The sequence below is a fragment of the Cupressus sempervirens genome, chromosome 2, assembly GCF_028749045.1.
Source record: "Cupressus sempervirens isolate cs-2001-9-10 chromosome 2, ASM2874904v1, whole genome shotgun sequence".
NCBI classification, from domain to species: domain Eukaryota; kingdom Viridiplantae; phylum Streptophyta; class Pinopsida; order Cupressales; family Cupressaceae; genus Cupressus; species Cupressus sempervirens.
The window spans coordinates 81,619,663-81,691,751 of NC_143119.1; the positions used below are offsets into that span (position 1 = coordinate 81,619,663).

General features: G+C 36.4%; 1 pseudogene; it reads left to right on the forward strand.

The window, feature by feature from the left end:
• The first annotated feature begins 18,477 nt into the window (after positions 1-18,477).
• LOC149571144 (putative aldo-keto reductase 2) lies at positions 18,478-48,883 on the forward strand (annotated as a pseudogene).
• Positions 48,884-72,089: the final 23,206 nt, after the last annotated feature.

The following is a 72,089-nucleotide window of genomic DNA, read 5'->3' on the forward strand; positions in this document are numbered from 1 at the left end:
TCATCAACACTTTCTAAATACAGAAGCAAAGCATCCATTTTGGATTTGTTACTTACCACATTTGCCTCCTTGTTTCCATCTGGTTTATCTCCTTCATTTTTCTTTCATGTTCAACAATCTTTCTTTTTATGCCCTAGTTTTCTACAATACCAGCAGTTGTTTAGTCCTCTTGATTGAGACCTCCTCCCCTTTGAATTTCCTCTTGATTTCTCACAATTTATAGAATTATTTCCTCTTTCAGTAGTTCTACCTAAAATTTTTGTATTCAAAGCACTTCTAGATGTAGATCCACCTGAGGATTTCCTATGAGTTTCCTCACTCAAAATAACATTGATCACATCGTCATATTTTAGGGTAGTAGATCCAGGAACAAATTTACTCATAGCCATTGCCAAGCCATTCCAACTTTCAGGCAAAGAACACAAAATCAAGAGAGCCCTAATTTCTTCATCAAAATTGATACCCACAGAAGACAATTGACTAGTAATACTATTAAACTCATTTAAATGATCTACAAAAGATCCACCTTCTGTCATTTTCATATTAAATAAATGCTTCATGAGAAATACCTTGTTTGAAGTAGAGGGCTTTTCATGCAGTTTTGCTAGGGCTTGCATCAACTCTTCTGTTGTCTTCACTTTTGTAATATTAAATGCCACCAATGGTACTAGGGAAAATTGAATGCTTCCAAGTGTCTTTCTATCCAAAAGATCCCGATTGTCATTTGACATAGATCCCTAATTCTTGGTTTTTCCTTCCAACGACTTCCATAAATCCTTTTGATAAGGATAATCTTCCATTTCCATCTTCCATAACTAAAAGTTCTGCTCATTAAACCTATCAACCCTCAACTTACCCTCATCTACCATTGTTCTTACTCAACTTTCCTATAGAGGATAACTAAAAATACAACCTTGCTCTAATACCACTTGTTAAGATTAAACCATAGATATAAATAAAAATTACATACAAATATAAAAAATATTAGAAAATAATAGATCGCATAGAAAAGAATTGAAGACACCAAGATTTAATGTGGTTCACCCAATCCTTGGGCTACATCCATCAAATATGAAGTCTAATATTATTATGATCTAGTGATTACAACCTGATTACAATTTGTAATCCCTTACAGCTCAATACCACCTCAAGAACTAATTTTTACTTCACAACAATGAAACAATCCCTAACACTAAGCCCTTTTATACAAGTATTTGTACCATGTTAGGGTTATAATTAATAAGTACATGTCGGCCCAAAATCTTAATAAAATAGGACCCAAATTTTTTTTCACCCTAAGAAATTTATGAAGTATGTATAGTACTTTCCTAATTAGTCACCAAAAACTAATAGAGGATGGATGAAATAATCAATTGTTTGAATAGAGAAAAGTATTCTACCAAGATTGATTTGAAGAGTGGTTATCATTAGATCAAAATCAAAGAAGGTGGTGAATGCAAGACTACTTTCAACACAAAAGATGGTTGGTAATGCCTTTTGGTTTGACTAATACACCTAGTACTTTCATGAGGTTGATGAATGAAGTTCTCAAGAGATTTTTGGGTAAGTTTGTGATTGTTTATTTGGATGATAGTATGATATTCAATAAGACTAAGGAAGAACATCTTGAGTATGTTAGACAAGCATTGCAATGATTGAAAGAGGAGAAGTTGATGGCTAACTTGAAAAAGTGTTCTTTTATGCAAGAAGAGATTTTGTATTTGAGATTTGTGATTTTAGCTGATTGTTTGAGAATAGATCATGAGAAGGTTAAAGAAAATTTGAAATGACCTACACCTGAGAATGTGGGTGAGATAAGTTCATTTCATGGTCTAGCTAGTTTCTATAGGAAGTTTATAAATAATTTCAGTTCAGTTTGTAATGCTATGACTGAGACAATGAGATGAGATAAAAAGGATTTCAAGTGGAGACATTGATTTGATAATAGTTTTGAGACTTTGAAACAAAAGGTTGTTGAGTTACCTGTATTGGTTTTTTTCTGATTCCAATAAAGTATTTGAAGTTGAATGTGATGCAAGTGGTAGTGCAATAGGAGTTGTGTTGAGTCAAAAAGTTAGACCCATTTCTTTCTTTAGTGAGAAGTTGGATGATCCTAAAAGGAAGTATTTTATGTATGATCAAGAGTTTTATGCTATTGTACAAGCCTTTAAGAAGTGGAGATATTATTTGATTGCTAAGAAGTTTGTGTTATACATTGATCATAAAGCTTTACAATATTTGGGAAGTCAACATAAGTTAAATCAAAGGCATATGAAGTGGGTTGAGTACTTATACAGTTTTACATTTGTGATCAAGCATAAAAGTGGAGTTACTAATTGAGTTGCTGATGCATTGAGTAGAAGAAATTGTTTGTTGACCAAGATGAAGATTGAACTTCTTAGTTTTGATGAAATGAAAGAATTGTATGATACTAACCTAATTTTTTCGTAGGTGTGGAGAGAGTGTAGATCACCAAATCTATCAGATCACATGAGTAAGTATGATGAGTATTTCATTCAAGAAGGTATGTTGTTTAAAGGAATTTAGTTATCTATACCAACGAGTTCTATGAGATTAAATTTGATTAAGGAAAAGCATTTTGGTGGATTGGGTGGACATTTTGGAATTGACAATGCATTAATTTTTTTGAAGGACAAGTATTATTAGCCATAGATGTATAAGGATATTTATAAGTTTGTAAGGAGTTGGAGAATTTGTCAAGTTGCAAAAAGAGTAAGTTAGAATACTAGATTATATACACCTAATTTTATTCCTGAGAAACCTTGGAGTGACATTAGTATGGATTTTGTTCTTGGATTACCTAAGACAAAAAGAGGGTATAATTCCACATTTTTTGTTGTGGATAGATTTTCTATGATGACACATTTCATACCATGTAAGAAGACATTAGATGTGGTGCATGTTGCTAAGATTTTCTTCAAAGAGATTGTTAGATTGGATGGATTACCAAAAAAAATTATTTCTAACAGAGAAAATAAGTTTTTTGGTTATTTTTGGAGGACTTTGTGGAAGAACATGGATACTAAGTTGAAGTTTACTTTTACATTCCATCCATAGAAGAATGGACATATAGAGCCTATGAATAGAAGTTTGGGTAATTTATTGAGATGTTTAGTTGGAGATAAACTGAGTAACTGGGATATGATATTGGCACAAACTGAGTTTATATATAATAATTCTATGAATAGGAGTACAAGGAAACACCATTTGAGATTGTTACTAGAATGTAGCCTAGAGGAATATCAGGTTTAAGGGATATTGCTAATGAAGAGAAGATAAGTGTTGAAGGGGAAGAATTTACTAATTTTATGAAGTCTTTGCATGAGACAGTGAAGTTGAAGTTGAAACAAAGTAATCAAAAGTATAAGGAGAATTCTGATAAGTCTAGAAGACATCATATTTTTGAAGTTGGTGATGAGATGATTGTTCATTTGAAGAAAGGAAGATTTCTTATTGGAACATATAACAAGCTAAATATGAAGAAGTTTTGACTTGTAAGATCTTGAGGAAGTTTGATAGTGGTAAATCTTATGAAGTTGAGTTACCCGAGGACATGGATATATCTCCTATTTTTAATGTTTTTGTTTTTTATAAGTATCATGACTCAAATGATGAAGTTATTGTATTAGATGATTATCCCAAGAAGCATATTGAATAGGTTTAACATATATTGGATTAAAGAGTTGGTAAGAGCACAAAAGGAAAACATTGTTGGATACAATTGTCTAATTGTGTGTGGTCTTTGATGTCACACAAATGCCATATTAGTTATCAATCAATGTCTACTGAGCTTAGTTGGTCAGCAAGTTAATTTTCTGTGTCTACCAAGCATTCCTGGTAATTACTCTACATAGACAGTGTCTATCAAGCTCACTTGGGCTTGAAAGGAAAATGTGGTAGAAAGTAGTGTTAACTGAGATCACATGGTTAATGAAAGGAAGTTAGTGTTTACCAAGTTCACTCAGTTTCCAAAGGATTCTTACAGGTTCATAGTGTTAATTGAGATTGATTTGGTTAACATAGGAAATCATTTCAAGATCAGTGTTTACTGAGCTAGGTCAGCTAATGAAAGATTTTTTTTGATTTGAGAAATAAAGTTTAGTTATTTCAAGTATTGATTCCAAACAATTGAGGTAATGTTTATTGATAATTGTAAGTTGTAAATGAGCTAACTTAATAATCTAAATGGTATATATGTAAGGTCAAATTGAGAATTCAAAAGTGTGGATGAGTGAGTATGCAAGTGTATTGATATTTTGAAGAGGAAAGTGTGAGCAAATTTGAAGGATGGTCAGATATCCTTGAGGAGCAAAAAAGTTATATTTGATTAGGAAGGATCTAGTGAAGTATAATAGAGATATGTAATCAACAATTTAGTTGCATCTCGTTTAGGTCATTCATTGTTACTTTTTTACCATTGTAGCAGTGATTTCAAAATCTCTTAATAGAGTTGGTCTAACAGCCATTTGTAAATCCTCTAAGAAGGTGATAGTTTAATTGAATTGTTTTAAGACCTTTTGCAAGTCCACTCCTTATAGGGTGATTAAATCCTCTAACAAGGTGACATCTAACAGTGTGTTTTGTAACCTTTAACCAGGTTAGCTCCTACTAGGACTCACTTCAGAAGAGTGAAAATCAGTAGCTAGTTACTTGGTGGTTTTTCCTATATTAGGTTTCCACATTAAATATAGTGACTTATGTGTTCATATTATTTCTTTTATGCTTTCATGTTAATCAATGTGAATGTTTAAGATCAGTTAAAGTTAACATACACTGCATTTACTGAGTTAAAACAAATTTATCTATGTTTACCAAGTAATAGTAGTAACTAGTTTTATCAAACATCTAAGGGATATATGGGAATGTTTTTGTAGTAATTGATTCACCCCCTCTCTCAGTAACTCCATCTACATTTCCAAAAGTTGGTATCAGAGCCTTTGGTGCTTTCAGGAAAGGTTTCAAGGACCTAAGCTAAAGATCAGGATGTCTTACAAGAGAGAAATTCCAAAGCTTGATAGAGATAACTTTTTAGCATGGTAGGGATTGATTGTTAGAGTAAATAATTAATTAATTATTATTCATTTATTCTATTACTTGAGCTTATTTAGGTAAATGCATTTAATAGTTATAGTAGTTAGTTGTTGGCAACATGAGAGTGTTAGAGTAAATAAATAATTAATTATTATTTATTTATTCTATTACTTAAGCTTACTTAGGTAAATGCATTTAATAGTTGTAGTCGTTAGTTATTGAAAACATGAGTTTGTTCCCTTCTAACATGTTCCACCTTTTTGTGGAAGTGTGCTTAGTTGTGAACCTTATCTTCTACCATCTTCTAAGCTTTTTCTACAAGCGGTCTCTCTCTCTCATTGTAAATTCATCCATTCACAGAGCGATTCTAATTTCCTATTGTGAAATATTTCCTTGTACAGTTTTTGCTTCAAGCTCTTGCTCCTTAGGTTTCTCTTTAGAAAAATATTTGCACTATAGGTGATGTTGGCACATTTCTAGAGTTGGATTCTAAACTCCTACATGGTATTAGAGCCACCCTGCTGCTTCTTGTTCAAAGAATTTTTGAAGCCATGATTTAGAGACACAAACCCTAGTTTTTTTATGCATTTTTCTTCAATTTGAGGGTAGAGAAATTTTTCAAAGCACTTTGGGGTCAAATAGATACTGCCATTGGATCTGGAAGGCTGTTTGCAGTCAGGATTATATAAAACTTTTAGTTTTTGGCTATAGGGCATTTTACAAAAATTTTAAGGCCCCCCTAGTTGTAGTCGTATGGTCGTACGAACGTGTAGAGCAATTTAAAAAAAAAATTAAAAATAAATAAATAAATAAATAAATAAATATATATATATATATATATATATATATATATATATATATATATATATATATATATATATATATATATATATATATATATATATAATGCTGCCACCAAAACAGTGCTCACATGCCACTATAGGGTAGCCTGCGCTCCACTAGTGTCTAGCTAGTGCTTCACTTGCAAGGGAGGCACCACCCAATGTCAACCATGACTCCATTTTCATCTCAGCACCACCAACTCCTCTCTTTTTCTCTACTAAAGAGAACAACGCCATTGGGTTCTCCTCCCAAGAACCACTGCCACTGGTAGTTATTACTCTGTCACTACTCTGGTAAGTTCATGTCACTCTACAATTGCCTATGTCACTTTTAGACACCATACAAGGTGCTGACATTACTTTTCTGGGCTGACATGTCACCTTATCAGCTGTTGACATCATCACTATCGGACCCCATGCTAACGTCATTTTTTGACAAGGTGACATCATCATTTTGACTACTAACATCAAAAATCTAGCTATGAATTTTTTTTTCCTGGTGACGGCCTGGTAACAGCCATATGGGCATCAAATTTAACACAGTGTCTATAATTTTCTAGCAAGATGTTCTTTTGGAGCAGCAGTCAATTTTTTGGCTATAACTTGAGCATATGGAGGTCTTTTTTCAATCCAAAAGAAGCACCAAAAAGCTAACTCAGAGATGGAGACAATGGTTCTAGTTTCATTAGATTCTAACTTCCTTTAAGCTCCCATTTTTGGCATCAAAGTAGAGGTTTTTTGTTTCCTCCTTCTCTGCATCAACAATCCAGGTTCATTTCAAATTTTTTGCTTTCCATAGTTCTTTTTTCATGGTATTTGAGGGATATATTTATATGTTTGTGGGGTGGGAATTTTCTTTTTTGTAATTTGTTTCCAATAAGACCCTTCTACTTTTGTCTTTTTCTTTCTCTCAATGGTGGATCCATCTGTGACTTGTCTCACACCACACAACTACCACACTTGGAACACACAAATGACTAGGCTTATCATGTCAAGAGGTCTATGGTCTTTTTTGGATGAGCATCAACCTATTGTCATGTGCCCTTTTAAGGTTCTATAGAATAAGAACAAAATGGATGAAGCCATGGGATTGATTGCTCTCAACATTTCAGATAGTTTGCTATTTCACTTAGATGGTTTGACTACTCCATAGGCTTATTGGTAGAAATTTTAGACTTTGTTTGGTTAGGTGAATGACTTTTGGGCACTTTAGTTGGATGTAGAGTTGACTTCTTTGTCACCAACCAACTTTCTCACAATTGAGGACTTTTTGATGAAGTTCAAATCTCTGCATGTAGTTTTATAGGGATATGGGAAGAACAAAATTGATGATGAGTGCATATTTTTGATACTCTCAAAGCTAAGGGGACAGTATCAGAATTTTTCTTCTACTTTCTACTCCACCATGGATGCCTTTGGTGACAAACATAGGATTCCTACATTTTAGACATTATGTGACATGTTGACTAGGGAATAGGTAAAGATCCAATAGGTGGATGCTTCTGGCTCTTCTAGCCAAGCATTTGTTGCCTAGAATTCTAAGGGTAAATCAAAGAAGAAAGGAAAATAAAAGAAAGACACATAAAAATTTGATCCTAAGCCTCCAACTACTCCTCCAAAAAACCCTTCAAAGGGTAAATATTCTTCAAAATATTGTGAGTCTACCTCTAAGACCAAGAATAAATCTAGTGAGAACTACAATTTTTGTGGGAAAGATGGATATTCAGTTTCTAGGTGTTAGAAAAGATTGGAGGCTTTAGAGGAAGCAATGAAGGAGCATCAAATTTCAGCTCCTCAGTCCTCATCCCCACCTATGGGGAAATGTCATGCTCTTTTTGCACAAGCTACGAATTCAGTGCCTACATGGATTCTTGATTTCGAGGCTTCTCACCACATTACAAACACTCCTAAGTTGCTTATTTCACTTATTCCTTTTGCTACCACATAGATTGCAGTTGGGAAACTCTTCACAACTTTTAGTTTTGGGTTTTGGTACTATTGCATTGGCCGAGGGCTCTTTATAGGATGTACTTTGTGTTCCTGATATTTTGATGAACCTCTTATCTATCTATCATATTTGCCACTTTGGCTCTGGGAAGATAGTTGAGTTCTCACCACATGATCTGGTTATTCAAGACTTGCATGATCTTGAGATGATTGTGGTCATTGGAAGTGTTGACTTTGCATCACACCTTTATAGCTTTGATGGTTTTGAGTCTTCTAATGACACAAGATCATGCTTTGTGGTACATGTAAATTCTGTAAGTAGACTTTGGCATGAACATTTTTGGGATGTCAATTATCAATATCTTCATAAATGAGCACAAAGGCACTAGTTCTTTGGCTTCCCCAGATTTCCTATCCAGGTGTTGTTTGTTAGGGTTGTGCACTGTTGTCACTTAGGTTTGCACCCTTGTCCAAGGCCTATGCACGAGGACAACCTAGTGAAACATGGAAACAACCTCCAAGCTGTGGGACTTGAACTACGAGGTTGAGTCTCCAGAGAAGGCCTGCTTCCTCTTACTGTCAGGGTGCACCTATCTATTCTCAGAAGGGAAAGGGAGAAAGAGAGCGTTAAAACAAATCCACCTAGTCTAATCTAAGGCGGTGATGCACCAAAACAGAGTGTTCAGACTCATTCCTACCCATATATATACTACAAAACCAAAATAACATACAAAAGTCATACACGTCCAGACTTATATCAATCAATAATCACATACAGATCAGAAAAAACCAACCGAATGACACTAGAAAAAAGAGATTTCACTTATGTATTATCCAATAGGCCAAAGATAGATACAGTATGCAGATCATTGATCTCAACAATACACCAATGGGAGGCAAAGTGATGCACATTCTCACTGATGGCTAAAAGAGATGATACAGGCTATTACATGGCTCAGAGACAAAGGGATTTTACACTGCAAGTCTGCAAGCAGTAGCAGAGAAAATCAGAAAGAATCGACCCTCAGAACAGATCAGAAAATTGCCTTTATAGATCAAGTATAACTGAAGATTTTTGCGTTACATTCACTTCTTACCAACTGGCATTAACTTCCCATCTTGAGAATCCAATCGAGGATCTGATTGAAATCCTGGCCTGCATACCGAGAAAAATTTCTTTCTGAGAAGAGCCTGGAGAAGATAGAAATGGAGCCACAACACTCCCTGACATGGTAGATGGATCGACCGGATGGATGGAGTGTCCTTCTATCCTACATTCATTCCTAGTAGGTCAAAAATGATCGCGAAGATCAGATTGCAAGATACGTCGATCGTCTCTGCATTCTTGGTTCATAAATCATCCTAGCCTGTCAGTTGACTCGATCCTTATATGCCGAATAGGCCATGCGGGCCAACCGTAATCCTTTGTTTTGCCACCTGGAGAGCCCTTCCGCGGTTGACCGCCTTCATCGAACTAACCACATCACCCTACCATCTAACCGCTGGCCGTTAGCTAATCGCCACGTCAAAAACTGAACCCGCGAGGACACATGTCAATCAGGCACGATGTCGCCATGGTAAAAATCTTGCAGCTTCACTAAGGCGACGTGGTGCCTACCGTTCATCTTTTCTCATCCGATGATCATGAAGACTTGTCTTGCTCTGTACTATCTTTACCTCGGGCCCATCGTATCTGGTGACAACTCAGCATTCGCACTGCGCCTGAATGACACATGGTAAATGGGCACTATGTCACCATGATAAAAATCTCGCAGATTCACCATGGCGAGATGGCATCCCATCCTAACTACTTCTGACGGCATGAAATGCAGCCCCGCGAGGACAAGTGGTGCACGGGCGCTATGTCGCTGATGCTAAAGTTCGGGCAATTCCCGATGGCGAGATAGCGCCAGCCGTAGATCTTTGCAGATCTGACGATCAGAGCGACATTGTACTTCACTTGCCATCCCTTCAAAAAACTACTGGGCCCGTGGTACGCCATGTCCTGACATATACACATGACATCATCTGATTGGTGAACCCGAGACTTGATCCATACAATGGCCACGCGGCGGATGGGCGCTATGTCGCCATAATAACATCTGCGCATCTCCGCCATAGCGAGATGGTGCCATCCATTGATGCAATCAAATTTGATGGTGGAGATCATAAATCTTGACTGTGCCAACCGAACTGATAGAGACTCTAGCCTAGTTACACGCGGTGGTTCCTTACTGGCCCAACGGAACACCACCAGGCAATCTTGCGACTTGGTCTCACAGGGTGACCACGTGTCGACCAGGCACCATGTTGCTATGGGAAAATCGAGGCTAAATTCCCATAGCGCCATAGTGCCCAACCGATGACATGTCCCTATCTATGTGTGGTTCCTTTTGATTCACTGCCGTGGCACTGGGCTCTGCCAACTGGGCAGATGAGGTACATAATGGGGCCCAATATTTTGTTTGAAGCTCTCGCTATTTATTTTCTCCGACCCGCCAAACTGACCCGACCGTCGCAACACTTTTTTCGGCAACGTGACCCGCCCGCTGACGTGAGCATCTCCGTCGGGCGCTATGTCGACATGGGAATTTTTCGGTTGGTGTGCGATAGCGCCATACCGCCTACGGCGCCGAAAAAACTTTCCTAACCTGCCCTCCATTGTAGCCCACCCGCCGGGCCCACCAAACACATATAAATCGGGCGCGATGTCACTGATACTATCTCTCGTGCAACTTCTGATGACGAGATCACGCCGACCGTCGATCCATCTAAAATCTGATGGAAGAGAAAGTTTGGCGCGTCGGGGCATTAAAATAACAATTTTTTAGGCTAACCGTTGAACAAGCCACAGATTTGAATTTGAGTCTTTGGCGGTAAAACCAGAGGTAACACTTTTGGAAAATCGCAAGGGGCATGAGCCTGCTCAATGCATGACCAGTGCCTGAGAATGATCCATTGGGCTATGGAGTCAGAAAGAGGACCAGGAGGCATAAAGCTGAGAGCTACAAGAACCCTAACCCTTAAAGAGGAAATCAAAACATTAAAAACCCTTAAGGTTCTAGCTCTGCTTCTATGATTGGAAACAAAAAAAAAATAGGACCTCCTTAGCAGTGTGAGACATGTCAAAAATGACTCACGAAGAGAGGCATGTGCTCGTGCACTTATTGCAAAATAGAAACAAGTAGGAAGCAACTAGATTAACTATGTACATGGATTCACAACCCTTCAGAAATAGGGCTTTAGATAGATCCCATTGACTGGAATGGGTAGAATTTCACCACTTGGCCTGCTTAGTTGGAATACGTTGGCCTATTTGCAACTGGAAATCAGATAAGAGCCACTCCATAATGGGTCAAATTTGGAGTGCCTTCCTGGTTTTGCTCTGTCTGAGTCCCACTTGAGAACTAAATCTCCCTCTCTGAAGATTCTGGCCCTTGCCTTCTTGTCAAAATTCCTCTTCATCTGTTGCTGGTGAATCTCTAGAGTTTTCATGGCTTTGTTTCTCTTTTCTTCCAACTCAATTAGTTCTGCCATTCTTACTGACATGGCATCATCTTCAACCAGTTCTAGCTGATGAGCCAACTCCAAGGATGGGAACTCCAATGAGATTGGGAGTCTAGCTTCCCTACCATATACTAGCACAAAAGGTGAATCCCCAATAGATCTCTTGGGTGTTATCCTATCAGCCCACAGAGCAGTCCTTAATTTCTTGTGCCAGGTCCTCTGATTGTCTTCTATTATCCTCTTCATAATTTTGATCAGATTCTTGTTGGAAGATTCAGCCAAACCATTACCCTGAGGATAGTAGTTTGATGATGTGCTCAGGTAGATATTGTGATTCATGGCCCATGCACAAATTTTGGTTCCAACAAAAGACTTGGCATTATTTGAGATGATAGTAGAAGGAGCACCAAATCTAGATACAATTCCATCAAGGAATTCAACAACTGATGGCTCTGTGGCATCCTTCAAGGCAACTGCCTCTGTCCACCTAGTGAAATAATCAGTAGCAGCCAAGATCCATTTATGACTTGCACTAGATGGAGGATTAATGGGGCCTATAAAATCCAACCCCCACTGAGTGAAGGGCTGATCCACCTGAATAGGATGAAGAGGAAGAGCTGCAAGTCTCTGTTTGCCTGAGAAAAAAGCACATTTCTCACATTTCCTCACATACCTGTAACAATCATGGAACAGAGATGGCCAATAATATCTAGCCCTCATGATCTTCATAGCGATTGTTCTTGCAGAGAAGTGGCCGCCACCAGGGCCATCATGGAGTTCTCTAATCACCCTTTTAGCCTGATTCTTTTCAACACACCTCAACAGGGTCCCATTAAAATCCCTCCTGAATAGGATATCGTCAATCGCAACATAGGGAATGGATTGTAGTCTATATTGTCTTATTTTAGTTTTGTCCAATCCCTGAGGGTATCCATTCCCTAATAATAAATTCTTCATGTCATTTATCCAGCTCCTTGGACTGTCAGCGTACCTTTCCTCCTGCTGCTCTGCTATCACCATGGCAACTTCTTGATCTAAGTTCTGATATGATAACATTTCTTTACATAATCCTCTTCCTCTTACCAATTTGGTAATCTGAATGTCAACATCATATTCCATTACCCTAGTGATCCATCCAGCTCTCTTCTCACTGACATCTTTGTTTAACAGGAAGTCTTTTACACTTGCATGGGGTACCAACAAATGGATCTTATTATGGGATAAGAGGTGTCTAAACTTCTTCAAGGCTCTAATGACTGCAAGGGCTTGCTTCTCAACAAAGCTATACTTGTCTTCATATTCCTTAAGCCCTTCACTAAAGAAGGCTATGGGCTGCTCCTCATTCTTGTCATTTGTTTGGGTCAAGACAACAGAGATACTTGACTCACCACCTAAGGTGTAGAGGATGAAATATTTCTCAAATTTTGGGTTCATGAGGGTAGGGGCCGATGCTATGGCTGCCTTGATCTTTTCAAAACTCTCCTTCCCTTCCTTGGTCCATGAGAAGACCATATCTTTCTTGAGCATGGCTGTAAGGGGTTTCACCATGGTAGCAAGATTAGGAATAAAGCTTCTTACAAAATTTATCCTACCAAGGAAACTTTGTAGCCCTTTCTTGTGTTTAGGGAGAGGAAGGGAAAGTATTTCTTTTGTTCTTTCTGGATCAATGGTCAATCCATCCTTAGATACAATGTGTCCTAATAGTTTTCCCTGGTTTGTAGCAAAGACACATTTGGCTGGGTTGAGAGATACCCCAAACCCTCTACATCTTAGAAATACCTGTCTCAAATGATCAAGATGATCCTCCACATTCTTGGAATACACAATTATATCATCAAGGTATACCAAGACAAATTTGTCAATTAATCTTCTGAAAGCTACCTCCATTTCCTTTTGGAACGTGGCACCTGCATTTGTTAATCCAAATGGCATTTTGCAATAAGTATAGGTGCCCCATTTAGTAGTAAATGCTATCTTGTATCTATTAGACTCTTTAACCAACACTTGGTTATAACCAGAAAACCCATCAAGAAAAGAGAATCTCCTTGACCCACTGACCTTGGATAGAATTTTCTCCATAGAAGGGAGAGGATGGTGATCTTTAAGGGAAGCCTGATTGAGATCCCTAAAGTCCACACACAATTTGATTTCTCCATTCTTCTCCCTCACAGGGACAAGGTTAGCTACCCATGATGAGTGTTTGATGGGAAAAATTATGTTAGCCTCAATCAGTTTGGATAGTTCTTTCCTTATTAAAGGTTCAATCTTGGGATTCACTGGCCTCTATTTTTGCCTTACTGGTTTGACCCTATCAACTAAATCTATGGTATGCTGAAACAAACTAGGGTCAAACCCTTTTAAATCATCATATGTCCAAGCAAATACATCACTAAATTCTTGACATAGATGAATGAAATACTCTTGCTCAGCTTTAGAACATACCTTCCCCATGTTAAGAGATTTTCCATCAGCAATAGTAACTGGGGCATGGTCATCCTTTTCTGCAGCTAGATTCATCCCTTTGCCTCTTATTTGATCATCAGGATTAAAGACACCCTCCAAGGTAATGAGACCCTTGGGCAGCTTGTTGGAACTGAGATGAATGATCTGATCACCATATTGATCTTGTAGTCTTAGCTGATTTCTCTCTGAAAATTCTGCTTCATTCTGCAAGAAGCTCATAATTTGCTCATCAGACTCGAACACTTGCCAATGAGTATTATTATCAGGAACAAGAGGCCTCACCACTACCCTTATTTGTTGTTTCTTTTTTTCCTCAAGATTCCCTGGCACATCATAAGATGCACCCACTGCTGCAAGTCTATCAGCATGTTTATTTTCTTTCCTAGGAATGCTCTGAATGTTAAATGCAATGAAACCTTCAAGAAAATCCCAGACTCTATGTTTATAAGACTTGAGCAGGCCATTTTTGGTGATATTCTGATTTCTCACTTGGTTCACTACCAACTCGCTGTCCCCATATACTTTCAAGGCTTGAATTCCCCTCTTTTGGGCAAGTAGGAGACCTTGGATCAAGGATTCATACTTGGCCACATTATTGGTACAACTGAAATGGAACCTAAAAGAGAAGTAGTATCTTATTTGTGTAGGAGAGATCAACATCACACCAGCCCCTAATCCATTTCTATTCCTTGAGCCATCAAAGTACATACTCCATACTCCATTTATGTCATCATTAGTCCTAACAAGGTGAGGAACTTGAACCTCCTTCTCTATTATGCAATATGTACTAAGGACTGTCTCAAGGGTTTCCGACATAGGTTCAAACTGACATGTATTTGCCCACTCATCCAAGAAGAAATCAGGAATCCCTGCTATGGAAGTGACAGGCTCGTTTACTATGTTATTTTCATTCACCTGTAGGATAGGGCAATTCATATTGATGAAGTTGGAAGTGTAGGGTTCAGTGTGATGAAGGGCTTGAGGTTCTGCTCTTATTGAAGCATTGGCCCCGCATCTGGTCTTAAATGACATGTAAGACCAATCAGCAAATATGAATCCACCAATTTGAGCAGTGAAGTCTCTTGAAAGGCAGATGGCAAAATAGGGCTTAACCTCAGCAACAGATATGTCTTGAATCACAGTACAACCAGGGCATGCATGTAGGGCCATTTCCACACTTCTAAGGATACCTACGGTTTTGACAGTACTCCCATCTAGTTGTAACACATCCCTAACAATGGGCTCATATTTCATCCCTAAAGCATCAGCAACACACCTAGGTATTACTGAGCTGCTAGCCCCCGAATCTATCATGCAATTATGGACTAATTTTCCCCCTATAATCAGAGAAACATAAAATGGAGGAGGTCTAAACTTTTTATTTGCCTCCACATCTCCTGCTGGTTGTACTAAACTAGTGGCACTCTCCATGATAGATGACTGATCCTTGGGCTCAATCCTTTCCAATTCTTGCTGCAGCATCTTCCTCTACATTGGTATGGTAGCAACAGCATCCCACATGGGAATGTTTACATTGGTCTTCTTCATTTGCTCTACCACACTTAATGGGGCACTAGGGATTTTGGTAGAAACTTTGGGGGCTGTACTTACAAGAGGTTGAGATGGGGCAACAAAAGGATCACTTGCATCCTCATTTCTCGGACCTTGCTTTTGCTGTTGTGAAGTGTTTGTCTACTTATTTTCTATTTGTGCGTTAGGTATAACACTTGAAGTTGAGGCCTACTTAGGAGAAGGAGGAGCAACATGTTCCATAGCTCTCTTCTTGCTTCTTGTGTTATGAGCAATGGAGTCCTGGTTTACATTACAATGTTCCTCCATCTGGTGATTCATAAAAGAGCAATCACCCTGCCTCTGAACATATGAGGCCTCCTTGGGATGATCTTCTTTGTGTGATTGCTCTACTGTGGACTCCTGGACAGTTAGGGCCAAATAAGATTATGCTTTCTGACATAGGCAGTATGTATAAGAATAGTTACATGAGGGACAAAAATCTTGGTCTTGGGCCAAGTTATTTTGAGGGACTATATCTCTGTTCTGATTTGAGCTTGAAGCAGAAGCATGACTATTCTACCTATTCTGATCAAAAGAGCTATTCCATTGATTAGGAGGCCTACCACCACTTGGAGCCTGATATTGCAATTGGGGAGGCTTGCCACCTTGGGCCTGCTATCTTTCTAAGGCCATCACCTTGTTACTCATCTTTTGTATTAGAGAAAAACTATCCTCTAGTCTCTTCCCTTGGTCCTTCAACTCCTTCCCCTACTCTTGTAATTTTTTATCCAAGGTCTTTTCTCTTTTATCTGCGTTCAGTACTAGACCTTGGAGCATTATCTTGAGTTCATCTATTCCGTTTGAGGATGTGGAAGCTTGGGGGACTGGAGTAAGGGCTTGCGATGTAGAAATTGTAGGGAGAGGGGCTATTGCTGGTTGGTGGTTGGGAACATCAGGAAAGAAAGACATAGGAGGCCTTGGAGCCAACTTTCCTCCTTGTATTAGAATTTTCTCAGCTTTTATGGCTGTCTCATAAGCATTAGGTAATGTATCTCCTCCCATAGTTTGGATTGTGGTGGCAATATCACTGTTAAAAGCTCTAAGGTAATGCAAGAAGGCATTACCAGGGGTAGGTTTCACTATAGTAGGTATTCTATCCCATGTCTTTTGGAATCTGTAATTAAAATCAGTCATACATTCATGGGGGGCTCTTTTTATTGTAGTCAGCTACTCTAATAGTGACAAATGGTCACTCTTATCCTCAAAATGTTTGCATAATCCTGCTCCTAGTCCATCCCAATCAGTTATGGAACCATGAGCTAAGCCTCTATACCATTGTAATGCTTTTCCTTTTAAAGATGAGCCTAGAAGTCTGACGGCGACATCATCTTCTGTAATACCATGAATATTGCAGACATTCGCTACCTCTTAGATATGCTCTAGGGGGGAAATAGAAGTTTCACCAATAAAATCAGGTATGCTTTTTAGTGCAGCTACTGGTATATCATGTCTTTGGGCTAACAACAAAGGACTTCCACCATAAAAGGTGGCAAAAGGATGAACTCTTGGCTGTGCCATATAAACAAGTGTTCTATTGATGAGTGCTGATGGCAATCTAGGCTGAGTTTGGATAGTAGGAGGAGTAGAGACAGATCTCATAGGTATATTGATTGTTACTCCACCTCTAACTAGTGATAATGAAGCTCTAGCCCTCCTTCTTCTAGGACTTGAAAGTGAGAGTTCTTGATATTGAAAATTACCTCTAGAAGACGCCCTTGTTTTAGCTCTAGGCATGAATTTTTGCAACTTTGGCTTGAAACCAGATTTGTTGATGTTCAGAGTCGCCAAGTACTTGATGAATCAGCCTCTTGAAGGCTTGAATACTGAAGCCAGCACTACTTCTTCAGCATTAATCTCAAAACTCTTTCTTCTTTTCACACCAGTAGACATGAAATCTTCTGATATAGGTCCCACCGGGCGTGCCAAAAACTGTTGTCACTTAGGTTTGCACCCTTGTCCAAGGCCTAAGCACGAGGACAACCTAGTGAAACATGGAAACAACCTCCAAGCTGTGGGACTTGAACTATGAGGTTGAGTCTCCAGAGAAGGCCGGATTCCTCTTACTATCAGGGCGCACCTATCTATTCTCAGAAGGGAAAGGGAGAAAGAGAGCGTTAAAGAAAATCTACCTAGTCTAATCTAAGGTGGTGATGCACCAAAATAGAGTGTTCAGACTCATTCCTGCCCGTATATATACTACAAAACCAAAATAACATACAAAAGTCATACACGTCCAGACTTATATCGATCAATAATCACATACAGATCAGAAAAAACCAACCGAATGACACTAGGAAAAAGAGATTTCACTTATGTATTATCCAATAGGCCAAAGATAGATACAGTATGCAGATCATTGATCTCAACAATACACCAATGGGAGGCAAAGTGATGCACATTCACACTGATGGCTGAAAGAGATGATACAGGCTATTACATGGCTCAGAGACAAAGGGATTTTACACTGCAAGTCTGCAAGCAGTAGCAGAGAAAATCAGAAAGAATCAACCCTCAGAACAGATCACAAAATTGTCTTTATAGATCAGGTATAACTGAAGATTTCTGCGTTACATTCACTTCTTACCTACTAGCATTAACTTCCCATCTTGAGAATCCAATCGGGGATCTGATTGAAATCCTGGCCTGCATACCGAGAAAAATTTCTTTCTAAGAAGAGCTTGGAGAAGATGGAAATGGAGCCACAACACTCCCTGACATGGTAGATGGATCGACCGGATGGATGGAGTGTCCTTCTGTCCTGCATTCATTCCTGGTAGGTCGAAAATGATCGCGAAGATCAGATTGCAAGATACATCGATCGTCTCTGCATTCTTGGTTCATAAATCATCCTAGCCTGTCAGTCGACCTGATTCTTATATGCCGACTAGGCCATGTGGGCCAACCATAATCCTTTGTTTTGCCACCTTGAGAGTCCTTCCGTGGTTGATCGCCTTCATCAAACTAACCGCGTCACCCTACCATCTAACCGCTGGCCGTTAGCTAATCACCACGGCAAAAACCAGACCCGCGAGGACACGTGTCAATCGGGCGCAATGTTGCCATGGTAAAAATCTTGCAACTTCACTAAGGCAACATGGCGCCTACCATTGATCTTTTCTCATCCGACAATCATGAAGACTCGTCTTGCTCTGTGCTGTCTTTACCCCAGGCCCATCGTATCTGGTGACAACTCAGCATCCACACCTCGCCTGAATGACACGTGGTAAATGGGTGCTATGTCGCCATGATAAAAATCTCACAGCTTCACCATGGCGAGATGGCGCCTACCATTGATTTCTTCTAATCTGACGGTCACAGAAGTTGACCTCCCATAACCCTCTATTTCTATTGATTCATCGGGCCCGCTAATACGTGGCGTCCTCCTGTTGGTTTGTCGGTCATCCCATCCTAACTACTTCTGACGGCATGGAATGCAGCCCCGCTAGGACACATGGTGGACGGGCGCTATGTTGCTGATGCTAAAGTTCGGGCAGTTCCCGATGGTGAGATAGCGCCAGCCGTAGATCTTTGCAGATCTGACGATTAGAGCGACATTGTACTTAACTCGCCATCCCTTCTAAAAACTACTGGGCTCGTGGTATGCCATGTCCTGACATATACACATGGCATCAACTGATTGGTGAACCCGAGACTTGATCCATAGAATGGCCACGCGACAGATGGGCGCTATGTTGCCATAATAACATCTGCGCATCTCCACCATAGTGAGATGGTGCCATCCGTTGATGCAATCAAATTCAATGATGGAGATCATAAATCTTGACAGTGCCAACCATACTGATAGAGACTCCAGCCTGGTTACATGCGACGGTTCCTTACTAGCCCAGCGGACCACCACCAGGCAATCTTGCGACTTGGCCTCACAGGGTGACCACGTATCGACCAGGCACCATGTTGCTATGGGAAAATTGAGGCTAAATTCCCATAGCGCCATAGCGCCCAACCGATGACATGTCCCTATCTGTGCGTGGTTCCTTTTGATTCGCTGTCGTGGCACCGGGCTCCGCCAACTGGGCAGATGAGGTACATAATGGGGCCCAATATTTTTTCTGAAGCTCTCGCTATTTATTTTCTTCGGCCCGCCAAACTTACCCGACCGTCGCAACACTTCTTTTAGCAATGTGACCCACCCACCGACGTGAGCATCTCCGTCGGGCGCTATGTCGCCATGGAGATTTTCCGGTTGGCGTACGATAGCGCCATAGCGCCTGAGTCGCCGGAAAAACTTTCCCGACCCGCCCTTCGTTGTAGCCCAGCCGCCGGGCCCACCAAACATGTGTCAATCGGGCGCGATGTCGCTGATACTATCTCTCGTGCAACTTTCGATGACAAGATCGCGCCGACCATCGATCCATCTAAAATCTAATGGAAGAGAAACTTTGGCGGGTTGGGGCATTAAAATAACAATTTTTTAGGCTAACCGTTGAACAAGCCGCAAATTTGAATTTGAGTCTTTGGCGGTAAAACCAGAGGTAACATGCACTTGGCAAGCAACATAGAGATTCTTTTCCACATGGACGAGCAACTCATGCTTTAGAACCTTTGGAGTGGAGTCACGATGACCTTATGTCATTTCCTACTCCTTTTTTAGGTGCTCGATATGTGCTTACCTTTATTGATGACTTCTTCACACACACTTGGGTGTACTTTCTTAAGTACAAGTTTGATGTCTTTGACTCATTTCAAGTTTTCAAGGCATTTGTATTGAAGTAGTCTAGGTTTTCTATTCGAAAGATATGCACAAACAATGGGGGGGAGTATGTGAACCAAGTTTTCAAAGATTTTTGTTCTGAGCATGGTCTTTAGCATCAGCTTTTAGTGCCTTATACTCCCTAGTAGAATGGTGTGGCTAAGAGGAAGAACAGAACCCTCTAGGAGATGGAAAATTGCATGATTTAGTCTAGGTCCATGGATTCATGTTTTTGGGCAAAGGTAGTCAATTGTGCCAATTACATTCAGAATCAAATGCCTCACAAGGCACTTCAACATATGACTCCTGAGGAGGCTTGGTCCTATGTCAAGCCTGATGTATCATCATTCAGATTTTTTGGTAGTACAACATATGCTTTTATACCTATTGCTCAGAGGAAAGCTATGGAACAGAAGAGCCAACCACTAATTTTTGTTGGCTACTAAGAGGATGTAAAGGCTTACAAGTTATTTGATCTTGATTCTAGAGAGGTCCTATTTTGATGGGATGTCCAGTTTGATGAGAACCCTCTTGCAGTTCATTCCTTGCCTCCAATGCCTCCTTCAGCTCCCACTACTCCCTCTTCATTTCCATATTATTCTACAGATGATGATCATGTTGATGCCCATTTAACTCTATCACAAGATCCTCCCAGATGCCTAAATGGGCTCGAGCTACAGTTGAGGCTGTAGGACCTCTAGCTAGTGACCCTTCCACTTCCTGTTGCACCCATTCTCATACTACAGGTTCTAGTCTTCTCAATCATGCTATTAGTACTAATCCTTAGACATTTTTCGAAGCAATAGGACATTCTAAATGGGATAGTGCAATGGAGGAGGAATATTACTCTTTGATGAAGAATCACACATGGGATCTTTGTCCTCTTCCCAAGGGGAGAAAGTCGGTGTGATGTAAGTGGATTTATCATACTAAGTATGCTATTGATGGTTCCATTGATTAACATAAGGCTCATATTGTTGCAAAGGGTTTTTCATAGCTTGAAGGTGTTGATTATTCTGAAACATTTGCCCTTGTCACCAAGATGAATTCTATCCACCTTGTCTTATCCCTCGTAGCTTTACAGAGATGGCCAGTTTATCAGATGGATGTGAAGAGTGCCTTCCTACATGGCGATATCACTGAGGAGATTTATATGGAGCAACCTTTAAGTTTTGTGTAGGATCCCACCTTGGTTTGTAGACTTTGATGTTCATTATATGGTCTCAAGAAAACCCCTCGGGCTTGGTATGAGAAGATGGACTCCTTTCTACTTGCTACAGGCTTCACTCACTACCATTCTGATCCCACAATGTACATTTAGCATCTTGGAGATGAGATTTTGATTCTTGTTCTATATATTGATGATTTTATTCTCATGGGTAGCTCATCATCTATGCTGTTGGTGCTCAAAATTATAGCCCAAATTTTGAGCATTATTGAAGAAATTGAGCCCCATAAGCACTTTTTAAATGCATTTGTACCTAATTGTACTTGAGAAGCCCAAGAGGTGTTTAATATTTCTAACAGCCTCAATTTAGTGCATCTAAGTGTTCTATGAAGTTAAATTGAGATTCTAAGCCATTTTGTGAAGTCTTGTTTTAGGCAATCTCCAAATTTGCATTTTCACCTAAGTGTCAAATAGTGACAAGAGACCATGTTTGCAAGTGAATATCTTGCACTGAGAAATGTGTCATCACTCACCACTTTGGGAATGTCTAGTGTCCATACCTGAGAGCCTATGTTTTAGATTTTGAGTCATTTCAAGCCTTTTTGACTAGGTTTTGAATCACTCAAAGTTGGTCTTTATCAATATCATGCTGATATGAAATGTTCAGAATTCTAGAAGGCCCTATTTGACATGTTATAATTTTGACCCAATTGACCAAAATGCTAAAATTGCTTTTGCGTTATATTGAAGACATCAAAAAATTGTTATGTTTCAAGTTTTAGCTTATGAAAAATCCGTTTGTTCAGTTTTCAAATGTGATTCCAAACACATTTTCTATCTTTTTACTAGTGTCAGCAAATGCAAATTATTTGATACCCCTGTTCGGGATGTTATAACTCTTAATCCATGATAGGTGAGGTCAAATGGATTGTACCTTTGTGTTTTATTCTAAAAATACTTTAAGTGTGCCAAATTTGCAAGTCTTGACGAATCCGTATGCACACTTTTCTACATCAATTCTATTTGCAAAAATCAATTTCCTACCATTGTTTCAATCTGCAAAATATGAGTAGCCCACTTTGACTGCTCACCATTTGCCCCCAATTATTCATCATGAGCCCAAATTGTAGATCCATACTCACCTTATGATAGTGAACCAACACCCTAAGTTTCATTTTCCAAAGTATCCATTTGCCTAGGTTTCAAAGCATAATCCGAACCCAGTTTATTGCTTTCAAACATGTTTACTTACAGGTAATTCTAAAAGGGCAACTTTGACAAAAAATATCTTTTGATCTTGAATTTTTCATGAGATGAGATTTGATAGGGTACAAGAATGCAGAACAAAAAGTCAGTGTGCTAGTTTTTAGAGCTCGATTAGGTTTTCTAGTAAGTTTGTAAGGCCAATCAACGGACGTCCTAGTGCAAAAGTGAAACTTTGATTTAAAGGGTAGAAATGAGTTTTTAAGGATAACTCAGTGCTTGATTTTGATCCCATTCAGTATCAGATGTTCATCAGATCAATTCTACAATTTAGTTGTTTGGGAACAATTTTTTTTTTAGCCGGACCCACTTTGGGGCTTGACTAATCTTGTCAGATTGATAAGAAAAAATGTAGGGGCAATGTAAAAAATAGAGTGGGTTACAGCAATGAAACATAGCACTTCACTATGAAAAGGTAGGGGAGCTATTTGGAAGTAGATACCTACTATTTTGGAGTGACACATTGTTAATAAAATCTAGTTTTATGAAGAATACAACAAACTAAGGAGGCTTTTTGTTTGGCATGTAGTTATATTGCTGCTAGAGTCTATGTGTCCCTGTGATGTCCCCTTCTAGCTAGAGACATCACTTTAGCTGGTGATTAGCCTATCAGAGACCCTCGTAGGCTAATAAGATTGGATAGAGGGTCACCTTAGTGTGGAGATCCTCCAAGGACCAAAGTAGAGTACTCTTCTGGGTTGCTAGAGTTTGTTTATGATGAGTTTTCCTTTGAGTTTGGCTTGGTCAGGCTATTTTTAGCAGTTTTGGAGTTATAAAGATAGACCCCTGCTATTTTTAGAAAAGGGGTATGGTCATATGCAGTTCTATCATGTTAGCTCCCCGTCCAAACGACATTAAAAAATGTTGAGTAATAATGAAGATATTAATGTTTATTTAGTTAAAATAAACATTATTGGTTTTGAGCCTATATTGTTAAGTTATAATATATAACTTAAGTGAGGGTCATGATATCATAAAAGGGGCCATTGTTTCAATTAATTGTGGGTCCACGCTTATGGAAAAATTAAAAGGGATTTTCTAAGTTTTAATGTAATAACATTTTTTATGTTATTATTATATCTTTTATCCCACATTGAGCGTGGAGACTCATTCTGGAGTCGAGGAGTCCTTATAAACAAGCCTTGTCTTCTTTCAAGAGGAGGTTATGAGAATTGCTTAAAAACTTTGCCTTGTGAAATTTCTTGAAGTTGTGGCAACAAGGGTTTCTACAAGTTTGAGAAGAATTCAGACTGTGGAGAACGTAGTATCTTTAGAGTTGATGCAATTTGAGGGTGTGAAATATCACTTGAATTTTGCCTATGAGTTGACTTCATTCTGGAGTCAATATTGTGTTTCAGTAGGGAAAAAGTGGATGAATATGTTTACAGGTTGGAAGGGGTTATAACAGCAGCTATAGTGCTGTGAACAGTATAGCGCTACAGTGAATTAAAAATCAAAGATTTAATATTGCAGTTTTTGATAGGCGCTGCCCAAGGAGGAAGCAACCAGCAGCCTGGTTGCATATTGGAGACAAAAATCAAGTTTTTTTCAACTATTAATGATGATGTTTTTAATGTATTCTTCCAGCAATAAGTATTGTACATACATTAGGAGCCATCCGAATAAATGAATTTGATTAGCATTATAACCAGATTTGAGTTATACTTTTAGGTAAGATTAGTTTTCAATATTTGTATTTTCTTTTCATCAACTCAAAAACCCAAAAACAGCCTAAAACATTCAAAAACAAACCAAAAACAATCATTACACCCAAGGAAACAAACAGTGATCAATGTAGAGCCTATTTGGAGTTCCTACATTAGTATCAGAGCCTCATTCCTACCATCTTGAGGGTTTGGGGAGTCATATGTAGCCACTGGAAATTGGACCACACAGGTACCATACTCGTAGGAGAGCTCTGATTGAAAGAGAATAGTTACAGGAAACAGGAAATATGGAAGAGAGGCATGATGGTAGTCCACCTAGAAATAGAAGGAATAATGATGATCAGGATACCAGAGAATTCTACCGTGCTATGGTTACAGGGCATCAGCAGATGGCACAGGCATTACAGGCACTCACTACTATGGTAGAAAGGATGAACCCACCTGTTAGACAAAATGGGGAGCCGAGAGAATAGGGAGATAATAGGAGTGCTACAGGTAATCAAAGACCACAACGGACCCATTCCAGAATAGCTGATAGGCCTACACACCCTACATTTGTTTCAGAGGAGCCAGAAGAAGCTCTGGTAGAGGAGGCGACAGGAGACCCCATATTTGCAGAACTCATGGCTGCAAATGATGAATGGGAATTATTAGCTCCGCAGGTTCGAGAGAGGATGACCTTTGAACGCTTTGTAAATCAGAGGAGAGAGCATTATAGGTCACTCAGACAGGATAGGAGGCCTAGAGGTCAAAATAGTGAGCTGAAGAGGGCTACAGGCAAGCTTACTATGCCTACATTTGATGAGAGTGGTAAGATGACAGCTCAAGCTTGGATTCATAAGCTTGACACATTTTTGGCACTGAGGCCAATGACAAAGATTGAAGCTATCAAATATGCCACCTTGCATTTGGAGGGAATAGCACATGATTGGTGGTACCATGGTATGGTAACACTTCAGCATAACCAAGTGACAGAATACCAAGACTTCGTGGATAGGTTGGTTGAAAGATTTGACAAAAAAGATCCAAAGATTTACTTCCGGGACTTAGCACAGCTGAAACAAACAGGCAAGTTGGAGTATTTCATTGGTGAATTTCAGCGGTTGGCAGTCATGGTGCCCAACATTTCAAAGCATAGATTGATAGTTCTTTTCATTGAGGGCCTATCTGAACCACTAAGAGGTTGGATAAAGGCATTTGATCCTATTTCTTTACAGGAAGCGATGAAAAAGGCAAGAAGTATGGAACATGCAGTCCCAAAGAACAAATTTCAGTCCAAAGGAGCATCTTCTAGTAAGGATAACAAACCATTTTATAAAAAACTAGAGAGGACTGATTTTTAAAATGATTCTAAAGATAAAACTCCAGCACCTTTTGACAGGGAAACATTAAATGATTTGAGGAAGAAAAATTATGTTTCTACTGTAAGGGACCCTATGATGCAAACCATGATTGTCCTCTTAGGCCAAAGGGAAAAGCTAACAGAGTGATGTGGGCATACTATGAGGAATCAGAATCAGATAATTCAGATCAGCAGTCTGATATAGAGGAAATAGATGGTGAAAAAGAGGAAGACAAGGATGAAAACTTGTCTAAAATGGAGTCCAAGGATGGGGAAGGAGATGGGAAACTTAGGGAAGCTTGTTTCACTAGTATTAAGCAAGAAGGGTCATTCCGGATGAGAGGAGTACTTGCTGGATAGCGATTCATAACCTTGGTTGATACAGGTGCCACTCATAATTTCATTGATGCTAGGATGGTGGAGAAGCGTGGCATACAAATAGAGGAGTTTGGGGGAATTAGAGTGAGGGTAGCGGATGGCTATGTCCTCAAATGTGATCGTAGGATCACTGGACTCCCATTGAAAGTTAATAATTATGACTTTAAGGCAGATTTTTATGTTGTACCTATGGGAGATATAGATATAGTTCTTGGGATGAGTTGGTTGCACGATATTGGTGAGTTCACTCTTAACCTCAAGGAGATGGAGATGAGGTTTACAGTGAATGGGAAGGCACATATTCTTAAGGTAATCAGGGACAGTGATCTCAGGATGGTCTCTTCTCATAGAATGGCTAGATTGATTCGACATGATCAAGTAGAGTGGGCAGCAGAGTGCATGTTGATGCCATCATAGGCGGGACATCATAAGATTGAATATCCTCCTAATATTCAGGAGCTTAGAGTTAAACACTCTAAGGTGTTCAGTGACATTCCACCAGGTAGACCACCAAACAGAGGTATTGAGCACATCATTGAGTTAGAGGAGGGGGCTAAGCCCATCATGATTACACCTTACAGGCATCTGAAGAGGTTGAAGGATGAAATTGAGAAAACCATAAAGGAGTTACTTGCTATGGGCCACATTAGACCAAGTAAGTCTCTTTTTGCTTCTTCAGTGGTGTTAGTAAAGAAGAAGGATGGGACATTGAGGATGTGCATTGATTACAGAGTGCTTAATAGGAAGATGATTAAAAATAGATACCCCATTCCCAGGATCAATGAGTTGATAGATGAGCTTCATGGAGCTTACTACTTCTCAAAGATAGATTTGAGATCAAGTTATCACTAGATCAGAGTTAGAGAGCAGGATATCGAGAAGATAGCATTTAGATGTCATTGTGGCCATTTTGAGTTTGTAGTTATGCCATTTGGGCTAACTAATGCACCTGCTACTTTTCAGGCAACAATGAATAGGGTTTTCCATCCTCAGTTGAGGAGATTTGTACTTGTCTTCTTCGATGATATCTTGGTATATAGTAGATCTTGGGAGTAGCACTTGGTTCACCTGGACATAGTGCTGGGTATATTGGACAGAGAATCCTTGTATGCAAAGGAGTCGAAGTGTGATTTGGGCATGGCAGAGTTGTTGTACTTGGGTCACATCATCAGTGCAGAGGGCATGTGCATGGATCCTGAAAAGATTTATGCCATTGTGGAGTGGCCTTCACCAGTAAACCTTACATAATTGAGGGGATTTCTAGGACTATGTGATTTCTACAGAAGGTTTGTGGATGGATATTCCAGGCATGCGGCACCCTTGACAGATTTGATGAGAAAGGGAGCTTTCTTGTGGACTCTTGAGGCACAGGAGTGTTTTGAGAAATTTAAGGGGTTGATGACTTCTTGTCCAGTGTTAGCATTACCAAATTTCAGCAAACCTTTTGAGCTACATTGTGATGCTTCCGGAGAGGGCATTGGAGCGGTGCTTATGCAGGAGAAGCACCCTATTGCTTATGAGAGCAGGAAATTGAGAGGGCCAGAGCAAAGCTTCAGCATATATGATAAGGAGATGTTAGCCATTATGCATGCTTTGGCCAAATTTAGGCAATATTTGGTAGGTAGCAAATTTTATAGCCTAAGACACTTTTTGGGGCAGCGAGATCTCAATGATAGGCAGCAAAAGTGGGTGAGCAAGTTACAGTCCTATGACTTTGACATTACATATTTTAAGGGGACATAGAATGTAGTTGCTGATGCCTTATCACGTAGGCCCCATTTGAGCTTATTGACAGACATATCGGAGGATTGGAGACACTTGATCCTTGTAGAGTATGCAAAGGACACTTGGGCAGCTGGATTCATAGATGGAACTATTCAGGACAGCATATACACCCTTGTGAATGAGCTCATCATTTACAAAGGATGAATATTTTTGGTCCCAGGATCAGTAGTGAGGAGGGTGGTTTTGAAATCTTTTCATGATTCACCTATGGTAGGACATTCTAGTTTCTACAAGACATACCGACATATTAGAGAGCGATTCACATGGAAAGGGCTCAAAGCAGAGGTACTTCAATATGTTAGGGAGTGTCCCACTTGCCAGCAGAATAAGCAAGAAAACTCCTATCCAGCCGGTTTACTTTAGCCACTTCCGATTCCTGATAGGAAGTGGGAGTGTTTGTCTATGGACTTCATCACAGGACTGCCTAGAGCCCAAGGCAGAGACTACATATATGTGGTTGTGGATCGCCTTACAAAGTTTGCACACTTCTTTCCGATCACTGCTACACAGGTGGAAAAGTTGTTCTTCAAAGAGATATTCAGATTACATGGCTTACCTCAGAGCATTGTAAGTGATAGAGATAGCAGGTTTATGAGTCACTTTTGGCAGGAGCTATTAAGGTTGTGTGTGACAGAGCTCACTCCGAGCACTAGCTACCACCCTCAGACAGATGGTCAAACAGAGATAGTAAACAAATGGGTGGAGGGATATCTCAAAAATTATATAGTAGGGCAACAGAGGGCATGGGTAAAATGGATTTATCTCTGTGAGTATTGCTACAATACCACTTATCACATGTCTATTTAGATGTCACCCTTTATGGCCCTATATGGGTATGAGGCACCCAATTTTATGGATCTTCTTTTGAGTGACAGTAGAGTGCCCAGTGCAGGTGATTTGTTACAGGAGAGTCAAGACCTTGTTAAGACTCTCAAGGATAATCTAACTAAGGCACAAAATCAGCAAAAGCAGTATGCAGATCAGAAGAGTACTGAGCAGACTTTTGAGGTTGGAGACATGGTGTATCTTATGTTGCAGCCTTACCGTCAATCCACTCTCAAGAAGAGTGGTGCCGAGAAACTCAAGCCACAATACTATGGTCCATTTAGGATTATCAGGAAAGTGGGAGAGGTGGCTTATGAGTTAGACTTGTCGGCGAAGAGCAAGGTGCATAATGTTTTTCATGTGTCACGCCTCAAAAAGGTGCTAGGGCATCATATTGTGCCTTCTACAGTACTACCACCCCTGGATGATGAGGGAAAACTTGTTTTGATACCGAAGGCTATCATTGATTTTAGAGAGAGGAACTTGAGGAAACGTACCATCCAAGAATATTTGGTGAAGTGGAAGGATTTGTCGGTAGAGGATGCTACTTGGGAGAGCGAGGAGATTTTACAGCATCCAGAGTTGAGATTGCTTGAGGACAAGCAATTTTAGGGAGGGCGGACTGTGATGTCCCCTTCTAGCTAGAGACATCACTTTAGCTGGTGATTAGCCTATCAGAGACCCTCGTAGGCTAATAAGATTGGATAGAGGGTCACCTTGGTGTGGAGATCCTCCAAGGACCAAAATAGAGTACTCTTTTGGGTTGCCATAGTTTGTTTATGATGAGTTTTCCTTTGAGTTTGGCTTGGTCAGGCTATTTTTAGCAGTTTTGAAGCTATAAAGATAGACCCCTACTATTTTTAGAAAAGGGGTATGGTCATATGCAGTTCTATCATGTTAGCTCCCAGTCCAAACGACATTAAAAAATGTTGAGTAATAATGAAGATATTAATGTTTATTTAGTTAAAATAAACATTATTGGTTTTGAGCCTATATTGTTAAGTTATAATATATAACTTAAGTGAGGGTCATGATATCATAAAAGGGGGCATTGTTTCAATTAATTGTGGGTCCAAGCTTATGGAAAAATTAAAAGGGATTTTCTAAGTTTTAATGTAATAACATTTTTTATGTTATTATTATATCTTTTATCCCACATTGAGCGTGGAGACTCATTCTGGAGTTGAGGAGACCTTATAAACAAACCTTGTCTTCCTTCAAGAGGAGGTTATGAGAATTGCTTAAAAACTTTGCCTTGTGAAATTTCTTGAAGTTGTGGCAACAAGGGTTTCTACAAGTTTGAGAAGAATTCAGACTGTGGAGAACGTAGTATCTTCAGAGTTGATGCAATTTGAGGGTGTGAAATATCACTTGAATTTTGCCTGTGAGTTGACTTCATTATGGAGTCAATATTGTGTTTTAGTAGGGAAAAAGTGGATGAATCTGTTTACAGGTTGGAAGGGGTTATAACAGCAGCTATAGTGCTGTGAATAGTACAGCGCTACAGTGAATTAAAAATCAGAGATTTAATATTGTGGTTTTTGATAGGCGCTGCCCAAGGAAGAAGCAACCAGCAGCGTGGTTGCATATTGGAGACAAAAATCAGGTTTTCTTCAACTATTAATGATGATGTTTTTAATGTATTCTTCCAGCAATAAGTATTGTACATACATTAGGAGCCATCTGAATAAATGAATTTGATTAGCATTATAACTAGATTTGAGTTATAATTTTAGGTAAGATTAGTTTTCAATATTTGTATTTTCTTTCCATCAACTCAAAAACCCAAAAACAGCTTAAAACATTCAAAAACAAACCAAAAACAATCATTACAACTAGGGAAACAAATAGTGATCAGCGTAGAGCCTATTTGGGGTTCCTATAGTCCCATAATGGGTCTATTATGAAGTGTGGTGATGTAAAAACTTTATAGTTTGATGTAGTGGGAGATGTCAATTGCATGGAGATTCTACTCATAAACACAAATTGATTCTCTATGTTGTGAAATGGTTTTGGATTAGGTGCATCAAATTATTATTTTAGATGTTAAGTGTTTGGCATGAGGGTCTTAATTAGGTCGCTTGGAAGAGAATATGATTACGACTATTGTTGGTTATTTTCTTTCATAATGACATCGACAAGTTTGTGTAGCTTTGTGGAGGAGGTTGGGTTATGTGGGCTGCAATAGCCATGATTGTGCATACTTTGAAGTCTGCAAATGGGACACCCCAATTAGAACTACTAGTACTGCTTTATGTCATGCACTTTCCAGATGAAGTATATTAGATATTTGACCTTTCTTTGCCCCATCATTGCCAAAGCATTACTAATGTAAATTTATATTTTGCTACTTAAAAGCTTTCAACTGGTGCCTTCATGTCATAAAAATGAGCAAAGAGGTGACTGTGAAGTGACTGTAGATGCCCCTATTTTTGATTTTATAATGTTTAAATACAAAAGTGCTTAGCATGTTTATTGTCTTAAGAAAAGGTTCCTTTTGGAAAGGCAACACTCATGCGTGGGGCTCGTGCACTAGTGGACGGCCAGCCTGGAGGTACTGGTTAAAATTTGAGTGGACATGCAAGTTAAGGTCACCAAGAAATTGAAGAATCTGGTAGTTGCTACCTCACTAGCTAGAAAGTCCAAGGTTTTCTGGCTAGCGACATAGAGAGTCACTGAAAAACCTCTGAAAACTAGCGAGAGTAAACTCCAAGGTAAAGAGCAACGTGGGTCTCGCCTAGGTACAGAGCAACAAGTCAGGTAGTGCCAAGTAGCAGCCGATAGCATGACTGAGTGATGATATGGAGCTCCAAACCAATCACAAGGTGCCATGTGGCATGAGTTCCAAGGTAGACCATGATGTGGAAAGCAGATATTTCAGATGCACTAGATTGTGCCACATGGCAAATCAGACGGTCATCGCTATGTTGCTAAGATGAAGTTGCTTACTCATTAGTATAGCAACATAGCAAGTATGACATGGCATCGAAGTGGAGTGATGATGTGGTAGTAATAAGGACCAATAATGTGGTGACATGTTGTGCCTAGTTGTACAGACTTGAACCAATCATAAGATGACATGTGGCAATGGTGGTCAAATTATGTTTGACCTAGAATGAAACCTCTGGGGAAATTTTCATAAGGTTTTAAAAAGTTATTTTTTAAAGTTTATTTCTCAGAATCACATGTAGTCATGACATTTTAAATAAATGTATGAACTTCATAACGTTCAAACTATAAGATAAGATTAAATTTTTGCAATTTTAAAATGTAAAGCCATGAGACAGAGGTATAAACTTTAGAGGAGTGTAACAGGGGCTATTTCTATAAAAAATGGGCACTCCAATATACCACTAGAATTCGGAAGATTAATTTTTTTGAATATGAGATCAGTTTTCACATAGGTGCTCACTAATTCATACTATAGGTCAGTTTGTAAAATCTAGGGCATTCTCAGTAGAATAGGCAAAACTCATCATTTATCATCAAGAGTGGTTAAAGGGTAGATGTGAAGGCTTTTTGAATCTTGGGTATGGAGGAAAACTATTCTAAAAAGTTTATTTTTCCTTTTGAGGTCATATAACTAATTTTCACCTTTTACTTTGAGTTCAAATTCAACATCAAAAAATAGTTATTTCTTCCAATAAAAATATCTGAGATTCTTTATGCCTTGTAGAGGCCAAATGATGAGATTTGATATGTAGTTATAGATAGAAGGTAGAGAGAGGAATTTTAAATTTCTTGGGAAAGAATTCTAAGGGGACAGATGTCAGTTACAGATTCAATTTGAGAATTGCTTCTTTTCTATATCTTTCTTCCTTCTTCTCTTTTGCAAGGTTGTTGGCAGTTTGCTCCAGGTAATACCAGTAGGGTTCTAGTGTTTTACTATTGAAACCAAGGATTGTAGATGGTTTTGTTTCCTGTCTATTGAGTTGTGCTCTAGTAGTGAAGGCCACACATCCACCTCTTGTGCAGATTTTCAGTTCATTCTCATGTGTTGTTTTTTGAGATAAATGGAGATTGATGCTGGATTATGTGAATTATTTAGAGTTTACTTTAGTATTACCAATTCATGTATTCAGTCTTTCCTTGGATGAATATAAAAAGGGATTTACAAGAATTATTTGAGTTTCCTTGTTCTATCTCCTAATTCTTCATATGTCATTAACTTTGTGATTAAATGGATAAGGTTGATTTGATTTAAGGCAGCTTGGATGAGTTGTGTATCAGATCTATTGTTGCTTCTGACTCAAGGACTTAGGTAAATGCTTCAGTGTTCTGATAGGGTTTCTGGGTGTATGAAGGGGATATTGCATAAGAATTTGATTTGGGGATTTCAGTTGATAAACTTGATTATAATGCAAACAAGTTAGGTCATCCTATTGGTAATGATTATATGTTTCAATGGGTAAGGCACTAATCACTAAATCATATGCAAGCTGATATGAATGTCATTTGCACAAAATATTTTATTCAAATAAATTCAATTTTTCATGTCTTGTAGTGGGCTGAAAGGAATTAACCCTCACTCAACTTATGGATTTCATAGGTTGCAATTTGCTACTATAGATCTATGTTATTGCATGAGTTTTCATTTGTAGTAAATAGGTTCAGATTTATGTTTAATTGCATTGGTACCATTCATTAGAACCTCAAGGTCAACCTGCCTAGGTCTTGCAGAGCTTGAAGTGAAGGAGTTATGCCTTATAGTTGGCCCAAGACTACAGTCAGGTGCATTCATCATTGGAATTTTCTAGCCTTAGATGCATTTTTCTGGTTTCTTGATAGTTTGTAAAACTATTAAATCAAGAGCTAACATATGCTTTAGGATGTTAAGCATGCATTGATGGACTAGTTTGAGATGACTGATCTTGGTTTACTACACTATTTTCTTGGTCATTAAATTAATCAATCTCCTAATGGGATTTTTGTGTATCAGTAGAAGTATGCTCTTGACATGCTTCATCATGACATGCTTGATTGCAAGCCTACTCCTACACCATTTTAGTCAAGTGTCACTTTGTTTACCTCCTACTCTTCACCTTCAGTGGATGCTACTTTATATTGGTACTTGGTTGATAGCTTGTTGTACCTGACACAAACTTTCCCTGTTCTTTATTTTGTGGTTGGCCTTGTCTTTCAATTTTCTTAGGACCCTCATGAGAGTCATTGGAAACCTAGCAGGTTTATTCTATGCTCTATTCAAGGCACACTCATGTATGGCATTCACTACATCATAGGGGCTCCACACATTGTTGGCTACATTGACTCATATTGGGCTGGTGATGTCGATGATTGGAAGTCCACTTTTGGCTTTTTGTTTTGTCTTGGCTTAGGTCCTATCACATGGTCATGTAAGAAGAAACATGCTCAATCACTTTCATCTATAGAGGTTGAGTACAGGGCTGCAGTTCTTACTAGTCAGGAGGCTTTATGGCTTCATTAGTTGATGATTGAGTTTGGCTTTCCTCTCAATCATCACACTATTTTGTGGTGCAATAATCAGAGTGCCATCCAAATTTTTCACAACTTGGTGGAACATCATTGTACCAAGCACATTGAGTTGCATATGCATTTCATTTGTTAGTTGATCCAGGATGGTGTTATTGCATTGGAGTACATTCCTACCATCAAATAGGTTGCATAAATCTTCACTAAAACTTTTGCATTGCATGCTATCTTCAATTACGGTCTATGCTTGGGGTTACAGAATTTGTCCTTGGGGGGATTGGTTGAGGCCTTCCTTCCTTCACTTCATGTTTTTTTCAGCATGTTTATTTTTACCTCTTTTTGGAGGAGGGTTTTTACCATGTGGTTTTCCCTCTTTTCTCCATTTTTTAGAGGTTGCATTTATTTGCATTGTACATGGGTACCTAACATGGCCTTGTTGCTGGGACCCATTTTGCATTTTCTCTTTATTTTGTGAGCTTAAGGCATTCCCCTAAGTTGCACTTAAGGGGGGGGGGGGGGGAGGGGGTTAAAGTAAATAATTAATTAATTATTAATTATTTATTCTATTACTTAAGCTTACTGAGGTAAATGCATTTAATAGTTGTAGTAGTTAGTTGTTGATGACACAGGAGTTTGTTCCCTTCTAGCATGTTCCACCTTTTTGTGGAAGTGTGCTTGGTTGTCAAACTTATCTTCTACCTCCTTCCAAGCTTGTTCTACAAGCTTCCTTGAGGCCTTTATAAGCGGTCTCTCTCTCATTGTAAATTCATCCATTCACATAGAAATTCTAATTTCCTATTGTGAAATATTTCCTTGTGTGGTTTTTGCTTCAAGCTCTTGCTCCTTAAGTTTCTCTTTGGCAAGCTATTTGTACTGTAGGCGATCTTGGCACATTTCTAGAGTTGGATTCTCAACTTCTACACTAATGATACTTCATCTGGCTTCCATTGGAGATACAAGATTGAAATACCTTGATGAAGAATATACAACTCCTTCAGATACATTATCTGTTAATGACATTGTTGAGAAGAAGACTCATAACACCATGATGATTGACATTGCATCTACTCTAAGTAATGAGGAATTTGATGATGTTAAGGACTACAAAACTACCTTTAAAATGTGGAATAAGCTGAAGGACATCTGTGGTGGTGATGAAAATGTGAGGAGAGCTAAAGTAGAAAGCCTTAGAGGACAATTTGATCAAATAAGAATGAGAGAAGATGAAAACATTGCCAAATATGTTGAAAGGATCAAAGCAAGTGTTAGTGCTATCAAAGCTTCTAGAGGAGATATCAAGGAGGAAACAATTATAAGTAAAGTTCTTAGAACATTTCTTCCCATTTATACAATCAGAGTATCTACTATTCAAGAAAGAAGATGTGAAGAAAATCATAAGATAACTTTGGATGCCATAGTAGGAAGATTGATAGACTTTGAACTAGATAACTATGAAAATTATGTTCCAACTTCCAAGAATATTGAATCAGCATTTGAGGCCAAGATCTCACTTAAAGAAAAAGGCAATAAAATAAAGGACTCTCAGTTAGAAAGTGAAGAAGAATTACAGGATAATTTTGACAGTGATCTTGAAGTTGTTGAAGCTCTACTTGCAAAGAAATATTATAGAGGTAGAGGAAAATACAAAGGTAAAGTTCCCTTAATCTATTTTTCATGTGAATAAATTGGTCATATTATAGCTAGGTGCCCAAACAAGAAAAGCAAGGATGAAAAGAAAGGTCACAAGTGCGATGGCAAGAAAAATTTCAAATCATTCAAGGATAAAGGTAAGAAAACATGTTTTATGGCTAAGGACTCTAAAGATTCTGATAATAGTGAAGATGAAATAGTTTACATTGCTATGAAAGATGAATCTAATAATGATGAAGAAGATAAAGTAACACTTATCTCTAATGTGAGCAAAAATGATACATGGATCATAGACAGTGGATGTTCACATCATATGACTAGTGACAAAATAAATTTTGAACACTCCTGAAGACTATGATGGTGGTAGTGTAAGGTTTGGAAAAAATGAAGCTTGTTGCATAAAAGGAAGAGGATGAATCTCATTAACGAAAGTACTTGTATGTGATAATGCCTATTGGGTTGAAGGACTAAAATATAATTTTTTGAGTATGGCATGGCTAATCAATATTGGATTCAAGGTAGAATTCATGCATGGCAAGGAAAAACTGCTAGATGACAAAGAAAAACTGATTGGATCAGGAAAACAAACAAAAAGTAACTTGTTTTTATCTTGATCTTGGTGAGTGTTCATGTTGTATTGCTCAAGTTGAAGAAAGTTGGTTATGGCACAGAAGGTTATGTCATGTAAACTTTGATAACATGGTAAAAATAAGCAAATTTAGGAAAGTAAGAGGCATTCCTAGTTTGAAGAAACCTGATGTTGGTCTACGCAAGAATTGTTATATTGGTAAAATGGAAAATACTAGCTTTAAAAGTAAAAACTATCAGTCTAAAGATATTTTGGAAATTGTGTATAGTAATTTGTGTGGACCTATTGGAATTGAGAGCTATACTAGAGAAAAGTTCTTTATTCTTTTTGTTGATGACTATTCAAGAATGATGAGTGTTATGTATCTGAGAGAGAAGTTAGAAGCATTTGAGAAGTTCAAATGGTATTTGGCAAGAGTAGAAAAGGAAATAGGGAAAATATTGAAATGCTTGAGATCAGATAGAGTTGGTGAATTCATCTCCATTGAATTGAATAACTTTTGCATTGAAAGAGGAATCAAAAGATAGGTATCAGCTCTTGGAACTCCTTAGTAGAATGGAAAAGCTAAAAGGAGGAACATATCTATCATGGATTATGTAAGGACCCTAATGATTGAAAAGAAAATTGCTATCAAATATCAGAGGGAAGCTATCAACACTGCAATTCATACCCTAAACTGAGTATAGTTAAAGAAGGACTCATTTAAAACTCCCTATGAGCTATGGTATGGTTATAAACCCAATGTAAGTTACTTGAAAGTATTTGGAAGTAAATGTTATATCTTGAAAGAATCTAGAAAAGGAAAATTTTATGTGAAAGGTGATGAAGGTATATTCTTAGGATATTCTTACAAAAGTAAGGCATATATATGTTTGAATCTATCTACTCATAAAATCATTGAAAGTGCACATGTGAAAGTTGATGAGTTTGTAGAAAGAATTGAGGAAGAAAGAAAAAAGGAACTAGAAGACTATATGAGATTTGTTTACATAGCACCTAATACATTGCTAGACACATCTATCAATTAGGAGACTACAACTCCCAAGTCTTCAGTCACTGATTTGCAAGAAGTTCAAACTAAGTCTCAGTCTGAAGCTACCGAGCCAATAGCTACCAAATTTGAAGGACCTGAGCTACAGATAGAACAACCAAAGCTAGAAGTTGAAACTCAAAATGAAGATAGTGGAACTCAGTCAAAAGGAAAAGAACCTCTATTGGCCAAGTATGTCAGGAGACATCATGTACCAGATAAAATTATTGGAGATAAATAAGAAGGTACTATGACAAGAAGTAAGCTAAAAGGTACTTGTTTACTTGCTGATTTTGAACCTAGAAATGTCAAAGATGCATTGGAAAATGAAAGTTGGATTGAGCTTATGAATGAAGAGATGGAGAAAATAGAAAAAACCAAAACTTGGACTCTTGCACCTAGGCCTAAAGATAAAAATGTGATTGGAACAAAATGGGTATTCAAGAATAAGTTGAATGAAGATGGTAAGGTATCAAGAAACAAAGCTAGATTGGTATGTAAAGGATATTCTCATGACGAGGGAATAGATTATGGTGAGACTTTTGCTCCTATTGCAAGATTGGAAAGTGTTAGGACCTTACTTGCATATGCAACACCTAAAAGATTTAAAGTGTATTAGATGGATGTCATATTTGCATTTCTTAATGGTATTCTTGATGAAGAAGTCTACATTGAACAACTTGAATGTTTTGTTGATCCAAATAGAAGGGACATGGTCTGCAAATTACACAAAGCATTGTATGGTCTAAAAAAAGATCCTAGAGCATGGTATGAAAGATTTCATAACTACCTTATTCAGATTGGTTTCCAAAGAATTAATGATAATAGTAGTTTGTACATCAAGGAAATACTAGATAACAAGATTGTTTTGGCAAAAATATTTGTGGATGACACTTTGTTTATAGGAAATGATGATCATTGCAAAGAATTTTTAGAGAAAATGAACAAAGAATTTGAAATGTCTATGTTTGGTGAGATTAAGTTCTTTGTTGGTCTTCAGATATAGTAGAGAAAGAATGGTTTCTACATTACTTAGTCTAAGTATATCAAGGAGATACTCAAGAATTTTGGTATGGAAGATTGTAAACCAGTTGGAACTCCCATGTGTACTAGACTAAAGCTTACTAAAGACACTAGTACATTTGAGACCATTTTTCAACCATTATTGGTCAAAAATTCGACCCAAATTTTGACCAAACTTCAACAAACTTCAACCAACCCATTGGTTGGAATTTTTCTGGTCGAAATTTCGACCAACCTTTTGGTTGGTTGAAATTTCGACCAATACATTGGTCAAAAAACCTCCATAGCCATGGTGCAAATTCTGCCAGGAATTGGTCAAAATTTCGACCAATGAAGGTCGAAAATTTCGACCAATAAAGGTAGAAATTTCAACCAATGAAGGTCAAAAATTTCAACCAATGAAGGTCAAAAATTTTGACCAATAAAGGTAGAAATTTTGACCAATGAAGGTCAAAAATTTTGACCAATGAAGGTAGAAATTTTGACCAATGAAGGTCAAAAAGTTTGACCAATAAAGGTAGAAATTTTGACCAATGAAGGTCAAAAATTTTGACCAATGAAGGTAGAAATTTTGACCAATGAGGGTAGAAATTTTGACCAATGAAGGTAGAAATTTCTACCAACAGGTAGGTGTAAATTTTTTTTCAGGCATTCTATAAAACAGTCACATGCCTTGCATATGATATGACATTTTGCATGCATCCTGCACTCTCTCATCCGGGAAATGATGGATTACGGAGAGTGATCTGAAACCATGATGCTAAAAAATAGACACAATCAAATCCAAAATGAACTTGCATTACAAATGGATTGTGGAAATCTGATATTGTGAATTTTGCATGCATGTCTACTAGGACAAATATATGTTTAAGTTGTGATTGTCCTAGTAGACATGCATGCAATTTTACCAATATTAGATTTCCACAATCCATTTGTAGTGCAAGTTCATTTTGGATTTGATTGTGTGTTTTTTACCATCATGGTTTCAGATCACTCTATGTAATCCATCATTAGCCGGATGAGAGAGAGTGCAGGATGCATGCAAAATGTCATATCATACGCAAGCCATGTGAACTATTTTATAGAATGCCTGAAAAAAACTGACAGTAACTAATATGAAAAATATATAATTAGTTATATGATTGAGACAAATCATGTACAAGTGAGTTGGTCAAAATTTTGACTAGATAAATTTTGACCAATGGGTTGGTCAAATTTGGTCAAAAATTGGGTCAAAAATTTGATCAGTGAAGGTCAAAAAATGAACCCAAATGCACTAGTGCAAGTATGCTCGCTAAGTTGAATCTTTGAGTTCGGTCATCAAGTCACCCCACCAAAGCGCCTCATCAAGGTCAGTCTTTAGGTCCGCTCATCGAGCTTGCTCACCAAGTCAGCTCGCCATGTCGTGTATCTAAGTGGCCTCGCTAAGTCGGCTCGCCAACTTGCCCCACCAAGTTGCCACTTTAAGCCCACTCACCATGTTAGATTGCTAGGCCAGCTCCCCAAGTCAGCTCGCCAAGCTGACAATTGAAGTATGCTCACCAAGTCTATTTCTAATTCATTTTCTACAGCTTAAAATAGGAATACATCTACTAAACAAAATACAAATCACTCAACAAATTTGAATGTGGTAGAAGAGTGATCAACAACACAGTGAATCGAGTCTATAGGTTTGTGGCATTGACGACACTTGATGGTTTGAGAAGAGATTCAAAAGGAGGCCTGGTTGAGGATGCATTTCAACAGCAAGCAAGAGCGAAGACATGATTCATGCATCACTCTAATGAAAAGAATGACAACGAATAACATGCAAACATATGCTTATTTTATAAACTTCAATGAAATCTATTTTCTCCTGATCAGATCAAAAGACTGCAAGACATCACTCAAGGCATTCGCATCATGATCTTAGCCAAATTATAGGAAGTCATTGTAATCAAATTACTTTCTTTCAATATAATGGGAGGAATCTCCTTTCACAACAATTCACCAAAAACAAAAAACTCAAAACATGTAGAAAACAAAAAGTAGAGAATGCCATTTAAAGAACTTTTTCAGTGTGCTGAAGAAAGCTGGTAGGCAATACAGTACAGAACTAGATTAAACATATACCCACCATTTTAATCTCAAACAAGACATCCACTAAATTGTTATCCTATTTTAAAACAAAATCAAGATTCATGAAACAACCAATTTAAAAGGTTCATAGTGCATTCTATCCATTAAGAAAAGTGCAACTTGAGATAAAATTGTTTGAAAAGTAACCTTCTAGAACACGTATAAAATGAAACGTACACTTTCTGCCAAGTTTGGATCAGGGATGTTCTACTTCTAGATGAAGAGGTTCTGCAAGTCTAAATTAAAACTACAGCTCCAAAATCAATGACAATTTTTCTGTTTATAGTGTTACTGCTGCCACAAACATAGGAAAGATACATAAGAATATGCCCACTATTTAAAAACATTAGATAGTAAGACACGAGATCTTGAAGGGAAAAGAAGAGGAGTTTCATAGAATTAAAATTACAATTAACGAAAAAAATTCATTTTGGCATATATGTGAAAAAGGAAAACTCGCACAGTCTAAGCCAAGGATAAATTCCATTTTAATTTTAGGCTGGGCATAAAATGCATTCACCAAGCACAAATGATTAAATAATATCTAGAGAAAGTCTTGATCTATTTCTCTAAATTTAATAAAATTTGATAAAATTTGATAAAATTTGAACCCATCATCCAAAGAAGAGTCTTGCTTATCAACATGATGTACTTGGAGATTACCATTATCTCTACTTGTCTGATAAAAATATCTGGCAAGCTTCAGACTCAATAAGAAATAATCATCCCAAGCCTCAGAAATTCTACCAAAAAGATCTTTGTGCGCACACAACAAAGCCAACAAGACAAAAAAGTTCTTTCCAAACACTTAATGGCATAATGTAACAAGGGAAGGAAAGTTTTCCACTATTTCCTCTGGCATTGCAGATACTGTGGAGGATGCAAATGCAATTGCTACACCAGATTTCCTCTCACAATCTGTATTGTCTACAAGTGACAGCACTTGGGAAAGAGATCGTTGAACATTAGGATTGCCTTTTCCCAAAAAGTGAGTATCTATTGATTCCAAACTGGATCTCACTTGCTCTTTGGATAATATGCCTTGGGAAAAATGAAGCAAACTTCTTAATGGACTCCATTCACAAAGAAAATCTTCTAAACCATGATCAGATTGATATACTTGATTGATTTTTGGAAGCAAAGTAGTCACAATTGCAAAAGATAATGACCTTGAATTAGCCTGTGAGAGGAAATATCCACTTGTCAACATAAGGATCTGACTTCAAACTCAGAATGAACTATATGAGGAAGAACAGATACACACTCGAGCCTGCAAAAGAAAGCTCATCACACTGGCCACATAGAATGAAATCATTGTCCGGTGGGCAAGCTTCTAACTTTTGGAACTTGACTCGACAACTCAAAGGCACTTTTGCAAGACACAGATCACAAGAGGGCTAAAATGTGGAGGTGAAAGATCTGCATAATTTTTAATGAGTAAGTTATTAATCAAAAATAAAAGAGTAAATGAATAGACAAGAAACTTTATTATACAGGCCCAACTAATAATTTTCACTTTTCAGAATGAAATTGTGGTTAGTGTCAGACATCTGTTTTCCATAATTCATTGTGCATCAGCAACTACTCATCAAAGGCTAAGAAAACCATGTAGTGTTTGGAACTAGGCTATTATTTTCTTCAAGTCAAAGGGATGAAATCATTTGAAAGAAAAAATTATTTTTTTAATAAAAATATAATTAGTGCTACAGTTAAACCCAAGACAGACAAGTCATTCTATGATTCTAGATATTTTCCAATAAAAGAAACGGACAGACATGAAATGGACTATCCACTCTAATTTGTGGAAGCTCCCCTGACAGTGCATTTGAAATATCTATAGGTAACTCCAAAATTAAGTTGTGGGATCATATCAATGGTTGTTAGTCAAAATTTTCTCTTGAATAGGGTTTTGAGGATATTTTGTCAGCATTTGGTTCCTAATTTACTCAAGAATTGGGGTCTGATAATATTGTCTTACAAATTGTTTATTTTACAATGGAGTTGTATCTTCTATTTTATTCCTGACTAATAGAAGTTTATCTGACCCTGAGATGATCAAATCCACTTGATAAATGTTAATCTCTCTTTAAGTTTTGCACTATTTTCTATATTAGGAATAAGTCAATTCTTGAACTATCTACAACTATTGATTGCCTTGTGTTTCTTTTTATTCCTGTCAGAGCCTTCATTCAACTCTATCTACCCTGCTTGTCATTCCAAAACATAAGGATTTATAATTTTTTCTCTATACACATTATCTGCCATCAAACTAGTATGTTTAATGTCCATTTTCCCATTCTCAATTTTTGTAATCTCCCTTTTTATTGATATTGGTAGAATCATGGTTGAGACCCATGGTGTTGTTGATATCATATCAAGTGGTTGTGGATTCCCTTCAGGAGTAGTAATTCCATTTATTGGTACCAGAGGTTGTGATGGTAAAATTGGTGCCAAATGCTTCTTTACTCATATAGGCCCCATACTAGAGTGTAGAATGTAGAATGTCTTCTAAAGATTGAGATGGCATAGATCCACTCCAATTCAACTCGAGCTAGTTAGTCCAACCTGCACATTCATGTTTGCACCATCCATGTACACTTGACTATCATTGTCATGAATGATTTAACATATCTTATTTAATACCCTCCTCATACACACCAAGCATTGAAGGATAGGTAATCATAAGTGCTACAAGGTTTCCTTATTTTCCTCTACATCCTTCATTTTCTTTAGCAACAGTTCAAACAACAACAATTTTCATTCCACACATTGTAGCACTTGCAAGATTCATTCTATGAGTTGAGACAGTAATGATAGAAGTTTTGATGCCCATCTCCCCTTGCTTAACGATAAGCATATAACCTTTACAATATCAAGGAATGGAGCATCCTCAACATTAATAGTGCCTAATTTCTTTAATCCACTAATAAATGCTCCCGCCAAACCATGTACACATTCTACATTTTTTTCAATCCTGCTAGACCATGATAGATTGCATACATAGAAGATATATTGTAATTAATGCTTGTATCATGTGGATATTTCTAGTGGCATTATCTTGCCTGATGTGTTTCTCCCTTGTCTACATTTCCATCCTTAGCACAGGATTCCTATGGGAATCCACATTAACTCCAATAATCCTACCAAGCATCATTCATTTTTACTCTTAAGATGTAACCAAGCAATATAAATGATGGGCCCCCATAGTCCAGGGGGACACCAAATCTTTGAGAAGACCCAAAGATGATATCCACCCCAAATTCCCTAGGAGGCTTCAGTATTGTTAGTGTAGAAAAATCAGAGTAATCAATAACTTCCCTCTCTATCCTAGGGTGCTAAACAAGAACCCCACAAACATCCTTGGAACTATAATCAAAGTACTTTAGATCAGATTTCATGACATTCAACCCCAACCAACCTACCCTTATCTGTCACACATCAAATGTCTAAGGATGAGAGTTACTAAAAATGATAGAAGTCTTCTTATTATCTTTGGTTATATCATTACATATCACAATAGCCTCAAAACTAGTAGTAGCCTCATCCAAAAGAAAATCATTTGACATGGGAGCCTAGTAAGATCTAATATCATGTTCTAGTGATTCAAAAAATATTCTAGTATATCATGGAAACCATGTTAGGAGGGCACAAGGGATGACGATGGGGCTGAAACATATGATAAATTATACTCTATTAAAACTATTAACTTATTACTATGAAAAGAAACATTTCACTTAAAAAAAACTAATATATCAAGTACCTCCATTTGAAGAAAAATTATCACTTGTTGCTCAAACATCATAAATACTTAATTGATGAGTAAGTCTTGACAATAAAGATGCCTATTTTTTGAATCTCTCACGTTTCCTTTTTGCATTTGATCTTCTTGGAGAAGTTCTTCAATCTTTGCTGTACTTTGAGAGCTGTTTGAAGTAGAATTGAAAAATAATATATGAGGAACATAGAAAACAAATATAACTAGTACCATGGCCATATTAGCCACATGTAATTAACCTTCAGCTAACAGAGCTATAAAGTTGAGTCAGCATTTCCTCTTTGGCTTTCTCAACTTGGCAGAGCACCACAACCTATCAATCATTGAAGGACAAGTTAATACTCATGAGAACCATACAGAAGAATGCCTATTTATATAGCGCTTTAATGCAAGGATGTTCTAAGGTTCTTACTTTGGGTACATTTGCAGCAAGACTATTCAGAATAGCTTCCACATAACCACATACTTCCTGAGACATCAACCTCAACTCCTCCTCTGGATCAACTGGTCACCTGGCCATTGTATCCTAATTACAAAGAACATGAATAAATTGAACATTAGCTTTTCCTCAGTATTTAATTTGTGTCTTGTTAGATAAATTAAGATGCATCATGATCAATCAACCTTACAGAAGGAAAAAACCATTCCTAGCATTTTCATTAAATAATTAATAGAAAACTAGCACAAATGTTTTTTACCACATTACATAAGTTTGTTTTAAGAATGCAGACTGTAAAGCATAGAGCTACTCCAATTTTATTGTAAAGCAACAATGAGAAATAAATTGGCACATTGTTGAAAAGTCATGTGAGCTCCACATGAATGGATATTCCTAATAGTACACGAGTATGTGTCTCATCTCACATTCAAACTCAGTGACATTCATTACCTAAGTTGAATTCCTTCTAAAAGGTAGCAACTAAGAGATAAAAAGATTTGTATGGTTGATAATTGACAATAGTTCCATAGGGCAGACAAAAGGGGAATCTGTTTGTCCATCTCACATTCAAACTAAGGTTTTGCATATCATCTCCACAGTTGAGTCATTGTCTTTACCTTCAAAATTCCCCTAACCCATGGACTTACTTGGAGTAATGTGCACGTTTGTCAAGCTGGAAATCCTACTTCCAATGCAAGAACACTTCTCTGAAGGTAAGTTCAGCATTTTGGACATGGGCATTAGAGCTGAGGTACTATGTTCCCAGCTTGACTTTTGACTATATGAAATGATTCTTGAGAAAATTTGGCTTAGAATCAGAGAGAAAATTGGGACTTGAATTAGAGTTGATAGTCTTGTTTCTGGCACGGGCATCCTTGAACCTGAGGAGGAGCATCTTGGTAGTCTTTTTGCCCCTCAAAAGGCAGGCTGCTTCATCCTTTGCAAGTGAACAGTATCACCACAATTTTTTCTAAGTGTCTCTAATAGCTGCAAAAATAACTAGGCAAATATTAAATCAAAGTTATCCATCAAAGTCAATCATAAATGAATTCTTACTATAGTAAATTTTTTGCACTCAAAATTCAACCAAATATCTTAGTAATGATAACTTAAAATAAATCAAAATGTATATAGAAATTTATAATATTATTCAATACTAACCGTCAGAGAAAGAATTTGGATCTTAGGATTCTTATTGGCAATGCGTTTCTTAATTTCTTTGATTACTTCCTTTGCTTGTCTGTTCCAACATAATCATATTGACCAATATAGACCCTTTATTACGATCACCATATCCAAATGTCAATTTATAAGAAAGAATTTAGAAGAAAGAGCTATTAACCTGCTTTATAAAAACCATAACAACATCTCTTATGTGAACTCTATTCATATAACAAAGATGGGATTACATTCTCCGAACATGGACTACCATTAATGCATAATACAGAGCAACTACCAATCAATTAATGTCAAATTGGATTTACAAAAGAGGATAACAGTGTATCAATATTTGCAAAGCATAATCAAGAAATTTGAACCTAAGGTGGATTAAAGAAATTTAGCATGATTCTATGCCTTGTAACTCAGAGATGAAGGTATTTCCAAATATTTTGTATGACTTCTCATGTTAGAAAAAAGATTATACAGACACATCTTATAAATATAGCCAAGATAGAATATATGACAAAAGGAGTAAGATTTCTTTGTGCCATTCAAGGTTCTTGGATAAGCAACATGAATAAAATGAAATCCTTTCATTTCCTTAAAAATTCTTTAAATCCATGTTTGATTGTGACTACCATACATGTTGATCTGAGCATGCTTGGCTCCCAGTTACTGCTATGATATAGTTTAAGATTACTGCTGTAACTGATAAGTGGTGATGTAGATGAGCAAATTTGGATAATAGTTTCTATATGTTAGGTGTCGAGAAGCTTCACTTTACAATTTAAAAAATGGTTCTACCATACATGCTATTTTATTTTGTGTCATCTTGGAAAACATTGGATCATTCATGTAAACAAACCTAACAAGCTCTCTTGTGTGTTTATACTTAAGTTCTAACGTTTCTTTTCCAGCCTGCACTAGAAGACTCTTCTGAAAAGCAATTCAACATTATAACATAATTATGAGCTAGGAAAGCATCAACTATACCAAATCCTTACATAGGTGAAAACTATATAACCCATCACTAAAAAGTGATCAATATTACTCAAAAGATGCATTTGTTAAAACCATTGATTGATCAAAAGATGCACATCTTGTTTCTAGCTCGTACTGTTTCCATTTCTTAATCTATTAATTCTCTGAGTTTGATTGTTCTAACACCATGCATAATGCTTTTATTGTTCCTTCCTAAATAGGCTCTGAAAGGTATCAGAGAGAAGGTGCATATTGTAACTAAGTTTGGATTGACTTGGAGTAATGGAGAATTTGGTGTGAAGGGAGATCCTGCATATGTCAGGGCTGCCTGTGAAGCAAGCCTCAAGAGGCTTGATATAGACTATATTGATCTTTATTACCAGCATAGGGTGGATATTACTATACCCATAGAAGCTGCTATAAGTCTTTGGATTCTAAACCCTTAACCTTGCACCAAAATACTATTTTGTCATGGCGCTGTAAGTTTTACGATTCAAAATCTGTACTACTGTGATAGGTTTTTTATTTTAATCTTATTTATAAAATTTTGGGCATTGGTTTTTCTCCAAAAACTACATAGTTGAATCTTGAATTTGATTTGATGTGAGAAATATATTTTACATATCAATTCTTGAGATTGATAAGTATGAAATATTTTCTACAGCAAGTCAAATTGTGATTTTACTACAAGGATTCAATTGTGTGGTTTTCTAGTGAAACATATTGACACAAGTTATTTTAATAGTGGTTCACAAGAACTAATTTTTCATAAGAATGAATGGAAAACATAGTACTCATTACATTTAGATGATGCTAATAAGGTGAAGCATTAAGCCTTTCTAGAAGGTCACTAAGTGCAATACTACTCCAACTTATTGTCATGAGAGATGAGTTCTTATGAAGCTAATGTAACATGAGTAAATGAATTCGTCTCAGAAACAACAAAATCAAAATTTCAAACCTCTAATTTCACTAGAAAATATGAGTCCAATAATCAAGGTTGTATGGCTTTGGAGAGCAAGATTGTATCCCTCTGGCTCTTTACCGAAGCCTAGCAAAACATAAGAAATCTGATAACAAGTAAATCAATTTTCCTTTTATACAGATGGGTGAACTAAAGAAGTTGGTAGAAGAGGGAAATATAAAATATGTGGGTTTGTTTGAAGCCTCTGCTTCAACAATCCGTAGGGCCCATGCAGTGCATCCAATCACTGTTGTGCAGCTTGAATGGTCTCTCTAGAGTAGGGATTCTGAGGCCCAAATTATTCCCACCTCTAGGTAAACATTGTGACGATATAATACCTCAACAGTCAGTGATTCAATGTTTACTTTATAGATTACAGAGAACTAAGAGTAAATATTTGTGAATTGGGTTCACAGTATATACCAAAAGTTGAAGTTTTTAATAAGATTTTTTTTTGAACTTTGTTCCATTTGAACTTAGATAAGGAATAAAAGCTTACTTATATTTATTTTATTTCATTTTATTCCATTCATAGGGAGTTGGGGATTGGGATTGTTCCATACAGTCCTTTAGGCATGGGTTTCTTCAGCAGAAGAGGAAAACTTCTTCAAAGTGTGACAGATAATGACTTTGTAAGGTAAAGGATAGGATTTTTTTTTTCCATTTAATAATTGTACCATTTTAAAGATGATCTGATGTTGAGTTCAAACATTGAGACTTAACAACAAAGTAAAATCTAAACAAAATCTACATGACAAGACTGACAATAAAGGTGAAAATTAATTTGATTTGATTTTTTCATTGTTGATTGTTTCATATCATAATAATTGATCTGTTAAACAGGGGAATTCGAGGTTTTAAGGTGAGAATCTTGAGCGGAACCAAGATCTATTACTAAACCTAAGTAAGATCAGTTTAAGAAAAGGGTGCAGCCCAAGCCAGGTTGCTCTTGCATGGGTTCAAGACCAGGGAAATGATGTTGTGCCCATTCCTGGAACCACCAAGATGAAGAACCTAGATGATAATATCTTCTCTTTTGATAAAATTGATAGTAGATGACATGAATGAAATCAAAGCCATCTTTCCTATAGATGCTGCAGCTGGAGACCGACACAGAGCTGTTGATTTGCAATTGACCTGAATAAATTCAGAAACGCCCCCATACAACACTCTCCATTGAATTAAAGCATGTAAATGTTTGTGTTCTAGAGAAAAACATTTGCAATTGAGCTAGATGAATAAAGGGCTCTGAAGAGTTAGCAGCGTTAAAAAGAAAAGAATCTAAATATATGGATTTTTTAGCCTTGTACTATATCAGTTATAAATGCTTATTATTGAAAATGTAGTATTTTTAAATTATATTAATAGACTATTTTCAGAGCCTATTAATAGAGAGCTTTTGGTAAATGACTCTATAAAGAGTTTTATAATCCTGGTGGAAATATATTTCGTTAATAGTAATGATACTAGCATTTTAACATTTATGCATGACAATATTTATGGACTAGTGATAAACCCAAACCCTTCCACATGGATCTTAAGTAGGAGTTAGTAATAAAGATCCAATAAATGAGTTGTAATGTCTCCAAGGTTCTCTCAGAGACTTCAATATTCAACCATTGTTACTCCACATAACTTGTGGGCTTGGACATCAAGATAACAATATGCCATTTATTATCAGTGCATGCCAAGGATACATTAGAGGTTTTCACCCCATATGTCAACAGATTCACGTTTCAAAGTAGATAATCTAGAATGTCCATCCAGTGCCAATTACATGTTTTATTATCAAGACAAAGCACAAGAACCCGTAGCTACAAATAAATCCAAATTTCCTTGAATTTCCTTGAAACAATATGAAACACACTCAGAGAAGTGGTATAACATTGAATAAGACCCATATTACATTACAAAAACCATATAAAAATCTCAAAGTCTTTCTAATAAAAATTTCAAACTCGTTTATGATCATATTAATTTAAACAAAAATAAGTATATAATGGTAAGAAGTTGCATGCAAAAATTATTATAATATTGCATTCAAATTCATTGATATGCACAAAAGTAGTGCCATGTAGAGTGCGGGAAGGGTCTACGTTGTATGGGTATGTCTCTCTTGATACAGAGGTGTGACACCTAAGAAAGAAATGGTAGCCCTCGTTCACTATGTTGTGTACATAGATGTCACTTTTCTTGATACTTTAGAGTCTTAAACACTAATAAAATTATTGTAGGGAAATTCAGTCAACTTACTAAATCTATTATGACACCTCCATTCTAAACAACATTATCATATTAGACTTTGTGATCCAACGTATTGAAGAAATTACCTTAATATTGAAGAATTAATACAAGTGATGTTGCAGGTGTAGTGGGATTGCTTCCAAATTCTGACTCTTCCACAATACCACTCTAAATATATAGTCCATGTCTAGTTCCTTTGTGCTCATTCCATTAGGAAGACTCCAGTCGAAGGAGTGAACCAGCGAAGCCAAAATTAAATGAAGCATCTTATCAGCCAAAGGAAGCCCTAGGCATATTCTTCTCCCTACTCCAAATGGTATAAGCTCAAAATCTTGTCCCTTAAAGTCCACAGTAGCTCCCTCTCCCTCCAAAAACCTCTCTCACATAAATTTGGAAGGCTCCTTCCAACACAACAGGATCCCTCGCAATCGCCCACACATTAACCCATACTTGTGTGTCTTTGGGGATCACAAAACCCCTATTTCACAAGATCTTGATGCTTTATGAGGGATCAAAAGAGGGCCAGGAGGATACAATCGAAGCACTTCTTTCACCATTGCATGAAGGTAAGGTAGATGATCAATATCAGATTCCTCCACTCTTCTACTATGACCTACAACCTTCTCTAACTCCCCTTGGACTTTTTCCATTTTATCTAGATTATGAATGAGTTTTACCATTGCCCATTCTATTGTTGCACTAGTGATGTCAAAACCAGCAATTAACAGATCCTACATTATCAAAACACCCCATCCTCATTAACCAACGCTGCCACTCTCATCTTCAGCCCTAACTTAGCCTCCTCATTAGCAGACGACAACATTGATTGCAAGGATTTCATTAACACTGCCACTGCCACACTTGTCTCCACACACCCCCTATACATAGATGCCCCTTTCTCAAAAACCTTCGCCTTTGCCTCCTCCAGCCTGTCAAACCCTTCCTCCATTTTTGTCCTCAGCAACAATGAGTTTTTCCCACTTTTAAAAAAAATTTAACATATGAAGCCCGTGTTGGTCAAAAATTTGACCAACACGGGCATGGATTTTTTTAAAAAGATATTTCTCCTTGCATATTTCGACCAATCTAAAAATTTTTAATAGATGGTCGAAAATTTTGGTCAAAAATTGGGGTCAAATGTACTAGTGAGATGATGAATCAGAAGAGGTAGATAAGACTTTATATAGATCAATGATTGGAAAATTACAGTATGTAGTTCATAGAAGGCCTGATATTGATCTTGTAGTTGGTATAGTAGTGAGATTCTCAACTAAACCTAGAGAAAATCAAATGATGGCAATCAAAAGAATCTTGAGGTACTTGAAAGGAACTGAAGATTATGGTCTATGGTATAAATTTGGAGGAAATCTAGACCTAAAAGTGTTCATTGATGCTGATTGGGCTAGAAATCTAGATGAAAAAAAGAATACAAGTGGACGAGCATTTTTTTTTGGAAAAAGATTGGTATCTTGGGCAAGTAAATAGAAAAATTGCACATCCCAATCTACAATAAAGGCAGAATATGTTTTAGCAGCAGTGAATTGTTCAAATATTGTTTGGTTTAAATAGTCATTGGAAGGCATGGAGGTTTAGATAAAAGAACTAGTTGTCATGTTTTGTGTTAATACAAGTGCAATTAACATATCTCAAAATCTAGTGATGCATTCCAAAACCAAACATATTGCTGTAAAATATCACTTTGTCAAAGAATTGGTGCAGGATAAAGAGATCAAATTGGAATATGTCTATACAAAAGAACAGAGAGTAGACATATTTACCAAGCAATTACCTAAGGATGCATTATTGTATCTAAGAGGTAAGCTAGGGGTCATTCCCCTATCTAAAGCTCACTAAGTAAAGCCTTAGTGATGCATCAACAAGAACCAAGTTGAATATCTATCAGTTGATGTAGCATAATCAAGAGAACACTGCATATGAATCAATACTCAAGGTATATTGATACTCATTTGGTATGTGTTGTCTTTGGCATGTGTTGTCAAAGAGGGAGATTTTACTGTCATATCTTTCTAAAATTTGTTTGAGGGAGAGTTTATTGTTTGAAGAAGAAGCTATGTAATTCCTTCACATAGGAAGATTACTACATTAGAGAAGTTTGTGGCATAAATTCTAAGAGGGAGAAAATTTCTATCACAAAAAAGTCTCATTTTCAAATTTCATTCTACTATGACATGTTGTGTTGCCATCAATGCCAAAGAGGGAGATTGGTGGTTACAATTGTCTAATTGTGTGTTTCCTTTGATGTCACATAAATGTCATATCAATTATTAGTTAGTTTCTACCAAGCTCAGTTGGTTAGAAAGACAATTTTTTGTGTTTATTGAGCATTTTTGGTAATTACTCTACATAGACAGTGTCTACCGAGCTCACTCGAGCTTTGAAGGAAAATGTGGTAGAAAGTAGTGTTAACTGAGCTCACATGGTTAACAAAGTGAAGTTAGTGTTTACCAAGTTCACTTGGTCTCTAAAGGATTTTTGTAGGTTTGCAGTGTTAATCAAGCTTCTGTTGGTTAACATAGGAAATCATTTAAGGATCAGTGTTTACTAAGATAGGTTAGCTAATAAAGGATTTTGTTGATTTGAGAAATAAAGTTTAATTATTTCAAGTATTGATTCCAACTAACTGAGGTAATGTTTATTGATCATTGTAAGTTGTAAATGAGATAACTTGATAATCTAAATGGTATATATGTAAGGTCAAATTGAGAATTCAAAAGTGTGGATGAGTGAGTATGCAAGTGTATTGATTGTTTGAAGAGGAAAGTGTGAGAGAATTTGAAGGATGGTCTGATATCCTTGAGGAGCAGAAAAGTTATATTTGATCAGGAAGGATCTAGTGAAATAGAATAGAGATTTGTAATCAGCAATTTAGTTACATCTTATTCTGGTCATTCATTGTTACTTTCTTACCATTGTAGTAGTGATTTCAAAATCTCTTAATAGAGTTGGTCTAACAACCATTTGTAAATCCTCTAACAAGGTGACAGTTCAATTGAATTATTTTAAGACCTTTTGCAAGGCCACTCCTTACAAGGTGATTAAATCCTCTAACAAGGTCACACCTAATAGTGTGTTTTGTAACCTTTAACTAGGTTGGCTCCTAACAGGGCTCACTTTAGAAGAGTGAAAATTAGTAGCTAGTTACTTGGTGGTTTTTCCCATATTGGGTTTTCACGTTAAATCTGGTGTCTCATGTGTTCATATTATTTCTTTTATGCTTGCATGTTAATCAATGTGAATGTTTAAGATAAGTTAAAGTTAACATACACTGCATTTACCAAGTTACAATTTTTTTTTTGTATGTTTACCAAGTAACAATCGTAACTAGTTTTATCAAAAAACTAAGGGATCTATGGGAATTTTTTTACAGTAATTGATTCACTCCTCCTCTCAGTTACTCCTTCTATATTTCCAAAAAAGATTACTATGAATATTTGGCAAAGTGGAAGAACAGACTAGTTGAAGATGCTATATAGATTTCTCAAATTGAGTTGGATTTGGCTCAAGTTGTGAAACTTGCATGATTCAGGAGAACAATTTCTTTCAACCCTTGTTGTTTGATGTATGAGCATCTTGGGTTGCCTATTTTTCCTACTCTTTTATTCATTTTGGTAGTTTTAACCTTGTCCTATAATGTTAACCAAGTTCTAACAATGTTAACTTAGTACTAACCTATTAAGTTAACCAAGTTGTTCTGTTAACTAAGTACAAAAATGTCGTATTAACTAAGTACAAAATTGTCATGTTAACTAAGTTGTAGTGTTAACTGGGTACTAACCTGTGATGTTAATTGAGTTCAATGTTAACTACCTATGTTAACCGAATGTTCTGTCATGTGCTGAGTGAACTTGATATTTGTTGATTCTTGGTTCCTTCTTTGACTAATTTTTTCTGTGATTGGTTCTTAGTTTGAGCTGACTAATGTATTTAATTTGGATCTTGAATTTAATCATAGGATCTTGTATTGGTATGAGTGCAAACCATTTTGAGGTCAACCTTTCTATTATGTAATGATCTAGAATCTTTTGTAAGCCATTTTGACAAGTATAAGTAGAGGTATTTGGTTTATTTTAGAGGTAGAACTTAGAGAGTTAGAGTAGATGTTTATGGAATTTTAAATTTGAAGATGGATTATAGATCTTGAAGTTGTATTTTTTATCTAGCCATAACCCATAAGGCCTTACAACTAGGCATGTATGCTAATAACTCTCTCTCTCTCTCTCTCTCTCTCTCTCTCTCTCTCTCTCTCTCTCTCTCTCTCTCTCTCCCCCCCCCCCCCCTTCCTCCCTCCCTCCCTCCCTCCCTCCTTGGTGCTATTCTCTATGTGTTTTCTTCTATTGTGTTTACTCAGCGAGGTGGTTGAATAATCAGGCATGCATTTGGCCCCGACTATTTCATTCCCTCCTTGCACAAGAAACTCACTCTACTTCTCCCTTGAATAACCTAATGACCTAATTTGTTTCAATGATAAAATCTTCCATTAAAATTATAACCCATGTTTAGAATTTTAAACACTCATTAAATGTGTGTCTCTTTTTATTGCAAGAAATATAAATTTAATAAAGAAGATATTATTTGGATAAATAAGAGGTCATTTATTTTTTAATCTTCTTTCTATCTATTATCTATATTAAATTTTTGTTGTTCACCTACTTCTAGTCAACCTATTTCTTGTTATCTTCTAACTACTTCTAATGTAATAGTCTTTCTAGCTTCCACCATCTTATAGCCTTCCACATCCATATACTTGTGATCTATCATGCCCTTTTTATCTTCTTTTTTCTTCTAGACTACCATTTCAATCTTCTTTTGGTCTATTATTTTAGCATGAATGCTGATGGTATTCCTTTGGGGGACTTACCTAAGCACTTCTAGAACATTTGGGGCATTGACATGTTGCATTCATGAGTGCATTTTCATTGATGCCAATATATTATTAGTTTTGTAAAGACTAGCAGAGTAGTAGACAAATAATGAGGTCATACAATTTGTGTATTAATGATGAGGTCAAGCATGATTGAGGATATGCTCTACAATATGTCTTGGTGAGATGGATAGGTTCTCGTGTAGAAAGTAAAAGACATGTGAAAGTTATTTGTGATTTACAAAAGACAATGTGTAGAAAAAGTACCTGAGAAGTTGTTTCTTATGTTTAGATTGTATCTCCTATCAAGGATAGAATTATGATGAAAAAAGCTAGATAGTGATAGTAGATAGCCCAATGATGACATCAGTGAGTGTTTGAGGTCTAAGGTCATACATATAAAAAGTTGTGAACACTATGAGTCAACAATGTTTTGTAAATTTGAAAAGATGTAATGAATTGCATTATCTTAATGAGGTCCTATTGTAATCAATTGTGAAAGACTCAAGGCCAACTCAATGAATTATTTTGAGGACATGGTATAAAGGAAGTTTATTTTCCTTGTGGTGTAAGATGAGATTGTATGGAAGTGTATGAGTTGTAAGCAAAATATTTTGGATATGTGAAGTTGGTAAATGCGAGTAAGCAATCAAAGGGATCATTGTGATGAAAAGTTGTAGATCTAGTATTGAGATAAGAGAAGTGTTTTGGTACACTATTGGCATAGTAAGAGAACAATGTAAGAGTTCAAGTTGCTTATACTAGTTGTATTTCTATTATTCTAAAAGGAATAATATGGAGGCCAGTTGGGTAGTGAGTTCAATGGTCTTTCCCCTAAAGCTATTTGGATAGTGGGTCCATCTTCCTTCTACAACTCCTAATTGGGTTGGCACAACTCTCAACATGGTTTGAATCTTCTAACATGGATTCAAAGTCTCCTAACAGGACTGATATATAGTTAATGTATTTCATTGGCTCCTAATAGAATCCATCCTCTTATATGGAACATTTATATTAGTACATAATTTTGTGGGTACCATCTCCACCAAGGTTTTCTTTCTGATCAAGAGTTTCCCTAGCTAGTTAATACATCTAGTGTTATTGTGTATGTGTATCTTCTTATGGTTGCTGATTATATTGATCACATGTTTAAGGTTTAATAGGTTTGATAAAGGTTACATTGATTTGATAACTGATTTACAACCCCCCACCCCCCCTCCAAGTTATGTTGGTAGACTTTACTTTCTAACACTATCATTTCCTTTTTATCATCTTCATGTTTTTTATCTACTATTTCAAGCTACCGTTGATCTATCATGTCCTTAATTTCTTATTCTTTCTTCTAGTCTACCATTTCCATCCTCTTCTTGATTCAAGTCTACAATGACCCATTCATATTCCACTAGATCAAACAATTCAACCTTTCTTTCTATATATTTCAAAGAAAAATTCACTTTTTCTTGACTATGTTCCATTTCAGCTTCATTTCCCCATCTTCCATTGTGTCGAGTTAGAAAATTTTTTTTTTCACATTTTTCTTCAATGCAGTAGATATTTTGAATAATTCTAAAACCTTTTACAACCCTTTTACTATTATGTTTGTTTTTTGATTAAACAACCATCAATTTTGAACATAGCTACATATCCTTTCTTACATAGTATACTAATACTTAGCAAATTATTATTTAAACCTTGAATATAGTAAACATCATCACTTATATGCTTAACATCAATTGAACAGTTCTATTTTTAAAATTTTTTTTGCTCTTCTCCTTCAAATCTAATTTCTTTACAGTCATATTCTTTGAACTAAATAAATCCTTTTCTATCTCCTATTGTATGATCTAAACATCTAGAATCTATGATCTATGGTTGTGCAAAAACATTTTCATGCGATACAATCTAATCTTTCTTTTGATAAATGGCTAAATATGTAGACTCCTCAACTATTACATTAATATCTCCATCTTTAGAAATATATTCCTCTATGGGACATAAGATCTTTTACCCTTCCTTTGAAATTAAATTTCTTTCTAAAAGTACCTTTCTTTTGATTTTGTTTTCTATCATCATCTTCTTATTCACTAAGATGTTCCTTACACTTGTAATCATTAGAAAAATAGCCTATCCATCCACAATTAAAGCACTTGAAAGGTAACTTACCTAATGTATATCTATTATTATTGTATAATATAAAATTGTAAGAAATTCTAGGATGAGCATAAATCACCAAGGTATATTATAATATTAGAAATCTCCTCAAAAGGCTCACCCTCAAACAAATATGATTAGGACAACCCAAAAAGGATGAAGGGATGCTGATGCAAAATCTATGTAAAATGGAGGCTTGAGTATTCCTTACTAATAATGTAATATGTAATAAATGATTAAATAAATGTAGATCTCATCTATAAATGTAAGTGAAAAGAAAAAATGGATTCATCTTGAAGTTAGAAGAGGAAAAATGACTTTTAAATCTAAATTTGACTATCATCAAAATGCAAGAATCAATTGTAACTTTAGATCTTAGACTTTGATTCTTGTAATTGTTTTCCATGTAATTCTTAGTCAAGATTTACATGATAAGGCTAACTTGGTTCAATTCCTAGATAATGTCATAAAAGTTGACCTAGTCCCTATAGCTCCAAATCTGATGAAAATTTACAATGGCCTACAACTACATCCAAGACTCTCAAATCTAGATCTACAACTCTTAAAATTATTACTATATTGGAATTAACCTTGAAATGAAATTGAGATTTGACAAAGGATGTTTAGGGGAAAAATGAAGATAATTTTATTAACAACACACTTTCACACTTAGTCATTCAATACAAGAGAAAGGGAGGCTTCTAAACTTAAATCTCAATATAACTCAAGTTATATTAGCAAAACCCAAATAAGATGAAGGGATGTCAATACTAGATCCAAAGTCACACTTTTGATAATATTTTCCCACAAAGAAGAAAAATTGGCTTTCATTTTTGGATGAGTGCTTGCCTTAGTCAAGCCCTAGATTAAAGAATCAAACTTCAAATTAAAATATGGGCAATGATAAAGGAAATATTAGCATGTAGTGGGACTAAATGCATCAATAAAAAATGTATTTACCTTTTTCAATGCAATTGAATTTTATATGTTATCAAGTATGCAAATTTCATGCCTTGACTCAATGAAACCATAGAAGGAAAAACCTCATGAATCAAAATGTTTGTGACATTCCTTGATGAAGAAAAGAAGAAATTGAATGGATGAATGGGTGATATCCTCCTTAGTAGCCAAAATTTGTTACAAATTTAAGAAAGAATTGGAAAGAGTGTGTGAGATACTAAGGAGATATATGGCTAAAGAAAGAGAGTTCAAGAAAAGCTTAGATCTAGCAATAAAAAAATTGATGAAAAAATTGCTAATGAAAGGACACATGGTGAAAACTATGACTTGGGATATGAACTAGGTGAATGTTTTATTCTTATAGAGGAAAGGGTAGATTGAAATGATAAATCTTTAAAAATACCTTTTAAGTAAGAAAGTAGATAAAGATTCTATTGGAATTAACAATGGGAAAGTAAACTCTAAGAGTGGGGGATGGGTGGGTGAATCAACACTTCAAAACTTTAACCACACATCCATCTCACAATTTATCATGTAATTTGAAATAGCTAGCTACACATGTTCATCCATAGCATGAAATAAATAACACATGAAATAATAAGTTTGTTACCCAAAAACCCTCCAATGAGAAGGTAAAAGTGGAGTGGCGATGACACCCGCAAATATTTATTGTTGCAACCATAAAGCATAGCCAATGAAGGTTACAATAAGTTTGACCATAAACTATGATCTACCCTATGAAAGGTATTCCCTGTTAATGGCTTACAAAGACTATTAGGTCTCACCTTGTTAAAGGATTTAAACATCTTGCTAGAAGTGTGCCTTATTAGAGGACTTAAACTTACAATAAAACAAGCATTTGGTTAAGAGATTTACACAAAAGTTTTTTAGGACTTGAATCCTATAAAGGCTACTATGCTAAGATATTTTCACTAATTCACCTGTTAGAATGTTTTAGCTTTGATCCTTTGGTTAGCACTTCTCTAATAGATATTAGATCTTCTCTTTCTTGATGTGTACTTGATCCTCTTGATCATATGTATCTCTTTTGTCCTTTAACTACTCTATTCTATTCTCTCTAACTAATTCTAAAATTTTAGCATGATCATAACCTCTATAGCCACCTTGAATGCTCTCTCTACACTTAGCATTCACTTTTCTCTTCTCATCTACACACACAAATTTTTTAGGGTTTTCCCTCCTTAAGAAGACTTAGGTGAGCTAGGGTTAGGTAGGAATCAATGATTGTAATTTAGCCATTTTTCCACTTAGAACATCCCTTAATCTAATTGGTTGCATGTGTTGCATAGGAATTCTCAATATACATTCATATCTTTCTTCTAGAATCATAAAAAAATCCTTAAATCAGCCCAAAAATAGTTTACATAGGAGTTTGTGCCATTACAAAAAAATATGTCCAAAACTATTTACTCAGCGCTTGAAAGCTTTGATGCTTGGTGTCCATTACATCTTCAATGTGTTAACTCATCACTTGAATGACTCAGTATCCACTGTTTTAATCATCATATGAATCACTCGACATATCTGTATTGCTTGGAACTTGAGTGACTCGAAACTTACCATTTGCTTGACACATACTAGTGCTCAACACTTACTACATATTTTACTCGACATAAACTACTTACTCGGTACATACATATTTATGTTAAGTAATGACCTAAGTGTTTTGTCACTGCCTTGTCAAAACCACAATTAGATTGACAATCTCCCCCTCTAACATGAGTGGAAGAAAAAAAATTTCATGCATAAACAATCTAACTTATTTGTATTACTTAGATAATATGTCTCTCATATAAAATTTTAAAATTTCAAACTTTTGCACAACTGATGATTTTACTATCATACCTCTTCAAAATTTTATAACCCCCCTTGAGTTGAGTGTTCCTTGCTGTATCTAAATTTTGTATAACTCCTTCTGAGTAAATATGTTGAACTATTACTGTCCCCTGTTTCTATCTCAAAACTATGTTCCCCTTATCATCTTCATTCCTTTACTTTCTCATGCCCCCTTTTTTGACACTTATGTCATTTGGATGGTACAATGATAGTGTGTTTTTCCAAATATATTTTTTTGACCTCCATGATTATTTTCAATGCTACATCCCAATTATTATAGGCTACCTCTAGAGATTGATACTAGATGTCTAACTTGGGAGAAAGGTTAACTAAACCTTCATGAGTGTAAAGATGAGAATCTTTCTTTATTAATGTGTTAGCAAAGGCTAGTTGCTTGTGTAACACTTCCATGTGTGGGGTCAACATGGATTGGATGCAGATCAAGGTAGCATGAATGTTGGCATCTTGTTCTTAGAGTGCTGCTAGCCAACCTTGAGTAGAGAGTAATCTCTAAAAATGAGTCTGGCTTTGACCTGGAGATAGTTGTAAGATATTACCTATAGTCTTTAGATCTCCCTGCAGCTAGTCAATAACCCTCTATACTTCTTGTGCGAATAAATTCACATCACAAAATTTGTGTTTAGAGAAAATATATTCTCCAAAAAAAATTTCACATCTTCCATCTTGGTTGCTAACTCAACATATCTTAATGCAATGGCACTAGATATTTGTTCAAGAAATTTTATCTAAAACTTCTTTTCTAACCACTCTAATAGTTTAGTGTTTGAGTCTAGGTCATCATCATTGATATTGATAAACAATATTTACTAGTTGCTCAAGAATAGGTTTCTCTTCATTAGGGGTAGGGAGATTGAAAGCATCAAGAAATATGTCTTTGATGTCATGAAGCACTTTCTTTTTCTTATGCTCCCTTCTCGACAACTTTTTCTATTTCTTCCTATGTAGAGCTTCCTATAGAATGCTCATATTCTCAATTGTGATTATTGTAATCTCAAACTTGGGTAGTTCAATCAACTCATCAAGACTCACATCTCCATAAGATATGTCTTTTGATATGCTAGATGTCTTTGTACTTGTCCTAGCTATCTACAATGGTATGGCTTGAGTGCTTGGTCTCTCAAGAACCTAACTATTAGTAGGAGTCACAAAAAATGGTAAGGTAACCAAAGTCTAGATAGAAATTTGTTCCTCTACAATAGTAGTCATCTTCAATTCTTTAGGCTTGTCCATCTAACTATCCTCTTTCTTCTCTTCACATTGTGCCTATGGTGTAGGTGCATGACTTGCTTCCTAACCTAATCTAGCTTCTATTCCAACCTTCTCTACTATTATTAAGGCTTTCTTGTGAGAAATGAATGACAAAAGAGGTAATGCAACTAGTGTTGTAACAACACTTGGTTATTCAGTGCTTGCACTTTGTGTTTCTATAGTTTTTACCTCTAGGGGCACACTTGATTTGTCTATTTTCTTCTCCCCTACTACTTCCATGTTTTCCTTTCCAATTTCATCAGTTCTCACCAATACAGGATTGGTGCATAAATTAGCTACCATGGTGGAACTCTTAAACATTTTCTTTGGATCATTTTAAAATATGTTTTGAGCAGAAATGCTAGGAACATCCTTGATTTTTATTAAGTCTTGTTGACTTACTTGGTCTTCATGTGGAGGATTGGTACTCAAGACTTGTACCTCAAGTACACTTTGATCATCTTGCTTCTTCTCCTACTGTTTCCACTGTGCCTTCCACATGACCATCCTTAACTGATACACCTTTTACAATCTTAGCTTCCTATGTTTTTGTCTCTTTCTCACACCTTGCTTAGGGTCTTGCAATGCTTGCTCACCTTTCTTTGTTATAGAAAAAGTGGATAACCCATAAATTATTTTCTAGAATTGTGTACTTATGGTCACCACATCTACAATATTCTTGTTTAGTATATGGAAAGTTCTATATTTGGGGGAAAATTTTGTTTTGTGCTTTTCCACAGCCTTAGTGATTTGTCTTTTATCCAACTTTGGCATTACTTGGGCTAAAGTTGATTCCCTAATTTTTCTTTTTGTATGTATGTTTCATTTCCATTTTTGCTCAACTTGGTCATAAAGACTCTTAGGTAATGAGTTGGAAATCACTATAGGAGTTAATTTGAAAGTAGCCATCATCACATATATGGCTATCTTAATAGTATTTTGTTCAAATTTGCCTATCTTATCAAAATCTAAGTTTGCAAAAACCATAAAAATCTACATTTGATTTTATATTGTCACACAAATTATCTAAATTAGAGGAGTGACTTTGGCTTACCACCTTGAATTGACTCATGTCATCTGATTATGTTTTCTCTTCATCTGACTCAGTTGGAGCTACATATTTTCTCCTTTCATAAGTCTTCTTTGCTAGTTATCTCAGCTCTGTTGAAGCAATATTCCTCTTGCCTTTAGGTTTTTTAGCAGCCTTGACTTATTTTGTGGCTTCCCTTGTGCTAGCCATGGTAACAGGAGCTGCTAGCTTCTATTGTGATAGTTTCACCAACTTCTTTTTAGGTTTCTCCACTATAGGCTCCTTATCCTCTTTTTTTCTTAGTAGGCTTGGGTGCTTCCTTGATTTCTTCTCCCTCAACATCTTCTTCATGAGCTCCCTCAAATTATCATTTTCCTTGAGTAATTTCTAAAGGGGCTTGCACTTGTTCTTCCTCTTCTTCATCTTCATCTTCTTCTTCATCTCCCCCTCCTCCAAATCTTTCCTTTAGCTTCTTTACAAGTTTTTTTTTCTTTCTTACCATAGAAGCTATCTTCAAATCAATTATAATTTTGGACTTGGCTTCCTCATAATTCTCAAATGAGGTGGCACTTTTATCTATTTCCCTTACTAGTGAAGTTGTAATAGTTGCTAATGCTTCATCAATATTTATCTCATATTGCAAGGGATTAAGCCATCTGACCCTGGATAAGACTACTTGCACATATGTATAATCAAGATCAACTAGAAAGAAAACATCATCATAATGTTTCTAAACTAGTGACATTGGAATCCTTAACCTCTGCTTCACTGATTTCTTAAAGTATTCAAAATAACTTGTCATTACTGACTCAAAGTTGTCTCCAAGTTGCTCTATAAATTCTCCAATTTGAACTACAATAGACCTATTGGTATTCCAAGAAACTTTTCCAAATGAAGGAAATGTGTTCTGGACATAAAATAATATACAAATTAATACATAGACTATTAGTGTAAATAATTAATTATTATTACACTTTACTTAAGTTTATTTAGGTTAATGGATTATTTTATTATTTATTAGATTAGACACCTAGGAGTATGCATACTCATATGAGTTGTCTTGTTGACAATAGAAGAGTTAGCAACTCTAATTTAGCACATGGTGTCTACAACACGAGTTTGCATATTTATTTGAGTTGTCATGTAGACAACATAGTTGTTCACACTCTGATTAAGCACATGGTGTCTACAACATCTTTTTATGTGATGCACCTATGTAAGCTTATCCTCTCATCATCACACTAACTTCTATGATCAATGGAGGATAATCCACTCTTGGTGGACATGTGCTTAGTTGTGAGGCTTATCACTTAGTTGACTCCTAGTCATTCTAGAGGCCTTTATATTCAGGAACTCATATTGTGTATGTACATCAATTCAATTTATTATTTTTATTCTGATCATACTTTAACTTCTCAATCTTGGATGATTTTTCCTTAAGAAAAATTCTTACATGGTATTAGAGCTGAGGAACCTTTTGTTCACATAGCTGTTGGAGACCATTTTTTTGCTTCACCTCATGGAGGACCACGATTCAGATATAGAGTATCATAGTCATTGAGAGTGTCTAGAGCTAAAGTAGATCCCACCATTACATCTAGAGTGTCAATTTAGTGAATTTTGACTTTAATTTTGCCTATCCTAGGCCATAGTTAAATTTAAGGCAATTTTTTTTTGCAAACTGGCATGCAAAGGCCCAATTTGTTGAATTTGGTATGATCTTTCAAATTTGTTCATTCGATTTTTGGATCTATATTTATTTTATTTTTGTCTCTGTTTCTCTACAATTTTTTGATTATTTTTCAAATCTTTTTTTCCTATCAGGCCTATAGAGGAAAATTTCTTGCAGGAACCAAGTGGTCAAATCCAACGCCTGTGGTGGAATATTCTTTGTAATTTCATAATATTCCTTATTAACCTAGTAGTGCAACAAATATGGTAGTATTTCCATGTACACAACAAAATAAATTGGCGGCATTTCACATTTCACAGTAGACTTCATGCACATCAGACTTCATAATCTAAGGTGGCTTCAAGTCAATTTAACCTTTGAGTACTACGGGTTTTAAATCCATTATACATCCTTCACATAATGGATGTGGGATTAAAATCACCACTCGTCATGTTTCTACTCTCCATTGATGGCCTCAAACTCTAGTTGCAACCTCCCACTAGCACATGAACCTCTGGCACCAACTGCCATCTGTCCAACCTCACTGACGATGCCTTTGGAAAAACTCCATCTAGTGAATGTTGCAAATCAGATTACCCATGGTGATAGCTCAGTCAGACACATAAGCACCAATTCATGTGTATAGTCAGCCATGTAAGTGACACATCAACCAATAGTCTTCTACCATGTAGCACATCCGTAGACCCCCACATTGGTGAAGACATGTGGCACTTCCACATCACAACCTTCCATATGACCAATCATCTACTAACATCAGTATATCATACTGCTACATCATCTAGGGAGGGCATTTTTTTTTTCTGATGTCACCTTTTTATGGTGTTAAAATTGATAGCCATTTGACCATTATCAACAGGCTAGATTACACTACCATGAAAATTGTTTGGATGTGAAAATTAACATAGTGTTTTGCTGATCAGACCCCTCTCCATATTTATTTTTGATTTGACAGTTTGACTTTGGGAGACCATATCTCAATGATCTGAACTCCAAATTAGGTGCAATGTTTTTTGATTTTGGCTAGGAATTTGTGAATTTTTTAGTGGTGCTGTTATTTTTGGTTTTGGTGGACGGATTTTTTGAAAATTTTAGTTTTTAGTGATTGTACCTATCCAATCCTACATTTTGCAACTTCAAACACTCTGTATGGGTTCATCTGGACACATTTTCAGGTTCTATTTTTTTTGAAAGTGTATTTTTTTTTGTCTACTTTCCTGATCTACAATTAGATTATAGGCTTGTGTGGACAAAAATACCACTTTTAGATATAGGTACATTTTTGCAATGTATTTCTTGGATAAAACTTCAAAATTGTTGTACATCTGAGCTACATTGCTAAGTAATGGATTTGAACTCCAAGAGGAGGTTGTAAACAACAAAATTAGAAGCCCACTTTTGTCCATTTTAACAAGTGGCCTATTGTAAAAACATTACATATAAAGTGCACAAAGCATCATTTTTGGGGGCATTCTTTGATTAACTATATGGGGGCATGTATGTCTTGTATTCTTGTGTCTCTATTTCTCTCTTGTGCTCTTTTAATTCTTTGCATCATGGGTTCACCTAAAACTCCACTTATAACTTCACACAATTATACTACATGGAAAGATATTGTATGGAGTAGACTAATGGAAAAAGGTTTAAATCTATATGTTGATGGTATAATTGTAAAACCCATTGATGTTGGTGCACAAGTTGATTGGCAAGTTAAAGACAACTAGGATTTATGAATAATTAGGAGTTGTGTTCATAGAGATCTCTTCTTCCACATTTCTAGCTTTAAGGATGCCAAGGTTGCTTGGGAAAAACTTGAAGGGTTGTATAGTAAGGTGGATGTGGAAAAGGGATTTCAAATTGAGGATGATCTACTTCTATTGGATCCTAAGAATAATGACACAATTCAAGACTATGTCAAAAAAGCTAATGAATTGAGAGCACTACTTAAGGATTGTGGTAATCCCATGAAGGATGATAGATTGATTCATCACATCTTGAAGAGGCTACCTTCAGAGTATGCATCTTTTGTTTTGAGTTACAACACTCATAGGTTGACCATGGAAGTGCCTTTACTAAGCCTATATTTGATGTATTTGCAGAAATTTTGATATTGGAACAATCCAAGTTGATAGATATGGGAATTCTCAAGTCACCCATGTCTACAACATTGATGGCTAGTAATGAGAACCAAAAAAATCAAGGCGGAAAAAGCTTTACCAACAGCAAGAAAAAGTAGTGGAAGCAAAAAGGACAATCAAAGACACAATAATATTCCTCCTCACATACATGTAATTCTTCTTCCAACAAGAAGGATAAACTATTTTGTGCTTATTCCAAGAAACCAAATCATGGTGAGCATCATTGCAAGACTAAGAGAATCGATGAGTTCGAAAACTTACTTAGGAAGAACAAAATCAATGTGCCAAATGCTTCCAAGGATTCAAATCCATCCACTTCAAAGGGAAAAGGGAAAACATTTATGGAAAGTTCAAGTTCTTCAAGGGAATGGATTGTTGACTCAAGTGCCTCATATCATATGAGTTCTTCAAATGGACACATTTCTTCATTGAAGTAGTTTAAGGTACCACACATCTTTGTAGGGAATGATACATAGGTGGAAGTTGAAGGGAAAGGACAAGTTGAGATGGAAAATGGAGAGTTCAAAGACATTCTCTATGTTCCTAACCTCAATTTACCAAATCACTCACTATGGAGGTGGCAATAAAGTTGAGTTGCTTCCTGATTCAGTAATGGGACACAATCTTAAAGATGATTTATTGGTTGCAGTGGGTAAAGTTAATGATGACACATGCCTTGTTGAAAAATTCACAATCAAAAAGTAAATTATGGCATGAGCAGTAAGGACATCTTGCCTTCTACTAGCTTGATCAACTTAGCTCAAAAAATATGGTCAAAGTTCTACCTACAATCAAGTTTTCTACACGTGAATGTTCAACTTGTTCAATGGATATGCATCTAGAAGAAAAGTATGACAAAGGAAAGTCTTTGAGAACATTAGTTGTTCTTGAGTTGGTTCATACAATTCTACTAGACCCTTTTTTAGTGACATTAGTTAGCATGGGTTACTACATCCTCACTTTCATTGATGACTTTTCATGCTACACATGGGTCTACTTTCTTAATTACAAGAATGAAGTGTTTGATAAGTTTCTAGCCTTCAAGAGTCATATTGAGAAGCAATCAAGGAAAGTCATCAAGGTTCTTCATATGGACAATGAAAGTATATATGTGAACTCAATACTTAGAGACTTTTGTGAACTTGATGGTATTGATCTTCAAAATCTAGTGGCATTTAGTCCACAAAAGACAAGTGTTGCAACAAGGAGGATTAGAACTCTTAAGTAAATGGCAAGTTGCATTATTCAAGTTAAGTTTCTTGATCCATCACTTGAAGTCAAAGCTATCATTAGTTCCAATCACATCCTTAATAGGTCTCCTCATAATATCTTACATGGAATGACTCCTTTTGAGGCATGGTGTGGAAGAAAACCAGTTGTGAAACACTTCAGAGTTTTCGGTTGTCCAGCATGGGCACACATATCTTCAAGGGAATGCAAGGCACCGCCACCAAGGCCTTGTACTTTCATTGGATATGAAGAAAGTGTTAAGGCATATATACTTATGGATCTTGAAACTCATGAGATATTCATAGAGAGGAATATTCACTTTGAGGAAGGTTTGCCTGGCTTTTCCTCTAATCCTCTCCATACTTCATACATTATGGAAACTGATAGTGACAATAGTGATAGTGATTCAACAAGTTCAAATATGGGGGATCCTATTGAAAAATTTAGGAAAAGGTCACAACATCAGAAAAGTCCACATGCATACATTGCTACAGTGATAGGTCTATGCAATTTAGAATAGTTGGGTACACCTTGTCTTCTAGTTCCAGCATCAAGGGATGACTACATAACAAATATTTCATGCTTGTTTGTTGAGTACTACATAGTAGATTTGGGAGACATCATTGATGATATACATCTTCTCTTTGATGAAGAAGATCCTTCTTTAGTTGTTGCAAGGGAACACTTTGACCCTCTTTTCCATTCTCTACATGATCAGTCTTACTAGGTTTATATTATTGTGGATCCTTATGTACAAAAGTTACAGGAGGTCTCTTTATCATTCAAGGAGATAGTTGGTTCTTTGGGAAATGTTATACATCCATCCTTGCTAGATTTGAACTTGTTCTTTTCAAAAGTGTTGGAAGGGGCAACCATTAGTATTGACATAGGGACAATTGAGTAGGTTTCAAAGAAACCATTCATCTTTGGGATTCTTTCTACATATTGGGGAAGCATCTCATATGTACACATGACATTTTTTCTTCCCAAGGGGAGGAATATTATTTAGTAGTCATTGATAAACTTCTACATTCATCTTGGAGAAACTATCACTGATCGACATTACTAGCTTGTCTCCTTTCTTGTTCTTCTTCTCTCTTATGGGGGGACTTCTTCCTCTTATGGGGTTTTGTCCTTCTCATAATTATCTATTGTACATACATGATGTATGGTGTAATTGGGGGATCTTAATTACTCCATCCATCCATGAATCTTGTTTTTTCATCTCTCTTTTTGGGGAAGGGTTTTTCCCATGAGGTTTGCCCTCTTTCTCCATTTTCAAAGAGATATTGCATATGTACATGGGTACCTAACATGACCCAATAGCCAGAACCCATCATGAATTTTCATTATAGCTTCCATGAGCTTAAGTGCATTCCCCTAAGTTGCACTTAAGGGGAGTGTTAGTGTAAATAATTAATTATTATCATACTTTACTTAAATTTACTTCGGTTAATGCATTATTTTATTATTTATTAGATTAGGGACCTAAAAGTATGCATACTCATATGAGTTTTCTTTTTGACAACACAAGCGTTAGCAACTCTAATTTAGCACATGGTCTCTACAACAAAGGAATTTGCATATTTATCTGAGTTTGCACTCTAATTAAGCACATGGTGTCTACAACATCTTTTTATATGACACTCCTATGTAAGCTTATCCTCTCATCAGCACACTAACTTCTATTCTCAATGGAGGCTAATCCACTCTTGATGGACATGTGCTTAGTTGTGAGGCTTATCACTTAGCTGACTCCTAGTCATTCTAGAGGCCTTTATATTTAGGAACTCCTAATGTGTATGTACATAAATTCAATTTTATATTATTATTCTAATCATACATTCTTGGTCCATATTGTGCTAATTCTTGAGCTTCTTGATCTTGGTTGATTTTTCCCTAAGGAAAATTCTTACAGAGACAAATTTGCAAGATGCACTCTTGGTCTTGCTCATGGCTTGCAAATTTTTAGCTAGCTGCTAAAGTTGTAACTTGGCAAGGTCATAGGTGTAGTCTCTCTTTACTATTATTTTTAACCCAAAATTTCTTGCCAGACTATTCAATTTGATAGATTGAAAGAACTTGTGAGCTATCACTCTCATAGAAAATGTAATTAGGGGGTCTGAGATAGAATCAATAGACATTCCCCTGTTATTCCATACTACACTTGTGTTCTTCTCAATTATCTCTTTTGAATCACTTCTCATGCTCTTAGGTTGGTCAAGGGTAGGATACCCTAACACTCAGCTAATGATCCTTTTTTTGATCTTAATGGGTCCATCTTCTAGCCAAATGAAGTTGTAATGTATTCTACTAGACACTATCTTGGTCCATTCAGTCTTGAATACATTAGGGAAATCTAGGGCATGGGTCAACCTTTTCCTTTCTATGATTTTATTCTCTTCCCTTAAAATTCCATTATCACAAAGTTGACTATACAATTCCCTTATATCCATGTCGCCTATACTTCTAACTTTTCATGTGTAGCAACACCTAACATCCTGAATCATTAAGACTTTTAGTGGTATCATGGATAATGCACCAGATGGGTTTCCTTTGTATGCAATTTTAAGTATTTCCAAAAAGGTGGTTTCCTAATCTCATTACTAATCAATTGCACATTCAACACTTCCTTTCCCTCTTTTCTAACATTTGCAAAAAATCTTGTTGCCAAATTGATATCCAGGATATACGAAAACTCATAAAATGAAACTCAACACTAGTAAAATAGCTTCTCAATGTAATGTATATGTCAAGTAGTAGTTGAATTTAGTTTGAAAACACAAGAATCTCCTATTGAAATTCTCCTTTGTGCTTTTCATGCTCTCTTTGATCTTGAATGAATGCAAATGAGTTGAGAAATGACTATATAACCCTTAAAATTTTGTAATAAATTCTTAATGCTTACACAACTATAAGCTCAATCAATATAGAGTTTCCAACTCACTCAACTTACACATGACTTCCACTTCACTTGGTTAACATAGCATGCTAGGTCAATACTATCATGCCTTCACAACTCGGTATCAACTAAAATTCCATTCATGCTCAATAGTAAGTGTGAAATCTTTCATGCTTGGCAACAACATGAAAACTAATAAAACTAAAGATTTCTTCCCAATTCTAACTAATCCATTGCATCTTGATTCATGCATATATAATCTTTTTAGAACTTAGATTCTTGGAACTGATGTAAAATATATCATTAAGATATCGGTCCCACTCATACCTTTTTATTTCCTAGTTGTGGGTGATGTGATCACCTAGTCCATTAGATGAAGTGATCTCATCTAAACTTGATGTGTTGCAACTTTCATTTTTTTTTCATGTCTTGTTCATTTGCACTTTGAATTTCTCAACATCAACCTTCTCTTTTCCTTTTTTGAATTTATTTCTTGGTGCTTTTGACCTTGACCAATCTTTAAACACCTAAAGCATGTAGTTTGACTCAACCATCTACTGTACTCACTTTTGAAATGTGTTCTAATTCAATTCTTAGGAACATGTCCATACTTTTGACAATAGTGACAATTGTACCTTGTGTTGTAATCCCAATTGTAGGATTTTCCATTGTGTTTCACCCTTTTCTACTTGTTTTATGTCCACTTGGCATTACATCTACATTCATATGCTTTATGTCCATACTTCTAATTGTTATGGCAATATACTTCAAATCTTTGTGTTCTTAAGGTTTTGGTCCCACATTCATGTTCTTGTTGTACATGTGATGGTAACCCATGAATTTCTAGTCAGGGTTATGATTTGCATTGTTTCTCCTACATGAATTTGCTATATGACCTAATTTTGCATAATTATGATAAGTAGGTTTATAGTTTTTACCTTTTTTATTTCCTTGTTCACCACTTTTAGATGATTCTCTTTCCTTAGTACTTGTGCAACCCAATCTAGTTGTATTATTTTTAGATCTAGGATATCTCATTAGTTTCCCAAAGTATTTGATAGCTTAATTGGGTTTGTTGAAACTTTTAGCAAATTCTTTTTCTCTTCTTAGTGCATTCCCTAGTTGTTCATTCTATAACTTTTGGGCTGTAATCTCAATGTCTTTTCCATTCAGTTCATGATTGACAATCATCAATTGATTCATTATTTATAGTTGCATGTAGCAATCATATGTACCTCTAGTGTCTTCTCTTCTGGTTTGTAGGTCAATCTTCTTTTATCATCTTCAATCATGAGTTTTTCTTCCTCAACTTTCTCTTTCTACTCAGTCACCTCACATAGCAAGACTAATCAAACTTCTTGTTCTATCTTAAGATTTCTTATCTCTTTAGTTAGGGAACCATTCTTTTCCATCAGATTTGCAACTACTACAAACAATTTAGTGGTGTCTTCCTCTTGATAATGTTTGCCATTTTCCTTAATAACTATCTATTTCCCTCTCTTTGATGATCACTTCAACTCATCTCTTTCTTCATTGAGTTGGTGTACAAAAAGATGGATTTCAATCTTCTAGTTCTCAATAGCCTTTCCCAACTTGTAAGACTTCCATCTCCAAGATCTTTCCTCAAAGCTACAAAGCTTTCCTTTCTAGAGAACAAGGTTTTGATACCAATTGTTGAAATTAACAATGGGAAAGTAAACTTTGAGAGAGGGGGGGGGGGTTTGAATCAACACTTCAAAACATTCACCACAAAAACATTCACCACAAATCCATCTCACAATTTATCATGTAAATTAAAATAGCTAGCTACACATGTTCATCCATAGCATGAAATAAATAACACATGAAACAATATGTTTGTTACCCAGAAACCCTCCAATGAGAAGGTAAAAGTGAAGTGGGGATGATACCCACAAATCTTTATTGTTGCAACTATAAAGTGTAACCAACTAAGGTTACAATAAGTTTGAACATAAACTATGATCTACCCTATGAAAGGTCTTCCTTGTTAAAGGCTTACAAAGACTATTAGG